General features: G+C 38.2%; 4 protein-coding genes across 5 annotated transcripts; 1 reads left to right on the top strand and 3 right to left on the bottom strand.

Moving 5' to 3' along the window:
• Positions 1-8,705: 8,705 nt before the first annotated feature.
• On the bottom strand, positions 8,706-19,934 carry vrk1 (VRK serine/threonine kinase 1). 2 transcript variants are annotated; one of them, XM_079459399.1, is made up of 13 exons: positions 19,824-19,934; positions 18,100-18,277; positions 17,956-18,011; positions 17,653-17,722; positions 17,017-17,104; positions 16,755-16,863; positions 16,433-16,525; positions 14,258-14,390; positions 13,966-14,086; positions 13,606-13,664; positions 11,344-11,513; positions 9,150-9,246; positions 8,706-8,974 (listed from the first exon to the last, which is right to left on the bottom strand). In XM_079459399.1, exons 2-13 carry the CDS (start codon positions 18,263-18,265, stop codon positions 8,859-8,861), a joined length of 1,278 nt encoding a protein of 425 aa, XP_079315525.1. In that variant the 5' UTR covers positions 18,266-18,277; positions 19,824-19,934; the 3' UTR covers positions 8,706-8,858. The 2 variants fall into 2 exon arrangements, with proteins under 2 accessions (XP_079315525.1, XP_079315526.1); XM_079459400.1 differs by having other exon boundaries at positions 9,150-9,243; positions 19,824-19,889.
• A 5,745-nt stretch (positions 19,935-25,679) lies between these two features.
• On the top strand, positions 25,680-34,911 carry LOC306895823 (protein phosphatase 1 regulatory subunit 37; the record flags this gene model as incomplete). The annotated part of the gene is made up of 8 exons (XM_079459363.1): positions 25,680-25,731; positions 27,481-27,581; positions 27,734-27,853; positions 28,462-28,609; positions 31,233-31,388; positions 31,488-31,600; positions 34,474-34,615; positions 34,733-34,911. 8 exons carry the CDS (start codon positions 25,680-25,682, stop codon positions 34,909-34,911), a joined length of 1,011 nt encoding a protein of 336 aa, XP_079315489.1.
• Positions 34,912-61,952: 27,041 nt separating this feature from the next.
• Positions 61,953-66,382, bottom strand: ak7b (adenylate kinase 7b; the record flags this gene model as incomplete). Its single annotated transcript, XM_079459362.1, has 18 exons — positions 61,953-62,089; positions 62,171-62,329; positions 62,678-62,892; positions 62,969-63,166; positions 63,467-63,520; positions 63,625-63,753; positions 63,842-63,935; positions 64,058-64,186; positions 64,269-64,418; positions 64,581-64,658; positions 64,737-64,827; positions 64,908-64,996; positions 65,073-65,156; positions 65,287-65,397; positions 65,499-65,593; positions 65,677-65,785; positions 66,031-66,207; positions 66,293-66,382. The coding sequence occupies 18 exons, from the start codon at positions 66,380-66,382 to the stop codon at positions 62,054-62,056; spliced, it is 2,088 nt and encodes a 695-aa protein (XP_079315488.1). The 3' UTR covers positions 61,953-62,053.
• Positions 66,383-66,607: 225 nt separating this feature from the next.
• Positions 66,608-71,283, bottom strand: galcb (galactosylceramidase b). The gene is made up of 17 exons (XM_079458159.1): positions 71,019-71,283; positions 70,847-70,915; positions 70,702-70,765; positions 70,506-70,619; positions 70,232-70,371; positions 70,107-70,145; positions 69,435-69,565; positions 69,120-69,275; positions 68,909-69,033; positions 68,681-68,808; positions 68,507-68,596; positions 68,325-68,414; positions 67,909-68,053; positions 67,604-67,784; positions 67,307-67,470; positions 67,129-67,205; positions 66,608-67,053 (listed from the first exon to the last, which is right to left on the bottom strand). Exons 1-17 carry the CDS (start codon positions 71,157-71,159, stop codon positions 66,865-66,867), a joined length of 2,043 nt encoding a protein of 680 aa, XP_079314285.1. The 5' UTR covers positions 71,160-71,283; the 3' UTR covers positions 66,608-66,864.
• Between the last annotated feature and the right edge of the window lie 806 nt (positions 71,284-72,089).

Genomic DNA, 72,089 nt, shown 5'->3' with positions numbered 1-72,089 from the left:
TCGCAAACAATAACAACTGGCCGCCCGTACTGCACACGCTGATGACAAACAATAGACAGCATTGCGGGCGTTTTTCGGGGGCCCGGGGGGGGCGTGAACCATCAAATGCTTTTCAGCTGGGTCCTCGAATAACAAATGGACGGTAGATCATTGTGTCTGTTATTAATTGGATTACAATTAGCCAGATTTAACCCTTATTAATGGGGCTCCCCCATTAAGATGACGCGGCGGTCCTCTGCACCCCCCATCCGGAGAGAGAGAGGCCCAGCGCCATCTCGGAGTACAGCAGGAACCAGGAGGATGACAGTGACAAATCATCACTAAATTACAATAACTCCACGCCATGCAAGCTGCAGAGAGGGGGAGAAAAGAAAAGAGAGAGCATGACTATATAAATCATGGCACTCGTCCACAAAGGAGCATCAGAGGTGGATGTGTGTTTATGCTTTTGTGCTGGGGAAGTCTTGGAGAGATTGTATTTTTTAGCATATAAATCAAATCAGACTATTTGTTATGTCTGTGTGAGAATGTGAGAATCCGTATTTGGTTGAATATCACCAAAAGCCATATATAAAAAAGCATATATGTATTTTACAAGAAAGGAGAAGTACAGTAAGGTTTTTGTAATGCAGCATTTTCGAGACAAGCATATTGTTTGGCTCAAATTCTCATTACCATAACGCACCCACACACTTTACATTTGATTTTTCTCATTCTCTTTGGTGGCTGTCCTTCATTATTTGTGCAATATAGTATTTTTTATTGAAATGCTATAAAAGTTGTCTACGGCCTTAACTGTTATGTTATAACGCAAGCCAACAGGTTGGATTGACAGAAAAACAACAGAGTGAAAGCTACTACTTCTTTGAGCGCGACTCAACTGTGCTACTTTCAAATGACCTTTGCGATACTTTCATGTCACACACCGATTGGTCTGTGCATTGCCACAAGTCGAACACACATATGACTTCAACAGCAGTAAAAGCAGTAACAAAGGATAATTCAGACACTGACAGGTGACAACGCAACAAAATAAAAGTAATTGAACTGGTTAAAAATAGTGCTCAAAAAACTTTGTAAATGCAAATACAAGTTTATGCAAAAATCTTACAAATTATGCCTTTAAAGGAATAGTTCACCCAAAATAAAGATTCTGTCATTTACCATTTACTCACCTTACTCATCAAGTTGTTCAAAACAAGTTTCCGTTTCTTTGTTCTGAAAGATATTTGGAAGAATTTAGGAAAGAGAACTGGGGCACTTTTGACTTCCTTTTTAATTTTCCTACTTTGGTAGACCTGAAAGTTTCTTTCAAATATCTTCCTTTGTGTTCAGCAGAACAAAGAAATGTATACAGGTTTGGAACAACTTGAGATTGAGTAAAATAATTGTCATTATCGTGTGAACTATCCCTTTATTATCATATTATCGTTATTTTAAAAGCTGTACATACTTCACAATACAAATATAAATAATAACCATTTATATTACTGTAATAAGAAAAATGCATTTTGCATTATGGTATGGGGGTCGAATATGCTTTGCTGTGATGAAAAAGTCACAGTGTTGAAAATCGTATTGGTCCTAGAAATACAACCCAGCCATGTTCTTGACAACTTTATGAGACATTCGGTACACCTTTCCTTGTGCTAAAAAACTAAACATTTTATAGTTCCATTCCCTTCGCCTTACCAACATGGATAGCCAGCGCGGATCAGACGTTTTAAATGTGTGTATGTTACCAAGGGGACCATAACCAGGGCACGGTCAGGAGCAACATGGGAGAACAGGATTGTTATTACTGTGGATTCAGCTCAAAGCCACCACAGGAGGCCGACAAGCCCCACGCAGGCAGAATTATCATCAAAAGTGTTCGAAATGACTCATTCATTACATTCAGTGATGGGGTTAGTCAATCACACAAAGCTAATTCTGACTTATGATGACTCGTTCGGACACTATTCATTTTCTTCTATTTTTATAACAGACAGCAAAGAGATTTGAATGGGTTTGTATTTTATCTCGTTTGCTCACGTACGACAAGGAAAAGCTTTGATACCGAATCAACTCACAGACGATGCTCACGTTGCAAAAGTTAGCCACTTCCGATCCCTTTCTGACCTCCCGCCGTGCCCCGGGCACGTATAAATGCTTTACGTCTGCACCCTCAGCATCCCACTGCATGTATAACCGCTTATTGTTTCTCTTCCCCTGTGAAAAAACTGTAATGTTAGGGACGTTCTATTTGAATGACACCTCTATTGCATCTACAAAGGCAGGGACATCGGCCCTTTGGACTTGAACTTCAACTTGACCCCCTTGCCTGGATCAGATATCAAAACATGGTACCATCTGGCCTAAGTTCTGGCCCCAGTGTGGGATCAGGAGCGCAAGGTTAATATCATACGGTTAGGGAGCGGAATAGAGACTGCAATTATCTTCAATTCCAGGACAGAAAATCCTATTATTTGATCCTCAGTCTGACAGATGGAACGGCAGACACATCCTCTCCCATTCCTGTGCAAACCAATCTGGTGGCTGGAGACAGAGCGACAGAGAAAGAGCACAATGGTGGGAGAGGGCAGAGGGTCAGCAAGGTTGGCCATGTTTTGTGTCAAGGAGGATCGGAGCTTCATGAAACCTGAGATGCTTCTCCTCCCCACAGGCCGGACACCACAATAAAACCCGCAGGGCTTACACATTAAGTGATGGAGATGGAAAAGCTGATCATTTCTTATGGGAACTACTGTCTCAGGGTGGTCTCAAACTTTGATAATAATTCTAAATCCTGGTGCAAAAACCACACACAAAAACTTTGCCTGTCAAATTAACTTGTTAGAAAATAATAAAAAATAATAAATGGGACCTTTCGCAGGGCTATTTATTTTTATATATGCTGATTTGTAATTCACTTCATTCCAATTTTTAAATGATTAAATAAAATAAAGTGTGTTTATAGCTTCACGTAGAACAGATACAACAATAACACGTTATATATTCTTACAATGTATATTTCTGCTTATTGTCAAAAAGTGACTTAAACAAGTAGTTTGCGCAGAATTCTTTTTCATAATTATGTCACTTAAGAGCTGCATGACTTTTTTGATGCATAACACAAAATGTGATATTTTAAAGAACGTTTATAATCAAACACAACTGGCCCCCATTGACTTGCATCAAATTACCAGAGACGTTTCTCAAAATATCTTCTTTTGTGTTTCATCAAAGAAAATAATATACCGTTTTTTATGACATGAAGGTGAATAAATGACGTATTCATTTTGTTTTACAAATTGTTGCATCTTAGCTATTCAATTCAATTTTATTTATATAGCGCTTTTCACAATGTGCATTGTTCCAACGCAGCTTTGCAGGAGAAAATAAGAAAAACTGAAAAAAACGTTAAACACAGCACAGTTCATGGTGTTTATAGAACAAGCAAGATTATTCTAGTAAATAATATCTAATAAATGCAGTCTCCCGGTGGTTTATTTAGCATATTTTGCATAAAGTGAATGCTTGACTATAATTATGTGTCTTTAATCTAGATTTAAAATGGGAGAGGGTGTCTGACCCTCGAATAGTATCGGGAAGGCTATTCCAGAGTTTAGGTGCTACGTATGTGAAAGCTTGAACCCCTTTGGTGGATTTAGTTATTCTAGGTGTCAAAAGTCCGGAGTTGTCAGGAACCTTTAAGGACTGATCGCATTATCTCCTTTTACGTGCTGAACATTACATTCAATAGAAATGCAGTTGATACTTAACCATTAGGCACTTTCAAGTAACTTTGTAAGCTGATTTGACAAAACAAATCCAGCCACAAACTGACCACAGTGATGGTGTTAGATCCCCTAAAAATAGACACGCCATGGTCCACATGCAAGACATTGCCTTGGGCATACCATTGGCCCTCTGCTCCAGAGGAGACAGCTCAGCTTTGCGCTGTTTGTGGCTCCGAGCACTCTAGCAACGCTGATGGCCCATGACAAAACTACTAAAGTGGTCTGTTGCTACAAATGCAGGTGGGGCAGACAAACAGCCCAATGTGCCTGTTTTTCATACCGCTAACTGAGCATATGCTTTAATTACAACATTAACATAAAAAATCTAAATTTGTTATAATAATTGTCAATATTTAAAAGTTAGATAAAGAACAGGAAAATATCCAGTTTGTGAGTTTTAGCGGAATCTAGCGAATTGCAACAGGCTCAGTCATTCACTCACCCCTGTCTTCCGAAGCACTACGGTGGCTGACACAGTACAAAGATGTCGTCGCGTTTGTGTTTCTTTGCCGAAGGAGATTTACTCAACGCGCTTTGTAGAGCAGTCTTTCTGTTTAGGGCTACTGTAGCAACAACGTGGTGAATTCCATGCAGGAGACCTGCAGTGTATGTGGATAGAAATAGCTCATTCAAAAAACACAACAGTTCATTATGTAAGGTCTTTATTATTACATTTCTGAAGACACCGTGTATTATAAAATGTGTATTATATTGCATTTTTGTCAATAGATCCATCTTAATATTTTAAATGTCCACCTTTAAAAGGTTAGCAGCTTCTACGCAGTACAAACAGCACCATCAGCATTGTGTAAGCCATCTATCAGGAAAGATAATTGACTCCCTGTTAATAAAATTAAGCTCACTGGACCATAAATTGCTTGAATAAATACGTTTTAGATCCTAAAACGACACACCCAGTGTGAAGTCCATTAGACAGTGGGACCTAATCGAAGACCTAGCGCTCACAATCGTGCATCCAGGCGTTTTGCAAGCGGTCTGATTTTGATATGTTTGAGAGACACCGATCAGGAGGTAACAGGGAGGAACGTAAATCTGAACATCCTCTTTAGGACCCCTTCAGAGTTCATTAAACCATCTACCAGCACTCCATTAACAACCCTTTCAGTGGGCACAAGATACACGTCCACATCGCGTTAATTAAGAGTCCAGCCTAGATGTCACCAGCAATTCCTGGGGCCTACGGTTGGCAGTCATCACTTGTCCGACACACGACGAGGTTGAAGGAGATGTCTGCAGCGACTCTCAGAAAACGGTGCAGACAGTCGTGAGTAAGAGAGCTCGCCTCACGCTGATGAACATGTCTTTTTGATGACCACTAAACCAACTGAACGCGGCTGCCAAGGGTAAATCGCATTAAAGATCGCAATTTGGCCCACAGACTTGGCCCTTTAGTTTTGGACAAATCTTTTGCTTGGAGGATCAACGGCTTACAAGGCGATGCTTTTTTGTCAGCAAAAAATTAATACAGAAAAGAACTCGAAAAATCTGTTCATTTATTTATTTTTAAGGGTTGTTTCGCCCAAAACAGAAATTAAGCGTGTATCTACATTTTATCATGTGTAGTATCACCTTCGAAAATTGCAGGTAGTGGAGTGTTTAACATTCTCTTGACAAGCATACCCCTGCTGAGACAATAAATGCCTGTCCAGTTTTGCTCACAGCGGCGGTGGCAGATTAGAAACAGCAGGAGGACGGTGTAGTGTGAATACAATACCGATAAGAACTCGCGTCTTAGCCACATTGCTATGCCTTTCCTGGTCGAATGTGAGAACCCGCTGTTTTCTAATATTTACACACAACTAGAATCACAAATGTACCATAACTGCATTGAAAGAGCTCTTTCTCTCTCTCTAGCATGTAAAATCAGTAGATTTCGTTTTTTATGTGTGGGTATTTCGGAACCGGGGCACATGGAGACGGGTATGAATACAAACACAATGAGAGTGAAATTTATTTCATCAAAAGGAAAAGAAGAGAAAGATAAAGAACAAAATAGAGCTGGTTTTGAACATTCTGACAGGAGAATCTATTCTTCTATGCCTCCAAGTCACAAGTGTAGATGCAGCTGAACCCTAACAGGAGAGAAATGACCCCAGAGGAGTAGCAGTATGAAGTCTGTGATTAAAATGAGCCTGGAACCATCATTGACAACCTTTAATTTTTCCAACAACCCTTCCATCGCTGTTACCTGCAAACCATCCCCATCTTTTTTCTAGATACTGAGAATCTGTGGCTCAGAGTGCTTGAGAGAAATCAGCAAAATGCTTGGATGGATTTTAGGATGTGGCCAGAAGTAAAAAAATAACAGTCAGAAAAACATTTGGGGAAAGCTAATCCAAACAATTTACATTTTTAGTCTCCCTCGTGTCATTCCACACCTTTATATGACAGTTTCTTCAGTGGAAGAACTATGTAAGAAGTTTTGTGTTCATCAAGTGGAAGTCAATAGGCAAATGTTTTTAGATACAACATCTTCAGAATATGAACGAATTTAAATTTTTGGGTGAACTATCCCTTAAGATTTCTTGGTCAATCCATCAAATAGAGTGAATTCATGTATCAGACATTGAGATGACTGTCCCGATTCACCTCCATGAATGGTGTAAAATGAGGATTAGGCCATTTAATGCCATGTAACATTTTCCTTTCCGAAGCACTTTAATAATTTAAAAACTTTTCGCAGGAAATGTGCATGTTCCCATGCTTTGACATCCGTAAACTCAATCTGTGAAAACAAGTCCCAAAGTCCAATTTTGAGACTATGAGCATCACATTTTTATTTCAACCATTCATTTCACTATAAATTAAATCGTTGATAGATATTTTTCTTTACATTATTTAGAATGATTTAAGCACAGTAAATCACAAAAAAAACTTTAGCTGGGTTTTGAGACTTGGTCACACTTGTCAAGATTATCAGAAGCTGTGTCAGGGTGGCACTGTTGTAAACTCAGTTTTAACGTAACACATGAAAAACCATCTTGCTATTCCCATACCACCTAAGCAGACATGAACACTATTAGTCGATTAGGCCTGTTAGTAACTGTTAACAACAACAAAGTAGGCAGCCACTCCAACCTCTCCAAAGGCAATTTGTTTTTAAGCAAGCAACCCTCCACCAAACCCCTCCAACAAAACGCGGAAAACTGAGAGAGTGGATATAAACGCAGGTCAATCAATGGGCAGTCAGGCCCATCAAAGCAGCACGTCCTCCAGTGAGCGGGTGCTGGGTACAGGTGGTAATGTTGTGTTTAAGTTTTGTCTCCCTCCGCCACCCTCCACCCCCCAGCTGTGCAATCATTATGTACTACTGCCCCCTACTGCGGAGCAATGGCTGTGCGCCCTGAAGGTCAGCGGCGAGGAAAGAGAAGCAGGCACACAGGGGTGCACTTTAGTCCTCACTGCTGGAACAATCGATGGCGGCATCAGCTCAGGGCTCATGCGGCTCTGCTCTGAAAACAAACATTAGGAGAAACATCTTCCCCTCTCACTGTTCTTGCTGGGCCAGCCGAGTCTAACTAGAGCTAACAAGGCAACCAAGGCTGTGGTCCCCCTCAGCAAGGATGCTGTAGTGGGTGAAAGGTAGGAGATTGGCCTCAGAGGAGATATGAAACGGGGGAAATTGGGTATAAAAGCATCTATGATGGTCTTTGTGCGCACGCAGACCAAATCGCTACACCTGACCATTTAGAGCAAAGGATGGAGGACAATTTTACAACTGCCTTTGCGTTAAAAGAAAACTCAGTCGGGATTTATGGGAAAATTGGAACAAATTTGTTTGATTTGCAAAGGGTTGCCAACTAGAGTGCATGCATTTCCCATCCTCAATGTAAGCTGATTACTTTCGTGGTATTTGGCATGAGTGGTATTGTAAAGCCAAACTAAATGGAACATAATAACGCAGACAAACCGAACAGATCAGATTCTAGCGCTCGTTCTCAACAGACGTGGCTGAACTTTGCTGTCCCCCCCCCCCAAAAAAGGCAACACTTCAGTATAGGGGCAATTTTCACTATTAACATGCCTATTATTGGCTGTTTATTAATACTTATAAAGCACATGTTCTGCATGACCATACTCTACATTCCTAATCCTACCCAATACCTAAACCTAACAACTATCTTACTTACTATTAATAAGCAACAAATGAAGAGTTCCTTGAGGAAACGTTGTAGTCAATGGTTTGTGAATATTGAGAATTGCTGAAGAACTTTAAGTACATTTCCCCCAACTGTAGTCACGAATCTCCATACAACATGTCATATTCATGTATTATAATATCTCCCCCTCAAATCATTCCTGTCCTCTCAATGTCATATAAATGTCACTGCTGTTACAAAGACAACGACTCAAGATGACATCTGAACCTAAAAATACGCCTGCAAATGTTGTCGCTGTGTTATCAGAACCAACGTTAAAGTTACAACGTGATAACAAGTGGTACATCCACAACTAACTTTTAATGATAGCACTTTGAAGCCATTTCCTAGCGGAAAACAGGAAGGTAAGAAAGACTCAAGTGAGCGTGACACAGAAAGTAGGACCCAAGTGTTAGTCTTTTGTCTCTGCCTGATCAAATGGCAAGCGAGCAGAAAGGCGCAAAGCCCCCTTCTCCAAACGCTCGCACCCGGCTCTGCGGCGTCTGCCACGCGTTCGCCCGCCTCGACGCAGGTATCAAAGACCAGCTCGCCTCTCCCACAACCGTCAGAGTGCCAGCCGAGCGGCGGCTTTCATATCGAGAAAACAAGGGGAAATGCGGAGGGGGGTAGAGTCGGGACTCTGAGCTCCTTCAGGGATTTCCTTATCGGGGGCAAAGCAATCCCTCTGGACCTCATCCGCGTAGACCTGATTATTCAAGGCATTACAAAGGAGATGAAAATAACTCACGACTTAAAGCCACTGTCGTATTTTTTCCCCTTATTTATTATTTTTTCACTGTGAGAAAGTGTGCCCAACATCTTGCTAAAGAAAAATACAACCACGGAGAACAAATACAGACCATAAAATTTAAAAGATACAAAAAGAAAAACAACTTCGATTAGAGTTCGAAGAGGATTAAGAGTTCTTCTTAGGCCTTCTCTGGCTTTTCTTTGCCACTGGCTCAGTTGAGGCCTCAGATTTCTCTTCTGTCGGACGCTTTACGGTTCTCGCCGGCTGCTTTGCCCTGGTCACTTCAGAACAGTGAATAAATGAGTTAATTTTAGCTCCTGACCTCATATTAAGCACACACAATATCACTAAAGGTTCACTGTATGCCAAAAAGTTAAAAAATTAAGTATATCATTTCAAAAACCACTGGGCTAAGAAATTAAGAGACCGATAAGGAACCTTGAAAAGATGTCTCACCTTTCTTCGGAGGAGCTCGTCTCTTCTTTTCAGGGATGTCATCAGTTTCATCATTAGACTGGCTTTTTTCCTCCACCTTCTTTCGTTTCAGAGTCTTCTATTAAAAAATAAAGACAAATCACAGGAGTGAAGAATATGGAAAGAGCATTGGTCAAATCATTTGCATTGACCAGCCTTGAAGGAAGCTTTAATCAAATATTAGGAATGGACCTTTGCTCAGTAAACACATTAAAACTATCATGTGTGCTTTCAGCCTTTTGAACGCTTGTTGAGAAAATATTATTATAACCCCGTACAGATATACAAATAAAATAACTGAAACATGCAATCGTATTGACTGAGACGTTATTAATTACAAATCTATCCGTTAACCTACATGTCAGAATGCGAATTTACCAGAATTCCAAGTTAATTTACATAAAAAATGTCAACAATTTCATCAATCAAAAACCTTGTTTTCTTCCCCCAACGAATTCGAACATAGACTGGTCCAAATTTCGAGGAAATAACCGAACCAGGGGTTATGAAGAAGATGCACTTAGCGACAGCAATCAAATTCTCTCCTTTCTTCGCTCAGATCGCATAATGAATGCTCGCCCCTCTCTCGGACTTGAACTATCATCTATACTAGCCCCCCACCCACCCCCTCACATTTCTCTTCCATTTTGCCAATTGCTGCCTCATGATTACCATCCAGACCCTGCTGAGCCGAACAGATTGGCTCGATAATTACATACAATAACGGCAGTGGGCAGGTAACCCTCAGCTGGCATGGGCCAGCTCCCTGGTGGCACCTTCCATATGCAAACTGCATTGTGGGAAGCGAGGAGAGTCCGTCCCCTCCCCTGTCGTAAGTGCGGCTCACTGATTGCCGGCCCGCGCCGACTCCAAGGTTACCGTGTCAGCAAATTTGTGATACATTAGCAGGGAATAAACACAGGCACTCAGGACCTGTCTGTGGGAGGAAGAGGAGGGGCCGTAGGGATAAACACCCCAGTGCTGGAGAGAACCTGAGATGCAGACGGCTTTGTTGCCAAGAGCTCTTTGTGCCGGACCCCGTGAATGAAGCTATGGTTCTCACAAACTATATGATGTCAAGGGCATCTTTGCGGTATTGTACGTTTTGTTTTACATGATATTGGAAAAAAGGAACACAAAGGGCATCAGAATTCTCTCACAAATAGTTCATCTATATTGAAAAGGTGATCATGATACTTTCGAGGAACACCAACTTGAAATTTATGAAGAAAATGCATCGTGAAAGTGACAGAAGTAGCGATTTGTGAATTATTAATTCTTATCAGTTGAATCCTATTAATGAATTACTTTATTGGGACATGATTTATTTACAACTGATAGATCCAGTTGAATGAACTGATCCCATTGGCTAAAGCTCACTGAAAGGATTGTCAATTTTTCACATGGATTCCTTTAACAATATTTTGTCATGGTAGAGGCTTGACAGCCTTGGTCTTTCATTTTAATTTAATGGTTATCAAAAAACACAAGTGGTTGACCAGGACAACATGATAAAAAGAGCCATGCCTGTTTCACATGAGAGGGATCTTTTAAAGATTTAGCTATAAACCAACCTAAATGCTTAAATGCTAGTACTTTCTCACAAGTTTTAGAATTTATCGCAGTGCTTCAGATGAGTGTGCTGCTCATACAGACACCTTTAGGGTGTTGACAGCAATCTTGAATGAAACAAAGGTTTGCCGGGCAGATTCAAAAACAATTTCATTAAATACAACCTAGATTTTTATAGACATTTTGCAGATGAATACTAAACAAATCAAGATTTCTGAACTACAATTAAAAAGATATTAACATCAAGCCTCTTCACTGCAAAGGCAGGGTGATATGGCCAAGGTCGAAATTGGTGCTGACTGAAAAAATAATTTTAAGTTCAAAACACATCTGGTAAAAGCTTCACGCTTTAATCGTATTTGAAAATCAATGCGCCTGCCGCCGTTTTCTACTAACCCGAGCAATTAGGCTTGGATCGCGTTCGGGCATTTTAACTTTTGAAGCTGCTTTCAACAGGTAAACAAATTACAAGATGTTGAAATTAGCTTATTATAAATGCTGGGCGTTAAAAAGTGCACTTTGAATGTATCGTTTTCAATGGCTGAAAAGTGAATAAGGTTAATAAAGACATTGGCTTTCTAATGTTTTAATGAAGGAGACTCACCTTGACAGGCAGGCTTTTGCCGTTGGCCGACACTGTGAAGTCCAGTTTGTTGTCATCCGACGCACCCATGCTCTTCAGCCCTTGCTGCAAAATGCTTTGTAACTTTGCATAATCTGGCTTGTCGCTGTATTCAAGAGACTTGACCTCTTGCATGAACTTCCCCAGCTCATCTGAAATGTCAGACATTACAATAATCAGCATTACAAAACTGTTTTAAAACTAGTTTCCTGAATTTCATTGGTTGAAAAATATCAGTCAACAAATGGCTCGCCTATTCGCATATTATCCATTGTTAAACTTAATACAATTGACAGATTTCACTGTTGACTATGATTAACAAGTACATTTATCTAGCAGTCAAAATATGATATAAATGCTTTCAAACGCACTTATGAGTCAATGAATAAACTAAGTGTGAGCAATGAGCAATGTTATTAAGTGAAAGCTACTTGGACCATCAGTGTCAATAATCGCACAGAAGTCTCAAGTTAACAATGTAGCTGCACGTATGTTTTTGCAGTTGGCATCGCGCAGGAAAAACGGAACGGTCCCTGTAGGGCGACGTCTTCACAGAACATGCTCACACTTTAACCTTCAGGCTAAGTTTAGAGGAGAGCGGCTGACATTTGTCACTTTGTTCTTTATACTTCTCCGTTCACAAACTGTTGTTTACTGTCGGCTGCTAAAATAGTCACACCAAACAGAATTAGATGTGATGGCCGTGCTAACAGTGCCGCCTCCCATCACCTCGGTGTTGTGATGCAGCGTGTACGCACAAGACAACAGCCCGAGGAGGGATCTCGCCGTCTGCCACGCGGCTGTCACAGGGCTTAAGAACTGCCGTCACATCAGCGGTTGAGTAAAGGGAGCCAATGACGGCTTTGATTTTTAAACGATGCGAGGAAAGAACGCCCTAAAGTTCTGCAAAAGTGCAGACTGCCACGCAGTGACTGCAAAACTAATGCAGAGGTCGAAGAGAACAGAATGGGGAAAAACAAGTTTGTTTAAAAACTCTTTTTGGCTAATGCATTGTGCTCTCTCTATGTTTATGCTATATATATATATATATATATATATATATATATATATGTCTGTGTGTGTATATGTGTGTGTATGTGTATATATATATATACACATACACATACACACACATATACACACACAGACATTTATATATATATATATATATATATATATATAAATATATATATGCATCAACTTCTATGCCAAGTATTAATTTGGCATAGAACACACATAGAATTGATCAAATCTATAGAACACTAAATTTATTCTCTATTTGATCACAAAAAAGTGTAATTTCTGTTGATATTCCAAGCAGGTTTCAGCCAATAATCTCAAAATGATATATCCGTCACTATTCATTTGGCTCCAAAGTGTATGTTTTGGACTTCATCCTAGATTTATTCAGAAACGTGCGACCCCGGTGAACGCATTCTACCAAAAGAAGATATACAGAGTCTGCTTCAAATGTCCGTTCCACACCTGACGTAAAATGGTCACGCTCCCTTTTTAAAGTTAGTGTGAAAAATTGCTGGGAATAAGCGCAGGGCTGATAGATTAGTTGTAATTATGACTAAATTACCAGGTTCACTCTCATTATCAAGAGAAGAGCCCCTAACCCTCTTGTTTGTGAAAGTGCGTCAGCCCAATTACCGCTTGGCAGACAAACAGAAAATATAATATTGCAGAACTCACAGGTGCCTCGGCTTTGAAAATACAAAGTTCATAAAATGTATACTATAAAAAGGACGGGAGTTCAATTTGGTATCAAAACTTCTACTGTAAATGTAGGGCTGGGAGATATGTGGAATTTGAGATATTACAGAGATAACTATACTGAAGAAATGACAGAGTATCGTGAATATTGTTGGATATTAATATTAAAGTGCCGAAGATCACGCCAATAGACAATTCCACCCCCCCACATCTTGTGTAACACAAAAAGAAACTCATTATCAAAATTGCTAATTTTCTAAAGGAATTTGTGCACAAATTAGTGTGTTAAGTGGTTACTAGATCTACTGTACACTTCTATATACATGATTTTTGCTCCAACTATACAAATGAAAAAAAAATCCTCTAGAAACCATGCGTTTTAAATAGGGGCATAAACGGAAAGTCAAACCCTTTTTTACAATTCTAGAGCAAAAGCAAAAATATTAAATTCGTCTAAATTTGGAAAAATATGGAATCTGAGCAAATTCGGTATATTGTGTCAATGCACAAAACATCTTTTCTCACCTGGTTTATTTTCTGGGTTAAAACAGCTTTTCATAAACTCATCGATATTGTCTCTACACCTGAGGAAAGAAATATTTACAAACTAATCAAACAAAATCTTGGAAATTTACCATCTAGTATAATTCATTAAATCTGACCTGTTATTATTTGCATCTAGTCTACCGTGCAACTTCATAGTAATTAGTTGTAAGCCAATTAGAGGAAAAATCTGAGAGAAATTAATTAGATATACTGCAGAGGCATTGTTTTCATCTGATAAATTGATTTTTATTAGCCTGTGGCAAATAATAAGGTAAATTACATCTTGGTTTTCACAGCTGCACATATGCATGAAAATCCCTGTGAAACAAAGACCCTCACCTCAGTTTAGATTCTCTGACATACAGGGGGTCCTGAAGTTTGTCCTCCCAGGGCAGGCGGCCACAAACCCACTGGATCATGCAGTAGCCCATGATTTCAAGGTCTGCTCTCCTTGAGGGAGCTGAAATGAAATGTTTTCAACATCTCAAATTGCTTTTGGTGGCTTTAAAGAGGCAGGTTAACACTTTCATATTTTAACTTAAGTATCATGGTATATATCATTTCGGTAGTACAAATTTTTGCTATAGAGGAAAAGCAGAGAGATTTGATTTAGTTGGGTTTAGTTCCTTACACACTCCTTTGTGGGCATCAATACTGGTGAACTCAATGGTCCCGTCATGACACCTCTTTGGGTCTTCTTTGTACTCCTTCGGCTTGCCTTCAGGCGAGTATCTGTAGGCCAATCCGTAATCTACTAAATACACCTGAGTTTAGAAACAAAACCATTGGGTAAAAATGTGAACTGTGGGTTTCCTGTTCCTGTTCTAAAGCACTGCTAAAACAATTACGACAAGGTTTCTGAAAATTAATTAAGAGCAGAAAGAGTGATTGCCAATTAACATTATATCATCTATAAAAAAGGTCTGACAATTAGCACTGTGACAGGTGAGTTCTCAAAGCAACAGCAAGTAGTTAACAATGTTTCAAAGATCCCAGAACAGTCTGTGTGCAAATTACACATTCATCTTTTTCTAATTTTGCAAGCGGTACAAAAATATATAAGTGTCCAGGAGGCGTTTTAAAATGAACTGCATATGAATACACAAGAACTCATACAAATATCCAGCCACATTAGCGCACCATCTAAACTTAAACATCTTAAAGCTGACATTTATGACTGGGCTGTTTAACTGAATATTTTTTATTGAAAGCAAAAAATGGATTGCCTGGGTATTAAATAACTGCAGTCTGATGAGTCATATTCATCGATATTGGGGCATGTTTACATTAACCACAAACAAAATGTGTTCAACCCACAACGCCAACTGTTTAACAGTTTGTGGGATCTGTCATCGTATGGTCAGAAACATCTCACATGACTCATTACGGCAACTGGCTGCTGTGCAAGATTGTACAGAAGGTCTTAAATATTTGACACTAGTTTAACAAATCGGGTGGTCTCTAGGGACAAAAATCATAATCGCGATGATTTTGGCCAATATTGAGATCCCGATTATTTAACACGATTACTCATTAACCTTTAAAACAACATAGAAAATAACAAAAGGTAGCTTTTAAACTTTAATTTAACTGGAAACTAAATGTAAAGAAATAGCACTCATGATGAAGTGTGAAGTGGATTTATACTACAAGAAAAGAGAGGATCCTTGCAAAATGGAATCCAAATTCACAAATATATACATGGGGATTTCTATTCAAATACTTTCCAATAGCTGTTCAACATTAAGACTTCTTATACCGTGACTGCATCAGATGCGAACATGACACTGGAAAAAGTTACTAATATAGAATCAATTTTAGCTTGCCATGTATTGCCGTCACAGCTGGTGATTTTTTTTTGTTGAAAAAACACCTTTTCTAAGTAGTCGCCAGGTTGCATTGCATCTGGTTTGGACAAGGTGTTATGCATAAAGATGTTTGAGAATTCAATGAATTTCAGCAATGATCTTTAAAATTCCTTCCGGAGGTATTGTACACTATCACAAAGTTCAGGAGCTCATACAGTGAGTGAGTGAAGGTTTTCTCAAAGTCAAGCGATGGTCCTACTCTCCATTAGGTCACTGAAATTAGGGGCGTAGCAGCCATTATTCTTATGTCAGAGGGTGTGTGACCTACCATTCTAAAATTGCTTTTTTCATAGTATCAATTATTACTTTTAAAGACCCTATTAAAATCCCTCCCACACACAAATTGTTTCTATGCCCTGATTGAATATTTATCATTCAGTCCACCAGTTGAAAATAAGCTTTTCAGTGGCTGTGAACTTTATGTACACCGAAACATTTATACAACGTAGAAATAAACAAATTCAAAAGCAACGGCCTATAATTTTTTTGATTGGTATAAAATGCCAAACGTAAAAAATTTGTTCATAGTCCCCAGTAAGCAGCGACTAATCCCAAGAGGCCGAGTTTAAATTGTGACTTTAAAAATAGCAGTTTAATAATACACCACTGATACATTATTAATCTTCAAATTAAATATTTGCTCCTGCCCAGCCCCCAACCTTATTTGCTAGAGACTGCTCCAATACTAGCTCTAATCTCTCCAGTTTATGAACCAAGCATTAAAGGCTTAAATTGTTTTTCCTTTTTTCCACCCAAATCTCATTAACAGATGGCAAAAAATTAGACAAGTCCTTTCTTATATTCGAAATGATGGTTCTCCAATTAAAAGGAGCAAGAGCTCCTTATAGCTCTGCATTCTAAAACACATTCTTCCCTTTATGAGCTGTAGAGCCATAGCAAGAGTCTAACGCTAAACACATAGAGGGCTTGAAACAAACCTGATTTGGGTTGGTGTAGGACAGGAGAAGGTTGGAGGCTTTGATGTCTGCGTGCACATATTCATGTTCGTGGATGTACTCTAAAATATCAAGCTAGAGAGATGAAAAACGTTAGCGAATGTAACATTATGGGAATATAATAATGTGTACCACTGCCTGTCATGTCAAATGGCACAACATAAATATTTTTAACATGATGTACACTAACATACGACGAGATATACTGTGGTGTAAGATAAGACCAATACACCTATGAATTGGCGATATCTGCAGTGGCTTCTGTAAATTAAAAAAAGTTAGCTTTTTGTGACAAGAAACCTACAAGTCTGATGCCCAGCTGAAGAACCAGTTTCCGTGGAAACTTCCTCCCATTTTCCTCGAACTTTTTCTGCAGATCAGTTCCGAATCGATCCATCACCATAAATCTATATCTGATGAAGAAAATCTATTATCTCAAAGATTTTAGTGAAATAATAAGACTTCCTAAAAACAAAAAACTCTTAATCTTAAAAAAAGGAAATAAAAGCTACCATGTGATTATCAAAATGTTAATAAACACCAAAGTTTAAGATTTCCCCACCTACCTCTTGCCACTTTTCTCATGAAAACCAGAACCCCAATATTTAGGAACTCCCAAATAGTCCATTTTCTTTGATTTCATCCAAGTCCTTACTGAAAACAACAAACACAACATTATTAGTACGAAACGTACAGAACAATAAGCGCTTTCAAATTAAAGCAAATCAAAATATCACACTAACAGTAAGAAACTAACTTACATGCAATCAAACAATGCGTTCATAAATAAAGTGCGCAAATTATTCTAAACTTTTATTCCCCAAACTTGTGCGTGCTCCAAGTAATATAAGAGTATTCCTTAGAGACCAAACTGTGACTGTGCCGCAAGGTAATCTGCTGGTGGGACAAATATTTACCAACATTACAATATTCGTATGAATAAAACATGAGCATCCCTTAGTAATATAGCAGTTAATTGTCAAGGGAGACTGACATTTGGATTGTTATTAAATAAAGCGCAATGCTGTGGCCTTAGGGCAGCCATAGGAGCCACCAAAGGCACAGAGTTGCGGTTTGTCTGTCTCCATAAAGCTCTCAGTGGCGAGCTCAGAACTTTCTTTAATTAAAAGAGATGCTCTTTGACTTTTTTCAATCCGGCTCATCATGCATATGAGGGTGTGTTCGCAGTCATGGGGGCTTACTTAGATCAGGCTTGGCAGCTCGCATGTAGAACTTCAGTTCAGAGAACAGAGGGCCGTTGTCACTTGGCTCCTGGAAAAGACGGTAAAAAAATATTAAAAATAACTGACAAAAAGTACAACAAACTAAAAGGAAGATTTAGGTTCACTCAGTTAACTTTTGTGTGACACATCACCATTACTATTCCTCACTTATTCATAGCAAAATGACAATGATGCAATTTTGACCAAAGCACAAATTGTCTCTTTTTTCAAACTGTGCCTTATAAAACACACATTTCCATTACATTAAAACACTGTCCTTACCACTTTAATGACATAAGATGCATCAGCTCCAACAGATCCAGAGGAATCTTCATTTGCTAAAAGGATTTATAACAAATTCAGTACTAATAAAGCAACAGAAGCAGAAATATTTTGAAACTTTCTTAAACATCTTGTTTATTTTACCAAGATACAGCAGGCCAAAACCTCCTTTCCCAATAGGCTGCCCGAGTTTCCATCTTTTCTTTGCATTGTCGGTCAGGACTTCTCCAGGTGGAAATTCTTCAGCCAGTTTCCTCTTTGGTGGAGCTCTTGCTTTTTTCACCCCATTTGCTTTGGCCTTGGGTGGCATTTTACTGAATGACTGTGTAGTGTCAAACAAAAGAAAACCAAGTTCCAAGTAAATTATATGCAGGTAAATGAGATACAGTTAAAAGTCTGAGATCAATTATAAAAATGTTTTTACATTTTTGGACATTCGCAATTCTCTTGCATACTTTGCATTCTAATTCTCAATTACACATGAATTATAAACAATATTTTTAAGTAAACTTAAAACATTCAAATAAATTACTATAATATGTCTTTGTATTTGGCATGCCCCCATATAATTATTTTTAAACATGATGCATAATCCAGGTTTTCCTCTCATCTAGTGGATGTTAAAAATAGCATCTGGTGTTCTTCAGTGAAAGCAATACAAAAAAATGATAGTGATAGTTTGCACAAAGGATAAACTAAAACTTTATTTCATGGTTCAATAAAACACTTCTCTATATAGTCCCGGACTTCTAGACATCACTGTATGGTTTGCGTTTAGGCTATCATGAAACACTTCCCTCTATATAGTCCCAGACTTCTATACCTCACTGTATGGTTTGTATTTAGGCTTCTATGAAACACTTCCCTCTATATAGTCCCAGACTTCTATACCTCACTGTATGGTTTGTGTTTAGGCTTCTATGAAACACTTCCCTCTATATAGTCCCAGACTTCTATACCTCACTGTATGGTTTGTGTTTAGGCTTCTATGAAACACTTCCCTCTATATAGTCCCAGACTTCTATACCTCACTGTATGGTTTGTGTTTAGGCTTCTATGAAACACTTCCCTCTATATAGTCCCAGACTTCTATACCTCACTGTATGGTTTGTATTTAGGCTTCTATGAAACACTTCCCTCTATATAGTCCCAGACTTCTATACCTCACTGTATGGTTTGTATTTAGGCTTCTATGAAACACTTCCCTCTATATAGTCCCAGACTTCTATACCTCACTGTATGGTTTGTGTTTAGGCTTCTATGAAACACTTCCCTCTATATAGTCCCAGACTTCTATACCTCACTGTATGGTTTGTGTTGAGGCTTCTATTAAACACTTCCCTCTATACTTCTATACCTCACTGTATGGTTTGTGTTGAGGCCTACATGATTTAGTCAGATCTTACTTCATCACACGTTAGCGTTAATGAAATATCAACTTTGCCTCCATTAAACATACAAAAATAAAGAAACAGAACAGATAAACACGTAGCTGGATCCAGCAATAAGCATTAGCATTGCTAACATCTACACATGACATCTGTATTTTACATACATTTAACTGCAACTGTACACTTGGTTTCACTTTGTCATATTGTTGATGCTGTTGTTGTACTTTCCAATGAAAAGAAACAAACATTGTGGGACATACAACATTATTTTGATGTCTGAAACGGTTATCACTTGAATGATACCGAACTGTTCTGGGGGATGCAGAAAACCCGCAGTCACACATTTTAACCGGCTGTGCTAGCTGAGTTAGCTGCCTCATGACGTCCCGTAATAGGCATTAATACAACTGCTCATCCACATAATCCGCTAATATAAACATACGGTCACAATGCTTTAACAAAGCCGATTGCACTAACCTTTTCGTGGGTAACTATCAGGATGCAACAGCTCTTCCTCTCCAAACTTCCCGCAAAACTGCGCTTCAGAGTGAGGGTCGACACACACGATTGGTCAGAAACAGAACTGCGCGCTTCCGGGTTTTTCCTATGCATGATGGGAAAAGTAGTTTCTGGAATGTTATCGCACAAGCAACGTTGGCGTTCAAATTAATGAAGTTTTTAGTCAAAATAAAGAAGCAACGTGCATTTTTGTCTGTTATTTTTCAGATAATCCTTATTTCAAATTCCCAAATCGAGAGCGTTCATTTGTTATCACGTTTTACTGACTTAATAGAAAGTAACGCACAACGTTGCGTGTTTTGGCATTCCTATGAAATGAAAAGTTTAGTACAGATAGTATTGGAAAACAAGGAGTGAATTGAAATTGAGTAAAATTATGCAGGTAAAGTATATTAATGCTCATTTAAAGCACCGTTCATATATTCGTGTGAGCCTACTGTAAATATGCCACTTTTTCGTTCATTTTTATTTCGTGATACATTAAATGTAATGTAAATTCCCAACTGTTAGTAGCCCTCCCAAATACGTTGACTCTGTTTTTCAATGTGCGTATTTAATGTTGACTTTTTTTTACCACTGTTGAGAGGCACATCGTTTATGAATTATTAACTATATGGTATCCTGTGACTGTTGTAGAAGTGCTTTGCTGCGAGTTTAAGTTTCCTACTGCTGGTATCCATTGGGCTACAGATTAAAAGCAAAACAGTTTTCGAGAGCAAACTCTAAAATACATGCATTTATTTATGCAAGTGTTAATCAATGTTTTCTGTAGAAACTCTGCATGGATGACGTGTCCATGTTGGTACTGGACTGTATGTAAATGACAACATCTCTTTAAATGAGAAGAATGACTGGGCACTCAGACGAAGACACATCTCAATTTATGAAACAATGTGAAGAAAAACGTGTATCATTTCCTCCAGATGAGGAGATGGTTTCTGCTTTTGTGGAGAGCCGAGATGCGCTTCGAGAAGGTAAGCTGTTGACTTGTTATTATACTGACGACATCTTGTTTATTTGTTAATTAATATTACACAAAGAAACTATAGAAATATCCATAAACAATGTTGTTGCACGGTGAAATCGTTTCTGAACCATTTTGAACAATGTTTCACATAAATAGGTAAATGTTGGTACGTTTATAAAATCTGTAAGGCTGTGTTGCACATAAGCAATTATTATTTTAAAGGCTGTATGCCGTAACTTAATGCAGTTTAATAGTTTAATTCTTACTTTTTATGATACCAAAATAAAATTGTTTGTAATGTTAATGTTTTATTCTCTTTTAGCTGACAGTCTTACTCTGACAGATATAATTCTGTGCTATATACAGAGCTGTGAGAAACACAAGGTACAACCGAACCTAAAGGCTCTTGATCAAATAAAGGTACAGTCAAGTTAACGTGCACTAAAACCACTGATCTATAAATATTTGACTTGAGAACTGCCATATTTCTGTCACGGAGACACAGACAGATGAATCAAACAGGGAAGTTTATTGACAGATGTTTAAAACAGAGCAATGCAGTGGAATGACAGGAAATTTAGAGTCTTCTTTAAAGATAATACGGAGTAAGTGTCAGAGTCTCATGGATTACCAAGGTGGAGTATAGCCAGGAGCTAGTGGACGAAGTGGTTAACTGGGTAGCACACAGCCTCGGAAAGATCGCAGGAGGCAACTTGGAGTGGACTTGGGTCATAGATGCGGGTATTCAGTATTCAGGTGAGGCAGAGCATGCACGTGGGTTGGAGCTCGGCGTGTCCGTGATAGAACCCCCTCTCCACGGCCTGTTCCTGAGGGCCATGACATTGGGGACTTAGGCGGACGGCCTGCGTGGGGCTTGTGGGTGGGCAGCATGGAATTCCTTGAGGAGGTTGAATCCACTCTCTCCGCTGGACATAGAGGACGGATGGCAGATGTTGGCAGAATGTGTCCAGCACTGCTAAAATAGATGCCTAATCCGTGGGTCAGTGCTGGACACATTCCAGAACAAGTCCTATGTCGATGTCTTCTACCCAGTTTACCACTTCGTCCACCAGCTCCTTGCTATACTCCACCCTGTTTATCCAAGAGACTCTTAACTATTACTCTGTATCATCTTTAAAGAAGACTGTAATTTACCTGCCATTCGACTGCATTGCTCTGTGTTAAACATCTGTCAATAAACTCCCCTGTTTGATTCATCTGTCTGTGTCCATTTCGTGACAGAACACAGTGTTGAATTGTAGTTGGGCATATACTGTACCAATATGGCCGCTCAGTGGCTTCACCTTCTGCTATTTTAGTATTCCATCAGCAATCTAGCCATATATAGAGATCAGTGATTAAAACACACAGCACACCTCTAGCTTTGATTTCTGGCTTATATTAGCTTATTTATGCAGAAGATTTGCCTTGAGATTGCTATGTGAATTGAAAACATTGTTTTGTGAAAAACTTTGAAATTAAAAGAAGAAAATGATGAAAAGAAGTAGAAAAGAAAACATTTTAATCCCTCTTAGGGAGCAGGTTAATTGGCCAACTGCATTTTATTGAACTATGAAAGCAATACAATAACAAATAGGTAAATGAAAGGAAATGAGAGTCAAATACTCTAATGCACGCACACACACATGCATGCATGCATAATTCAAATATTAACTTATTTTATTTTGACCAGCGATGTTAAGAGCATCGCTTTCTCTTCTGCATAAATTTATGATTAGATCAAGGAGAATTATTTGTGGAAAATTAGAGACTTAGCAGTGCTTACATTAAACACACTCTCTGCATTATCTCGCCGCTAATGAACCCGACTGCGTTTGAAAGAAATGTAGGTGGTCCCACTAAAAGAGTGAAATATGTATTAAGGAGCTGCTAAAAGGAAGGATATTTAGTTAAGGACGACATGTGAATTTCTAATAAGCGAATGCTAAATGGAATTCGCAGCTTAAAGAGCATATTTATCAAATTAGGTAGGTTTTTTTCAGGCAGGACGGTCCCTGGAGGATGACTGTTGAAAACTATTTAAAGCTTTTTTTTGTGCCTGCAGGCTTTCTCCTTTCTTTGAATTTTTTAAGTGGGTAATACAGTTTTGCTTTTGGATAGTCTTTACAGAAGTGGTAAACAAACAAAGCCTTGCGTGAAGAACCCCAGTTCCCCATAGTTCAACACAGGCTAAATGCTTATATATGCTATCATTATTATCATGCTTTCCTGTAGCTCAGTGGTTAGAGCATGTGGCTAGTTATGCCAAGGTAATAGGTTAGATCCCAGGGATTGCACATAGAAAAAAATGTGTAGTATAATACAATCCAAGTCGCTTTGGATAATTAGGAATTGTTCCTCTTTTCTTTGTTTAGGGTTGTAAGCTCCGTTTTAGAGTTTCCCTTTGCAAGGTTAACGTGTCCACTCTGGTTTTTCAGTCTTGGAAAACACAGAAAGTTCTTGATACAAGTTATTATCCCAGGGGCTTGTAAATGTAATGTTTGTTGAGGAAGTGTCATCACTATTGAAGTGCAAATCCTAGCGGTCGTGCTGGCAATCGTTGTAACAGGAAGTAACAAAGAAGAGAAAAGACTTAGAGAAGTGCCCGTACAGTAGGAGTGCTTGTCTCAGAAGCCCCATCAAACAATTCAGCATTTCACACTTCCCTGCAGGATAAAGCGAAGATTCTGTGAGAAGCTCGTATTTTAGATTGAACCGTCCTCCCATAAGATATATTCAGCGCCGCTGTGCTCCCTTTAAACATCTATGCTCACAACCTCTGCTTACTTCAGAGCGTTCAACATTCATCAGAAAGCCACACAGTGTCTGAAATAACCATCCTCCCCCCAATATAGAGTACAATTTTGAACTTTAAGATTTTTAATCTTTAATGCCCATTGCACCCTTTAGACTTAATGGGTATGCAATGATCTCTTTCTTTAGTGCACGAAATGGGCATGTTTATTCCTTCCCCAGCTGTCTGGAGATGCAATGTTGAAGTCACTGTCCATGTAGCCAATCACATGTTTGTTTGGGCTATTTATAATTTCCTGTGACATCCACCAACCAAATTACTCTATTAAAGCAAGGGAGGCAGAGTGACAATGTACTAATTTAAAAAAAATTATAATAATAAAAATTGTGTACGTTTTCGTTTTGTTAATGATAAATTAAGTTATTAATTTTGTCTATGCTCTTTCCAGACACTGCAGGTTTAATTGCTAATTGTTAACTGGGAATGAATATATTTGCATATTAATGAGATCGCAATTTACATTTTTAATTTGCTGCCTTCAAAGGGTGTGAGATAAAAGGTCGTGTTATTTTAAATAATTTATCCTTTATTGCAGAAAAGATGCTGAAAGGAAAATGCGCGGGTGATTTTAATCCCTGAGAGCTTTTACTGTATAAAATGGTTGGAAATCATTTTTTCAACTAATTAAATGAGGAAAAAAGGAGAAATATAGGCTCTCAAACAGGCAAATACAAAGCCACCCAGACTGCTGGAGTTGGTCTCCAGGAGTCTTTGAATGAAAAATGGCAAATGCACTTGAGATGGTGCCTGTGGAAGTCAAGTTTATAAGCTGTGTCCCGTTCTGCCTGGAGGAAGCAAAGCTCTCTTTTTATCACTTCATTTTGTCCTCTCCCACCTGACACATCAATACATTTCGTACTTTGTCATTTCATTTTCCTCAATACACAGCCCAGAACATTGCTTAGCTGCGAAGGGCTTCAGAAGTTTCCACATTTATTAAGATGGAAAACATCAAACACAAAAAGAATAGAGGTACAAATCCATGGCCCTAAGTCATCCTCGTCGACGCGTTTCTTTCCGAATAACATTAAGATGGCGAGAGTGTTCGCACATTGAAATGCTTAATTTGTTTTGCTCGAAAAACAAAATCCCATATGACGTCCTGTTCATGTTTACAGCAGGTTGACTGAGGGACTTCATCAGTCCGTTACTTGATAGATGCTAACTGCCATCTGCTAGCTACAGTCTAGCGGCTAGATTGCCAGATTGAGCTGAAATGATCTTTGCTGTGACGTTCTTGAAAATCAACACAAACCGTTGGTTGTCACTTTGAAAAACGAAGTGTTATGGTTTGTTTAAGGTATATTGGTAGGCTGACAAATGACATCAAATGGACCATGTCAATGTTATATACAATTATACAAAATTATAAGTTGTTTATAAGTTTCTCTAATAGACAGCTGAAGGCATCGCTACACCTAATGACCTCCATTACTCAAGGAAGGGGCCATTGAGGTTATTGTGAGCCCCCCTAGAAATGAGGGCCTCTAGAAATAGAACATCTGGTAGTATAGAAAAAACGAATTTGGCTTTTGCTTGACATTTTCACACTTTAACAAGTGTTAAATGCTGAAGTGAATTAGTTTACAATAAAATCAGTGATTATTGATATTATAGAGGATGTAAGGTTCGGACGGCAGGGTCCCTGCATACATTGTGACCCCACCTGCCAGCCATAAAAATGACTGAGTGTACCGTTCATACACAATAGCTACTCTCTGCAATATTTTATTTCATACAGGAGGAGTCTTATTTGCAATGTTCACTGAATAGAGACCATTCCGACGAGTGTTTTGACACTTTAACGTCAATGAAACAGACAGTGATGTTCTCACTTAGAAAGATCTGGTTAAATGAAATCTGTGTGAGCTGTCATAAACACGAGAGAAATTCATAATTCACTTCCAGTGTGAATATGGCGTAACTGGAATTGACTGGAATTCATTTATTTACCTACCAGCTTGTGTGTATGTTGGTTTTGATCTTGATTTACAAAGCCTTCTCTTTTTCTCTCTCTCCCTCTTTCTTTGAAATGCAGGAAATAACCTGTGTTACTGACAGAGCCAGGTGCCTTGACCTATCTGGTAAGAACATTAATTCCCAATTATTTGGTTACTTTAATTCCCCTAGAGCAGCTCAACGGCATCAGCGAAATACATAATGCTATAATTTGACATGATGTGGTGACTGGTTTTTCTTTCACTCGTTCTGGTATTCAAGCTTTCCTCGTCTTTCCATTAGCACACTTAGGGTGTCACCAGTCTGAGCTTGTGTACAAACCTTAAACAACGTTGTGCAGCCCTTTCAAGTTGAGACATGTTTTGTTTTTAAATTTGTAGACTTACACAACTCTGGCGGGAGACGATAACCAACAATGATCAGTTTTTTTAATCGTTTTCTGTGCTTATAAAACTTTGGTAAATTGCCATTTTGTGCTGTACTGAAATGAGTAATGTGCAAAAAGTTTTATATGGTATTCATATAGTTTATAGAATTAAGGTGTACCTATAAATGGTTTTATCAGATCCAACTTGTAAAAAACTTGTAAAACACTGACTGACACACTCAAGATCCAGTAAAACTCAAGCAAAACACAATTTATCTTAACATTGAGTTGGGGGGTAATGTTATTGCTATTTAAAAAAAGCTAATCAACTAAGGTAAGATTGAATAAACACACAAGAGATTTGTATTTTAACTAATGACCTTTTTTACGAATGCAATTCCGATGTCTCGGCTTTGACTTGGTTTGATTCTACAAATTAAAGTAAAGAAGAAAGAAAATTATAAATAGCCTAGATCTGCAGATGAGGTTTAAAACTAAACCAGGTAAATTATATTTTTTCAATCTTTAAAGAATTTTTCCGAAATTAGTAGTTTTTTGTACAGAAACCACTATATATTTGTATATTTGTTTTTTGGGTGTAATATAAACACTGACAACATGTTTGGATCTTGTAGATCGTCGAAAGATCTATTTCCTGTTTCCAATTTATTTACTTGTGTGGGTTTTTTAGGCAGATTTTGTGTATTCACGGTCTAGAAAGACGCGTCTTAAATTTAGTAATCCCCGAAGTGTGGATCGAACCAGCCACAAGCATACTTTTCGTAGCTACCGCACTTTGATAAGATCAGAACTTTGACAAGCATGTTAATTGAAATGTACATTGCGATGCTGAAGGGCATTCGTTTGGGATTAAACCGCTGTCCCTTTGATGACTGGAACAGCGGTTATTGATACCAGCGAGAGCGAGATTGCAGCTCGGGTCAGCATGTTCGGGCTTTCCGCGCCCTGTCACGCACTGATGACATCTAACTCCCAGTCTCGGTGTCATTATCTACACATGGCAGAGGGGATTAGAAAAATGGGATTTCTGATCCCCCTTCCTATGGTATAGTTAAGTGATTATTGTTAAAAAAATTACAAATGATTATGCTAATGATGAATAAATTATTATCTCCCCAACATGCAGCCTTGAGCGATCTGGCATCCCCCCGACCAGGAAGATAAGAGTTTATGAGGGGAAGGGGGGCTCCGCAACGCGTATCTAATATAGACGGACTGCTGTGGCCATCAAAGTATTTCTCAGGGCTTTGTTTAAAAGTCATCTGTTCCTGCATAATCAGAGGCGCTTTGATTGTCTCCTCCTTAGAAGGGAGGGGATGGCATCATGTGTCTAATATGTCTGGCTATGGAGGAGAGGCGTTTTGCTGCTCAAGCTTGATGCTGTTTTACCCGGCACTGTGTTGAGGCAAAAGTATGCTGGCACTCGGTCGAGTGAGAGGCACCCAAGGTGTAAAAAGAAGTATCCTCATTTTGATTGCTTTTCCAGGTGAGCGGTTAGATTATTGCTCCTGTGAGTCTCTCGAAGAGATCCTGAAATCAGTGCAATTTGATTTTATCAGTCTGCGGGGGGCCGAGCTGGAGGAAAATGTAAGTGTGATGAACATTTTGAACATAAACATCATCAAAAAGAGTTAAACCTTACTGTCATTATTTGTAATGAATCATAACATATATGTCCATAAATGTTTTAATGTCAAGCTTCTTTTATATATTAATATTGATTTAATATATTTCTCAAGGGAGCGTCGTCTTTGCTGGATATGTTTTTGTACTATGAATCTGCTACACATCTTGATGTGTCCTCGAATTCAGGCATGGGGTTCTCGGGTTGGCTGTCACTGTCACACCTTCTCAAAAAGGTAGAGTCTGAATATTTCCACACCGCATATATAATCCCACTGCCCAATGGGGCATATGTATTTCAGTTAGAATACATTATCTGCCCTTTTTTGTTTTTTTTTACTAGCAAGAGCATCATCGAGTACAAACCAATATTTCATAGTGCTATTCAGATGGAATTATCAAGCATCAAAGATAAAAATGTCCACACTTTCATTTTAATAGACATGATTACCGTCCGCATAAATTCCTGACAATATATGTTCATTTAATAAGAACTCTAGATGAAAGACAGCATCGCCCCACGGTGAAAAGTACTTCAATAGTAAAACCAAAAGCACGCTCTCAGGCGGTATTATACGAGATCAATCAAAATCTCCCAAGAAAGGGAAAGAAGAAAAAATCTGGACACTTTTGAAGTGCTGGACTCAAGGATGAAACTCGAGAATGGCCCGCAGATCTCTGGGAACCCCGCGTCAGGATTGTTTTCCCGTTTTGACGTTTCTCCTTTTTAGACAGGGCGGTTTTTGATGAGACAGCGAGGACAGTCCGCACTGAGGGCGGATTGGGGCCTCTGTCTCACTCTCTCTTTCTATGTCTCTGATGGCTTGCTGTCTGGTCTCTTCAGAGCGGATGCCTGTGGAGGCTGGATGCTTGCAACATGCCCATGGTGGACTATGCGGCACAGGCCTTGTCAAAAGCCCTTCTCACCACCCGGCTGACAGTGCTACACCTTGAAAACTCCCGCCTCAGTGGCAAACCTCTCTTCACACTTGGTATGCCCAGCACACAGCACCCACTCCAAGTGCATGCAAGTTAACACTGGAAGAAAGTTTGGGTGCTCGCGGCCAGAGATGACCCGGTGCTGTGAAATGCTAATGATGTAAACAGATGCATTGTGGGCAATAGGGTTGACTGCATAGCTCACTTCTTTTTTTTCTGAGGTTGCTATCGAAAGTCCAGTTTATGAAAATTACAGCTCCCTTTGAAGTACTGCGGTGGCTGAGATTTTGTCATGTTTTTGCTTCTTTGCTGAAGGAGTTTTGTCCGTTTTTTTGTCCGTAAACAACATGGGGAATTCCATGCAAGGGGGTAATAATGCAATAATGCTGTATTATGTTAGGTCTTTATACACCTCTGAAAACATAGTTATGTACAGAATAATAAATTGCATTTCTGTCAATAGATTCTTCCAAAAATTATACACTGGGCCTTTAACCTTTAAATTCCAGCAAATATAAATTTGTCTGGTCACCCTAACAATATATACAGATTTAAACAATGTTGGAGCATTCGACAGCTATACCTGTAATTGCTTGGTCGTCAAACACATTAGGTCTGTGCTTTACATTTATTTTATATACTCCATTCAAGGAATAGTTCGCCCAAAAAATCTGTCGTCATTTATTCATGCTATCAACTCTCAACATGTATGACTTTCTTTCTTCTGTGAAAGACATTTTGAGAAATGTCTTGGTGGCTTTGTGTCCATACAATGGAAGTCAATGGAGGTCAGTGTTGAACATTCTTCAAAATATCTGCTTTTGTGTTCTTCAGAAGAAAGAAAGTCATACAGGATTGGAATTACATGAGGGTATGTAACTGTTGAAAGAATTATCATTTCTGAGTGAACTATTTGGCCAAATGTTTTTCACAGTGACATTTTGTTTAGTCTACACAAAAACAAATCTGTACAAACAGGGCACAATATACTGTATTAATATGAAGGAATTGTCCATCTTCATTTTCTTATAGTTGTTTTACCTTTATTTTACATTCTGCACTGCATTAAATTACATTTTGGCATGAACGGAAATGTCCGTAAAACAAAGGGAAAATATACTGTTTTTTCACGCAATATATTTTTTTGCAGTAGTGCAGTGCAAACTTTCCCACAGCATACGTAAGTATTTTAACTCCTGGCAGAATTTTGAAACCTCCATCATGCCAGCACAACATAGCTTCCCTAAGGCCATGTTATCCTCAAAAATCACACCTAATGCTCACAAGGATTTTATTTTTTTAACAATTTAAAAAGAAGTGCTAGTTGTCTCACTTACTCTAGTGTGAATACTGCAATATGCCAGTCCTAAAATACAGATAGCATGTGTTTGAAAAAAGCGTTCTCCATGAGCGGCCTCGGCCAGCAGGAACAGATGAAGCAGGACAAGGGGAGGGGTGGCAGATTTTGGCCCAGTGACCTTAACAGCCAGACCGGGCTTGGATTAGATGTCCTAATCTTCTTCCTGTCACTTTACACATTGCTGCACCGATCCGCTCAGGACATTTCGGCCAGCTCACTGTGAGACTGAGCTCTATCATGGCGTTGTAATGCTTGCCTTCTAAAATAGGATACATCATTTTGAAGTTATTTGATCATCCTTCGAAAATGTGAAGGATGCTGTTATTAAAACATGTGTAAGCATAGACGGATGTAAAAAATATATAGCCAAACGTAAAGGTGTAAGAAATGTAATAATGCGCATTTCAAGTAATGTGCATTATGTTGACAAATATAACTTTTTGAGTATAGACCATAAATTCCTCAATTACTGTACTTTCGTTATGAAAGAAATGTACTTGCATTGGTTTTGTGCCAATAAGTAAATAGGCACCACCATTGTTGAGTTACCAACATTCATCAAAATATCTTCTTTCATGTTCTGGGAAAAAGATGTTCTGGAAAAAGAAAGACAGAGACAAAGTAAAAACCAAAAAAGATGTTATAAACATGGACCATTAGCAGAAGTGAAATGACCTTAAATAAGATGGAGAAGTGTGGTACATCTTGCGTCTTCACGGCTCTGTCTCTTTAAGTGGCATGTGGATCCATTTGATATTTCGGGGCCACTCGGCTGCCCCCCTCATTCCTCTCAGCGGGACGCCCAGCTTCTGATCATTGCTATTGATCGGTGGAGCCCTGATTGCGGGACTCGCCAGCTCGCACAGTGGAGTCCCTCCGATCAATTCAACGATCCCCCCATTTGGTTCCTACTGTGTATGATGACAATGTTGGCATTCCGCATGCAACCGAAAGGGTCTGATCAAATCTGCCACATTGATTCGGACAGACGGCTCTGTGAGGCCACAGACAAAAAGCCTATGAATGCTTCTCTGGCCCTAACAGGGACACATAATGATGTTGACTATTATAATGATGGCCATGATAATCACAGCGATGTAAATAAAAAGAATAATGGAGTTAGACCTTCGAAACCTCCAAGTTGTCAATGTGAGCTTTTGTTGTGATTTAGAAGAACTGCTGTGGGCTCTTACGTTCTGCTTGTCTACTTTCTTTTTATCCTAGAATATTAGCATGCACTATAGCGTAGTTATGTGGCACAAAGACATCTTGGACATTGACAAAACACAGTTTTTATTTCTCAATTCTTCCTTTAGTCGGTGCTCTCAAAAGGAACGGCACTTTGCAGGAGCTTTACTTAGGTGAAAACAACTTCAACAGCTACCAGGACTCCATGCAACTTGGTGACCTGCTCAAATTCAACAGCACTCTCAAAACCTTGGACCTAAGCAACAATTCTACATCGGATTCAGGTATGAACGTTCTGTTTGAGAAAATATTGCGTGCTTTTTGGTCAAATTATAATTTTTTGGAGCATATGCATAGTCGTATATACAGTATCTCCTCTTCAGGACTGGAGGAGATTTGCGACGGTTTGAGCTTTCAGAAAACCGGTTTGAGAACGCTGACACTGAGTAACAATCAAATCACTCATCTTGGCGTGAGCCATCTACAGAACGTTCTGGTGAGATTTTTCTCTCAGGCAAGATAATAGATATACAATTTTAATCATTACAACAGCACTTTTGAAGTGCGATTTAAAAAAAGCAGTGTAAGTTAAAAAAGGATCACCAACACATCTAGAAGATTATGCCACAGCTGTACTCTTCATAATTCTCACAAACACTCTCGCGCTGTGTTTTATTTAAAAGAAAACGTTGCACATACCAGTAAACACAACAAGTTTCTTTTTTTCTAGTTTTATATTCATTCCTATCGTACTTAAATGCTGCTTACATTAAATACGAGCTGTGACACTACATGTAGCCCCTGCTTGGCTGCGCAGAGGAAGTACCCAGCCCGTCAACGCGACAGCGGCTGCATGTATCTCTCTTTTGAGACGACAGAGTTTGACACACACAGAGAAAAAAAGAGAGAACAAAAGGAAATGGCTTGTCTCATCTTCACTAGAAAGCTCATCTCTAATCCTTAATAATATCTATTACTCTTCAGCGGCTCTGATTGTCAGAATAAACTGTACCTTTTTGGCATGTGAATGGCGATTCAAATCAAAAGCTACAAATTAAAGGCCCGCTTTCTCTTCTCGCGGCCTTTGGCGCGTTCACAGAGAATTCATGCAGGCCAAAAATAAAGCCTGCTTATTCCATTTTGCCTGTACAAAATGGGAACAGTTTGATTAAATAATAGATATGTGTTTAGAGAGGTTTTTTATGTGGTCTGTCATTAAGAAGGATAAGTAGACATCTATGCGGCCATAATGAATATAATTAGTCCAATGGCTGGTCGTGTCGAATATGACACAGGAAGGGTTGTTATTAACCTTTCGTTCTTTTTTTCCCCCTGGGGTTTCTTTAAAGGCAGAAGAGGAGAGAGAGCGGATAAATGGGTTATTTGGGCAGACACACAAGTCTCTGATGTCAGAGGAACATAATTAAATCACAATGTTATCTGCAGTTTTCAGTCGATCCGTGTCTGGCCAATCGGAATTTAGGTGACTGAGGCGGTTGGTTCTTTCAGGTTGTCAGTATGATTCTGCTGCATTAAACGCACAGCATTTGTTAATATTTGAATGGAAGTTTGTGTTAAATGTAGATTTTTTAATACATAGAAACTGTATTCATTTGATGTTATTAATACATTTACATTTGGCAGATTCTTTTATCCAAAGCAACTAAGGCTTTCAATCATCTATACTATTTTATCAGAGTGCTATCTGGGATTGAGCCCATGATCTTTGCACTACCAAGTAAGCTATGTTAATTTTTTTTATTTAATAAAATAGGATTTAACTAGTTTTAAATAGTTTAGTATCATTGTATCATTATAGATGTTTTACATTTATAGAGTGTTAAACTCTGTTGTAGTATTCCCATATTTAACTTCTACTAATGAGTGTAGGGGAGTTTAGAAATCTACTACTGATCCCTCAAGTGTCGTAAGATAAGTAGTAGAAGTAGTAATTAGTGTCAAGTACACAGAGTGCTGTTGTTACAACGCTCTCCACCACTGGGCTAACAGAAAACATAAACAGTCTACACTTTGTGTGAATTTATTTATTTAGCGCTTTTTTTGTACCGTTGCTTACACTCGTATTTAATGTAGTAAAAAAGTTTTTTTCAGTACGATGTACAATGATGAAACTTATCCGAGGTCTGGAAGGAAGTCTGTAATCGGACATTTCTATTCATATTACTATAGTACTGTAAAGTGTTTATATGCAAAAACTGTTTATTCATTGTGTTAGTTAGCTGATTTTTGTGTTATTATTACCTAATAAAAAACAACTGCAGAGGGATTTAATTAATTGGAACTTTTTTGCAATTGAAAAATCTGTTTTCGCAAATGAACTCTTCTATATAAATGTATTTGGGAAGTATATTAAGTATATTGAGATATTTTTTGGATTCCCAAGGAACAAGAACATTTTGAGTTTAAACTAAATATATACTAAAACAAAATATATAGTTTTATAGTCGGAAATTGTATAGTGTAAGTCGTTTCAGATAACGTTGTCTGCTCTAAATGTAACATTTAACATCACATATAACAATAAAAAATTACTTTTGTGTGTGGATTTTAACATGCTTAAATGTTGCATTGACGCAATGAACTACGACTTGATTTCTGGACTTGTTTTCGTCTGCGTTTTATTTAATGCACAGGACTAAGTAAGAATAATGAGTGTGGGGAGCTGGCATGATGTTAGTTCTGTTATATGTTTTTTATGTTTGAAAGTTAATGAAACTCTATAATTTACAATAGATTTATTTTAATTTTTACTAAAACATAGATGTACATTATTGCTTATGGATTTATACCTTGTTACACAATATTACACTGTTACACTTGACTTGACCTATGGAGAGTCCCATGAAAAAGTGCATTACAATATTGATGTTACGTCTGTACCAAATTTTGAATTGGTTAAAATTTTATTTTAAAGGTTGCCTTAGCATGCTTGAGTGGTGCATTGACCCCAATGAACTGCGAGTTGATCCCTGGACTTTTTTAGTCGTATGTGTTTTATTTTTGTCATTTAAAGCACAGGACTAAATGAGAATAATGAGTGTGGCTAGCTGACATGATGTACGTTCTGTTATGCAACATGGCTCTTCCCTCATGTGCGCCTCTATCCCTGCTTTTTATACGGCTGCTAATCGTGCTTCATAAATGACACGGCTAATATGCTCTGGAGAGTCAATCTATTGCCACGCTGGCACGCGTGACACTTAAAGCTCTCAAAGTGACACAAAATCACCGTCCACAATGGGATTCAAATGCACAGAAAAATAGACACTTTCGAATTATACAAAGTAATTTGAAAACATCCTCAATAGTGCGCGTTTTCTTAAACATCCTGTTTTTGTCTTTTTTCAGCCTTGCTTAAAAACGCTCGAAACATTAAACCTTGGCAAAAACAAACTTGAGAACAGAGGCATTCACACGTTAAAAGAGTCCCTCATGATCAATCGCTCTTTATTGCAACTTGGCTTATCATCTACAGGAATAACATGCGAGGGTAGGATTTCTGTTATTGCTTTTCTACCTCTTTGGCTGCTTTTCTAGATTCATCCTTTTTTTCATATACATTTCTATTGCTTTATAATTAAGCCTGTGTTTTTACCCATCATGCAAGGTGCTGTGACTTTGGCTGAGATCCTTGCTGAAAACCTACAGATCCAGCGTCTGGACATACGACACAACCACGTGCTCGCCGGGGGGCTTATGGCTCTGTCGCTGGCCCTGAAGATCAACCATTCACTTATAAGACTGGACCTGGACCAGCTCCTAAAAGAAGAGAAGGTCAGATGTTAGCAGTGATGTCATCACTGTTTGTAATTCTGTTCTGGATGCAGATCATATTTACTGTAGTTATAGAAACCATCAATTAGATGTCACAAGGGGGTTAGCATATAAGTTCCACAAAAAACCCTGCTGAGAAAACAAGTCAAAGTTGGTTTGCTGGTCTTAGTTGGTTTAAACGGGATCTCTTAGGCTGGCCAGGCTGGTTCAACTAGTTTCCACGATTTGTCTCTGATCTCAGAGCTGCCGCTTGACACAAAAAGTTGATAGTCCTGGAAAAATGATGCTCAACTTAAAAATATGATAAACTGCAAGATTTAACTTACCATCTGTTTGTCATGATTTTATCTCCTCTATCGTATTTGCATATTAAAGCATTAATTTAAATATGTAGGGATAGGAATACACTCTTCAAAACGAATTGTAAAGCTCCTCTCGCTCGTTTTATTTTTATTCCAGTCATTTGTTTTGATTTTGATGTTTTCCGCCCGTCAATCATTTACGTCTTCAAAATATAGTTTCATCGCTAAACGGCCGGAAAACGCGCCATCTGTCTTAAACGCGTATAAATGTGTCATATTTAGGCTCGGCTGAAGCGGAGGACAATGTTATTAACATTTTCACCGTGATAGATTACAGCAGGGTGGTATTTAACAGATTGAGAATGAGACATTTCACTGTGGCGGTACAAGAACACACGCTGCTGAGATTTGTCTGGGCCGGGCACGACGTGGCAGAACGAGGGACGATTGTATTAAAAAGCAAATCTTTCCATCAGAAAACAGCGGGTGGTCAGATCAAGTGTTCTGATTCAGTTTCGTCAAATTCCCCGGGTCTGAGAAAAGCGAGAATTTCATTCCTCAAAAGAAAAGTGCGTGCGAGCATGTGCGTGTGGCTTTATTCTGCATGCGCATATTTAAGCGGCAGGAATGTGGCAGGAGGGAATGTTGGTCCTTGGGTCTTTGTTTATGGCGCAGGTCTGTTAAAATGCGTCTCTATTTGATCACTGGCCTGTTTGGTGTTAATTATTAATTTTTGACTGATGTTAAATATCGGAAAGCATTTCATTCATGTTTATAGCAAGGTTATAGTTATTTCTCTTTACATGAACAATTCATGAAAGGAAAGAAAGGTGGCATTGAGATTAAATGTAGAAAAAATGACATTTGAATAAATCTCCTGTGCCTGTTCGAGAGTTTCATCTTAAAATATGCAAGACAACTGCCAACATACTGTATGCAGAGATTTTTGGATGATCTCAGACCAAAAAAGTTTAACAATGGTTCCAATTCCAATCCATATTAAACTAATCATTCTATATCCCACAAAATATGCCTCTCAGAATGTAATGCTAGTTAAAGGATAGTTCACCCCAAAACAATTTGAGAATCTGTAATCATATATTCATCATCATTCGAAAAAAGTCTCAGTGGTTTTGTGTCCATACAGCGGAAGTCAATGGAAGCCAGTGTTGTTTGGTTATCAAATGGGAAAAAGTCATACAGGTTTGGAACAACATACGAGTGAGTAAATTATGAAATAATTTATATTTTTGGTTGAACTATCCCTTTGAGAATGAGATTATTTTCATTTTTGTATAGTTTGCCACTGTTGCTTACTACTGTAATGTTATCTTGTCTAATTTACAACAATTCAAATCAAACAATTCCCCTTGCTGTTTGCTCAGAATCACTGTTGTGGTGCAGGGCACGTTGAGGATGTTATGATGTGCCTCATAAAGCGTCATTAATGATGCAGGTGGGGCTGCAGAGGGGCAGGTGGTCTTGTGGGACAGACTCCAAGTGGAACTAAGAGTTGGTTAGTGTTTGTGGTCGGTCATGGTGTCTGACTCTATGATGGCTGGAGTTGAGTGAGTGAACAGACAGAGAGCAGGTTCATGCTCATGGGACCTCTTGATGAGCTGAACACACACAGCTCGGTTTCTCGACTTGTTGATACAGTTGTTTGTATTTTTCCAGCTTTTCATTTCTTTCCAGACTCATTAGCTCAGTTCCAAAGCTTAGATTTTGCCTACAAATGTCTCTGCCTTCTAAGGCAAGTGTCTAATTTGAAACATTGTGTACAGTACATAAGCAGCAGCTTCATTATACGTTAGTATGCCGCCACCAAGCTTAAATGCTGCCAACACTTTCAAGGTACAGTTCACCCCCAAAAAGACAAATTCTTGCATTATGTATTCATCCTCATGGCATTCAAAACTGTTTACAATGCTTTCTTGTGTGGAACACAAAAGAAGATATTCGAGACTTGTGTTGTGTCCATAAAATGGAAGTCATGAGGGGCCGACGTTGTTTGGTTACCAACATTCTTCAAAATATCTTACAGGTTTTGAATGACATTAGGGAGAGTTGATGATGACAGAATTTTCAGAATTATCAGAATATCAGAATACATAACTGTTTAACAAGTTGGCTAATTCAATCTTACTTACTAAAATAATAAAAAAATTGTGCTATATAAAATATTTGGTTGTTAATTAAGATAAACTATGTTCTATCAATACTTGTGTCACATCTGACATCATGCATTTAGTGAGCTTTTCTTTGTAATGCATTCTGGAATTGTCTTCTTCATAGGTAGGGTGATATCAGGCAAATTGAGCCATCAGGAAAAACGGCTTTACAAGGTTCGAGTGTCTTATCTCTTTAAAAGTTAACAGCCAATGACTGCAAAGAATTTCAAACTGACGCCATAACAGTACTTGACATTAAGCAAATTATTTTATTGGTGTGAGGTTGCTAAGGGGGTTGGGCAGTTCCTCAATTTCATACAGTGCCAGGAAAAAGTAAGGTGAGTGGCCTGACATATCCAATCTTACTTCTTAATAATAAGGTTGATAAATCGATAAAAAGGCACATTTAAAGAGAATGATTCATCACTCATGTCTTGATCATGTCTAAATGATCCAGGGCTGCGTTTCCCGATAACGTTGTCTCTTAGTGCACTACGAAAACTGTAAAGGTACACCTTGACTCCAGTAATGCCTTTTGCCTGTTTCCCGAATTTTACCTTAGGAGGTTAAATTTTTACGTCCCACATTACCAGGTGCTGTCCATTTTTTGTTCCTCCTTAAAGCATCCGCACACTTGGACCCCAAGCACTACCGTCACTTGCACATAGCCTGGTTTTTATTGAAATTATTCGTAATTGCGATGATAGTGTTTGTTATGCTTTTGACAGAAAATTCACAGAATAAAGAAAAGGGTTTGTTGAAGTGATAACTACGGTTGTTATACTTCTGTCAGCTGGCTTTCTGATTGGGTATTGTTGTGTTCCATGTGACTATCAACAGAGTTCTCGTGCGTTTGTCCTCAGAGTTTCCCCCACACATCAGGATTTCTGATCGTAAGCCGAAATTCTGGTGGTTACTTTTATTAAAATTATTTATATATTATATATATATATATTGTGTTATTGCATTACTCACTGAAAAAAGAAAGGGTGAAAGAGACATTTTGATATAGAAGTGATAGGTGTTGAAGTAAAGTACCCTTATATTAAACTTTATTATAGACAGCATGAAAAACAGAAAGGATCAGAAAGGAAAGAAGAGGGTCAGAACAGAACACAAAGGAGATAGAAACGATGTCTGCCAGCGATGCGGCAAAAATACAATCAATGTTAATCTGTTGCCAAAACACTCCTTGTTATTGTTAAAAATTTTTATGTATTTATTAATGATATTAATTTAAAGGTTTGAGTGTCTTAATTCTTCTCTTTGAAATTCTTTGCAGTCATTGGCCTTTAACTTTCAAACTGTTGCCATAACAATACTTGTTATTGTTAAAATTTTTCATGAAATGTATGTTTTATTGATTAAATTGATTTTATTAAATTGATGTAGTTAAAATTGATGTTCTAATGTAATTTAAATGCAAATGTTACTCTGTTACTTTATAAATTAAATATAAAAAAATTTTTTTTTAATTAATGCACATTTTCTTTAAACATCACGTAACAATGCTGTGCCACTTACTAGACCAGATCTCGCCTCAAAACTATATTTTTAACTACTCGATAATAATGTTTTGCTGTTTGACTGGCCCATTTTTGCTGATCAGCTGGCCCATTTTACCCGAACACTGCTATCTCAAAAAATGTGGGGCAGCAAATGTTTCAAAATCTGTAGGGCCTGAACAATTATATTTTATTACATCAATTCAACACAAAAACATTCAAAACATTCCTTATTTATCATAAGTACACTGTTAAATGTCATCCATGGGTTTTTTGTTAGTTTTCCAACTGATTATCCCAAAAGTGGCCCAATTTGCCTGATATCACCCTATATACATGTGACAGCATTCTTTGTAGCCTCTTAGTTAAATTACCGAACAGGAGCAACATGCTCCATATTTTCGTGATGCTTTCACAGATTCTTGTATCAACTTCACATGATAGCATGTTTAATATGCAATCCACAAGAAACATGGTGACAAGTTGAACTTTTTCTGTGACAGTGAGAACAGATGCAAGGAAACAGAATGCTGTGAGAACTATGATTAGGTCTAGCTTTGACAAACATATGTCACTTAAAGACTCTGACTCCTCTACTATATATGGCTGTCATTCTCTTGGCCGAAAATAGAATTTATTCATATAAGATTCTACATCTAATTTAAAGTCAGCATTGTGAGGGATGAATGTATGTTTGTGCATTTGCATGATGCTTTTACACAAAGCGAATTAAAGGAATTTTTCACTTTCAACATACATTTTCATGATAATTTACTCACTCCTGTTGTCATCCAAGATGTTTATGTTTTTTTTTCTTTAGTCGAAAAGAAATTAAGGTTTTTGATGAAAACATTCCTGGATTATTCTCCATATAGTGGAGTTCAATGGACTCCAAACGGTTGAAGGTCAAAATTACAGTTTCAGTGCAGCTTAAAAGGGATTTAAACGATACCAGACGATGAATAATTGGGTCTTATCTAGCAAAACGATCGGTTGAAAGTGAACATTAAGTGCAGTAAAAATAAAATATTTTAAAAAGAATCCACAAGTGGGTGCTTGAACTTGGGTCGCCCAAAGCACTGTATAGTACAGGATGTACTTTGTGATCTTGCCATTGTAAACAGCATGCTATATTACATGAGTTAGAGGAAATGTAAAAAAAATTTTAACCCATCTTTCTATGTTTTTGTGTACTCGATGTTTGTGGAAATATGTATTTTCAATACTTGGCTGAATGACCGACAACCGAAGTGCACAGCCTCATTTTCATTTTGTCAAATAAAATATTGCATCCACTCTGACTGAAGTCTTTAGCAGTGTTCACAAAGCCACAAAGCCATTCACTCTTAAAACCTCAAGAAACGTTTTAGAATTAGTAAAGCGCTACTAAAATACTCGCAAATATATTCTTCATTAACTTTTACCCCCGCGCCCATAAAACTTTAAGGTGGGATTATCTTCACGGTTTCGAAATAAACCTTCTGTCTCTTTGCGTTCGCAATCCAGGCGCAGTCCCGCTCATTTCCTGGTGTAGTTTTGGGGGCAAAACAGGCATATTTGCCAGCTGTGTAATTTACTGTGGCACTCATTTGCATTTTAAAGCATTAATTAGCCCCTCTGAGCACGAGAGAGGGAATAGTGTAATCATTGGACGTGCAGTCGCGGGGGACGAGTCTGTGTTTGGGTCCGGGGGTAGGCCCGAGAGCAGGAGTCTCTGGGTGCTCGTGTTGACCATGCGGCGCGTGCTTGTTGGCTTTGTGTTTTTTCTCCTCTTTTCCCTGCCGGAGGGCGGATGAGGAGGTTGCGCTGCTCAGTTTCCCATCTTTTTCCAGCCTCTTTGAAGTGTCACACACGATCTGTCTCCATGTCATCTTAATGGCTTTACTCTTCCCCATCAGTGCAGTCAGAGGTGCAACCAACAGTTTCACAGGAAGTAGAGCTTGTTGTTGTTTTTTCATCCTTTTTTTTCATTTGATGTGAAAAGGGGGGTGGGAGCTAAGGATTGTGGGTAGAGTGTTTGAAAAACAAACCAACGAATGGTCTTTATAGAAGTTTTGGTGCCAGCGTTTACGGCAGAAATGACATATGGACAGAAATTATGTGAAAACCTCAAATGAATCTAAAACACTTAAGAATGTTAAATGACATACAGTCGCTGAAAAAAATTTAAGAGGTCACTTTACAAATTTGTTTTAATTGACAATTTATAGGTATGTGTTAATTAAATCATCATTTATTGTTATATTGTTTGTGTTTGCATTTATTTATAGAAAATTAAAACAGGAGAAACTATATTATAACAGAAAAATGCTCTGTATTTTTTAGACCTCAATTACTGCAAAGAAAACAAGTTCATATTCACTTAACACTCAACTGTAATATTTGTATTGTAAAGTCAAGTTCTAAATCTTTTTTTTAGTCTTTCACATTCCTGTTGGATGACTTTGTCACTATTGAGGTTTGAACTTGTTGAAATTCAACAGACACTGGACTGCAATGGCCAAAATACATTTGCAAATCTTAAATATTCAACATGTTGAGGATTTACGATCAGAAATCCTGACGTGTGGGGGAAACGCACAAGAACATTGTTGATAGTCACATGGAACACAACAATACCCAATCAGAAAGCCAGCTGACAGAAGTATAACAACCGTAGTTATCACTTTAACAAACCCTTTTCTTTATTCTGTCAATTTTCTGTCAAAAGCATAACAAACACTATGTGCGGATGCTTTAAGGAGGAACAGAAAAAATAGGTCCAGAGGAGCTAGTGAAGCCAAAAGACTCTTTCGGGTGATAATGTCAGCAGATATTTTTTACAAAACAGTATTCAAATTATTTTTTAATTACTGTATTTAAGACATAAATACCACAATATTTGAGTTGTAATACAATTATATCTAGTGCTTTTCCACCTTAAATGCTTTTTAGACAATGCTGCTTGAGCAATTTCTCAACGATGAATAATATTTGATGATGAATAAAGGGTTATACGTACACATTTGTTTATATTGAACACATATATAATAAACAAAGCTTACAGTGCAACAATAAATAACTCACTCTGAAGTCTCGAGAGAATTTGCGAGATTTCCTGTGTTCACAGTCGGGACTCTTTGAAAACCGTTTGAAAATCTGTTGGTGTGCTGTCTTCGTCACATCACAGCGCACCACATAAGAGCAAAATTATTAAATCTTGGATTTTTTCTTTTCGTGATTGTGGTCTATCACCGTTTAAAACTCTTTTTAGATTTAAAAAGATCTTTTGGTGTGGCCCCAGCATTAGACTAAACACACCCCTACCCCCATCTTTTGCTTTTGTCAGCGCTCGGCTCGACTCATGTCCATCATGTGCACTGTGCACCTTACTGCTGATTGGCTACCAGTTTGTTTTGGTACCTGGCGCGACTTAATCCAGAAATCGAACACCTCGCCACACCTCAATGAAATAATAGATAAATACACAACCACGTGTTGATGAAATTTATTATTTTTTTGTAGTATTTTTGTAGTTTCATACAGTTTTCTTGATGCTTTTTCACATCCCAGTTTAATGTGCAGATAAGTGGTGCATTTGGGAAACATCGTAATTTTTGCAAATCTTTTACAGAGCACAGCTGTATATACTGATGCCATATAGCCGCAAATGCTATGACTATATAGACCGGTGCGGTAAATGGGCGGTAAAGTGGGAAACGCTTGCTCCATTGCTTATTTGTTGAGCTGTCTCAAGCGCCTTTGCCTGGAACACACCTGCTCACATTTTGATAGGAGCGGATGCTATCTTTCCCCTCCACTCCACTAGAAATGGCCCATTGGATGAGTTGGTCCATCAGAATTTCAGAATCTCCCTCTGGGCATGTTCTGAGTCACCAGTCACCCACGCTGAGGCTCATCTGAATAGCATGAAATCTGTGAGTCAGTGCCTTTATCAGAGGGCTTCAGCCACAAGAATCCTGCTTTTCCTTTTAAATAAAGCTTGCGGGGGCAAGTATATGAATGTGGACAATGTATTAGATCTTTATCTGAAGCAGTGGAAGGAGATGGTACATCCGTGGACCACTCGTAGTTCATAAAACGGACGTCTGATACAAAATCTGATTGGTGGACTTTATACATCTTATTTTTGCATTGTTGGCTGTATTTGGACAAATAAATCACTGCATTTTACTATATTTCTCAGGTTGGTGGAAATGATTTGTTTATCTTTTTAATCTCAAATATGTAAATGATGTGAGATCATTTGGATGAAAAAAACTCTGATCACACATCATTTTCCTGTATTTGTATAACAGTTTACTTACATTGCTACAATATTATAGTTATTTGCTCTTGCTGATCTGTTATGATGACACAATCTGTGGCATTTAGGATGAAACAGTTTTGGTTACCTGTATGTAAAACATGATTCTTGGCCAGAATAAGGTGCATTGTGGTCCAAAGGTAATGAATGCCATTTAGTTAAAAGTTTGGTGATGTCTGTCTCTTAAAGGGATACTTCATCCAAGAAACAAAATGTCCTCATGTTTTACTCACCCTCAAGGCACCCTGACTGAATATGACTTTCTTCTTGAAGAATAATGCAGTTATAATACCACATATAATTTTCTTCCAAGCTGTAGAATAGCAGTGAATGGGGGGCATTTTTTAAAGCTCCTAAAAGTTCATCCATCGATCTGGAACTGCTCTGCATGGCTCTGTGGTCTTAACAAAGGTCTTCTAAAGCGAATAAGTGCGTTATATATAGAGAAATATCCATATTGAAAATCGCTATTAGTGATAATGTTTAACCTCCATTATCCCTTGGACCAGAGGCTTGTATTTCTAGCAGATGAAGTAGATGAAAGCTCGCCTGCGTCATTTGCCAAAAAACAAGCCTCTGGTTCACTCGCTTAAACAAAACCATCGATTCACTTCAGAAGACGTTTCAGAAGAAGACCAGAGAGCCGTTCTTTGAGCAATGGATGCACTTTTTGGAGCAAAAAAAAGACTCCAATTCAGTCCCATACTACCGCTTGAAGAAAAAGGATACCTGGTATTACAGTAACTCCGACTGCATTATTCCTCAAGAAAGTCATATTCAGTTAGGACGCCTCAAAGGTGAATAAAACATGAGGAAATTTTGTTTTTTGGCTTAAGTATCCCTTAAAGGAGGACCCCCAGCTTCACCTTGTATACAAGTAACATGTTAGGGTTTACCCAAAAAAGAGTATTTACTCACCTTCATTGCATTTTAAACTTGTAATACATGTATTTTGAAGAACATTGGTAAACAAACAACCCTGTTCCCCATTGTTTAAATCTTTTTGGGATTAAGTATTTCGTTAATATCTGCATGCGGGTAGAAAGTCCTCTCTCTCTTTTACTCTCGCACACACACTAATCATCAGAGGTGAAGATGACCTGTAAAGACTGATAAGGAATCGATATGATTTTCTCAATATGCATTTAACACGCCTCTTAAATGTGTCCACTATAAACTCATTTGGTATATGGATATTTAATTGGTTTATACAGGTTAATTCAGGGAGCGTCACTTAAAAAACACATCAGAAATCAGGTTAGTGCATAGCATGGGTGTAGTCAGTTTACTGGTTAATGTTGTGTGTGTACTGTGGTTATATATAACCGTGTGGTGGGATGTGTCAATGACAAGCCACCATGACTGACGACAGGATTATGATTGGCTAATTTGTCTCGGTGCACTAAAAATAATTAACATCTGAAATTAACAACTCATGGCTTGTTACTCCTATCATTCAGCTTTCAGTGTTGTACTGGTCATTTGACAGCAGTGGTCCTATTATGTTTTTAATTAAATAAATATTATTATGAACAATATTGTTGGTGTCTTTTAAGGACATTTTTGGTTTAGTATTTATTTTCGGTGCTTTTGTAAGCAAAACTAGTTGAAAACCACTGGCCTTTGGCCTTTTCCAGAGACATTTAAGCTGTAAAGTTTCGGTGGTTAACAGTTTTCAAACTGTCTCTCTATGTGTAAGTGTTGCCTGTGTAGACCAAAGGATCCCTATGTTTGTCCTGTTGTCCCCGTGACTGAAATGTTGTGGCAATAGGGAGTGTGTATAAGGGGTGTTCATAGGGGTTTGGTGGGCAGGGCATTGCCTGTCCCCGTCCTTTCTGTCACACCGGCACAGGCTGCCTGGGCTCCATGGAGGGGAGATAATTGGATTTGTTGTCACCTCCAGTTGCTGCCAGGAGCGGGCGTCTGCTCCGGTTAGCGATGAAGACATCATCGTGACAGGGACCCTGGGAGAGGATCAGCTGGTGTGGTGGGCACCACTATTGATGATCCAGAACTGCCATGTCCAAGCGGGCAGTCGTAGGGCAGCTGTTTCTCCGCTCGTCCTTAGGCCAGGCCAGAGAGAACCAGAAGTGGGGGAGCGGGCACACGCTCATACCAAGTATGCCAAGGCACCAGATTCGGTCTCCGCGGAGAGGGAAAGAGAAAGGAGAGGTTGACCTCTGGCCGGGTAGAGCTAGATGTTGTGATTTTGGCCGTGCAGTGTGCACCATGGTTCCCGCGAAAGGGTTGTAGGCCCGTCCAGGCATTATGCCACAGTATAGACAAGCGTGGCGGACAACCAGGGATGGCACCTGCTTGGCGTGAGGTAATGACGGCTCACAGGTGAGCGGCCCCAGAGGTAATCAGTAATTAACTCTCAACCACTCCATCACTACGGCTTTGGGTCTGAACCGAGTAGCGTTGCCACGTCCTACAGACAATAATGCCCTCCAAACACTCCTTTCACTTGCTGGTAACATCTGCAAAACTCAGTCTAGAAAACAAAAAGTTGACATGAAATCTATTCTAACCACATTTACTTAAAGGGATAAATCAACCAAAAATTACAATTCTGTCATCATTTACTCACCCTCTTGTCATTTCACACAGATATGACTTTCTTTCTTCTGCAAAAGAACACAGAAGATATTATGAAGAATGTGGTAGCCGAACACTGTCTGCATTGGTTTTGTGTCCATACAATAGAAGTCAATGCGTACCGTCGTTTGTTGGTTACTAACATACTTCAAAATATCTTCTTTTTGGTTCTGAGGAAGAAAGGAAGTTATACAGGTTTGAAATTACAATTTTCATCTGTGGATGAACTATCACTTTAATGTGCATGTATGTCTTTCCTGTTGCTCACTGGATAAAAGCGTCTGCCGAATGCATAAATGTAAGTGTTTTATTGATGCACATTATTAAAATATCTGAATAATATCTAAATTTAACACCTTTTCTTTTAGTAAATGTTACCAAGACACTTTTGAACCCCTCCTACCACCTGGCATAGACACCACTGCCAGCTAGCTCCACTGGTTGACTTCGATATAGACCGCAAACTTCTAAAGATTATAAAGACTATATAATTCAGAAAATACCAGTGTCATTTCGTTTTAAATCTAAAGAACGATTTATGACAGAAAGGACCATTTGTTTTATATTTACAGTCTTAGAAGTGAAAAGTCATTCAGCTGTGTTTTGTCTTCAGTGCAGTGAAGGAAAGCGAGTTATTTCGCCGGTAAAAGTCTGTCATTTAAATGTTATCAGATACTAAAAGCGAAAGAGATGTGTGGTGTGCTCATAATATTAGAAGAATAGCTGCTGAGTGTAGTGTTTGTGGGGTTATATCTGTAGTACACGGGTTCTGACTATGATGTGCACTCTGATTCTGTTTTTAGAGAGACGCAGCTGTAATTGGTGGGAATGCGGGTTCGGTGGGCCTAGACGTCCCCCCGGGATCAATTATAGAATGACTCAGTCAGCTCAGCGTATTCAAATGAACACCTGAAGAGCGGGACAGTGTGCTTTTTAAAAACTTCAGGTATTACGGGATAAACACCTTCCTAGTCAGGACCTCAACAGATGCAATTTGTATGCATTTACGCATACGTGTTGTCCTACCTCCTTTCTAACGTTTTTAATCGCACCGCTACGATAAAAGGGAAAATAATAATTACCTTCTACTTGGAGTACGTCTGACTTCCACATAAAGCAACGCAGTCTAAAAGCAGGCGGCACAAAAGAAGTCGTCTTGCTAACAGAAACCTGCGCGGTTTCTAATAAGAATGTTCTGAGGACTGGAGTGGTATTAATATCGTGTTTTAAATAAATTCTTTCCTGTGATTCAGTCACTCTTCGTCAAGGTTTCGGGCATTTGTACAGTGTGAAGAGCTAGCAGTGTTTAAGTGCTTCAGACCTTGCGAAAATAAAAAATGCCAGAATGTTTCTAATCACTGAATCATTCATGCTGTATAATTTGCTGTAAATAACCAAGGTGCACCCTTGATTTACAGCTTGCTCAGAGATCCTTGACACCACTTAGCGCCTGAAAAACACTCCATATATACATCAAGGCTAGTTTGTCGCTTTGAAAAGAATTTGAACCGCAACTTTTCATAACATCTCATCCAGCCGGTCACCTGGAATCACGCGCAAAGCTAAATTGGCACACAGTGGCTCCAAAGAAAAGAATAAATTTTTCATAAAAATACTCTCAAACGTTGAAGAAATAGTCACCTCATAGAGAACGCAAACAAGCCTCCTGCAGGTTTCGAGAAGTGAGGAAACGGTTTCGGTCCACGTTCTGTCACCGTGCTATCGCTTCCACCTGTGGTGACCTTGTCCAGACTTCTCTACTCATGATGGAGAGCGTCAGATAGATTACTGTGACCGCTCGGCTACCTTACAGATGGCTCGGTGCCGTCACAAGCATGTAATCTTCATAGCGTGCATCGAAATGACTCATTAAAATCAGCATATGACTGGAGGAGAGGACGCCCAACGTTACGTGGGCTAGTTTGCACGGACGTCATTTCATTCTACACTAGTTCCCTGTGATGTGTGAAAATGTGTTTCATATGAATAAATTTGGGCACTAGCAAGTCTTTATCCGCCAAAACTAAACATTTTTAATGCAAAATTCAGATATTAAATATATCCGATACCCCTAATAAAAATAAATAAATAAAAACAAAATCAGTGTTCTTTTTAATCTTCTTTTGATAATACTGATTCCTGTGGATTACTTTTAAATTTACAGGATTGTTTTCCTTTCATGCACATTTGGGATTTAATAATTAAAAACAAAATATATTTTAAAGTTTGCGATTGTGACTGTTCTTTGGTGGCTTGAAAAACTTTCTGCCAAGGAAAGAGTGAGCTGCCAACGAATGCTCTGTGTTTTAACAGCACTTTGTGAATTTCTAAGTTACAAACATTTACAGTTTTTCTTGCTAGAATTGCATAGTTTTATTAAATTAACACTGCATATAGGAATTTATAGTCTGTCTGATATTTGACCTGTGTTTTGACTTGCATAACCTCATAAAATTTTAAAAAAGCGCAATATAAATAAAGCTGACTTGACTTGATTGCTTAAAAGTTGGTTAAATTAACCCAGAGATTGTTTATATTTAACCCAACAATGGGTTAAAACAACCCAGCATAGGTTAATTTATAACCCAATAGTTTGGTTTGTCCATTTTTGACCCAATACTTGGAATAACCCAAAATATTTTTGAGTGTAAACACATTTCTTGAATTTATGGCTCCTTTTCTCTGAACTCACACAAATCTATACATTCTCACCCAATTCCCTCAACATCCACACAAAACAATTCAAACTTGCTAAAAAAGCAAACCTTTCCCCCAAATATGACACACAAACCCTCAGAAACACTACACTGCAACATAGTCATAGACACTGGTGAGATCAATTGAAAACAGTGTTACTAAAATCTCTTATTGGGATTAAAGAAAATCTCAGTGTAGCTCCGTGTCTGTAAAAGAGCGCAGAAGGAGCAAAATGCAACAATGAGCTTTAGAAAAAAAACACTACTGTAAAGTAATTTTAGATGAAAGTAGATGGAGACAAGACAAGTTAAAAAAACAATATAAACTGGATATTCAATACAATACAGAATACAATTGCATAAATATATAAATAAACATGGCATCCTATGCTATCCTTTTGTAAGTAGTCATCTCTAATTTATATCCTGCACTATATAATTTATATCCTGTATATCCTGCACTTGCTAATTGCACTTCTGGTTAGACCTAAACTACATTTCGTTACACTGTACTTGTATATGTGTAATGACAATAAAGTTGAATCTAATCTAATCTAATTTGATACAGGACAAAAATACAGGACAAATAATTTCTTTTTTTAAATGCTACAAATGAACTTGACAACCACAAATTTTCTAGTTTCTCATATAAAGTTTTTACACTGTAAAAAATGATTCTGCGTCGTAGTAGATTTCTTGAAGTGAATTGAGTAAACTTACTTTTTTAACCAAAATGTAAATTCAAATTAGAGTAAAAATCTTGGAATTCTAAATGCACAAATTATTGAGTAAATTCGACATAATTGTATCATGTTCAACCCACTTACACTTGTATAAAGGATCTTTGCTTCATTATTTTGTAGTGGGGCTGCATTCATTATTTTAGTTAAATTCACTAACTGAGCAGTGAATGTAGAGTTCCCAGCATTAGGAGAGGCAGTTTTGTGAAAAAGTGCTATTTTATGTGCTTTACAATAAAATGAAAGACTTGATAGTGTTTATTGTTCCGTTGTCTTTAAGATTTAAAAGAGACTCTTTTTGTATTTTTATTTTCGTGGTTACCATCGTTCAGAAGGGTGGTGCTTGTGCTTAGGTGCTTGTGCATCTTATATGTTGTAAACAATAATAAATGTTAAACTAAAGTTAAACAAGATCAAGAAGTTACTGTAACTCCAATGCTCAAATTTCTATTCCTTCTTGATTTTTTTAAGTTTATTATGTGACGTGCTTCAATAATTTAGGTAATTTTACATGAGGTATTCATGGTATAGTGTGGTATAAAGTACTTAGCCAAATTATGGTAACAATATTACACAAAATATTTTAAGTAAATATCCGTTTAAGTTTTTTACAGTGTACTGTAATTATTCTGTATGTTTACAGTAAATAGTATAAAGCCCTGTAGATAATTCTAGGACGCACAGTTACCTGCGCTCCTGCTGATATCATCCTGAGATTATGATTGGTGTGTCATCAGTTTTGCTACTGAATGTTTACTGATGGATATACGTGTGCCTTTTGAGATTACATCTTGACACTTCAGTTTATTATATGCGTTAGTGTTTTCTGAATGAGAACATGGTTAAACCTTTGCAAAATGAGGTTGTTTTGTGTGGGGTTTGTACAATTTGATTTATTGTTCTGAGAATGAGTTTATGGTTGTGAAAATATATCGAATTTTTTCATGAATTGTGTGTTAGCAATCGAGAAAAACTGTTTAAGAACAATTTTGATAATAAATTGAGTCACTAGTAGGGATGTCTCAATATACCAGTGCGGACAATAACTGTGATATTAATAACCATGATTATTGATATCAATTTGACGCAATATTGCACCAATATACATTTTTTGTCACATTGCTCACAATGTGTGTTTTGAGTTTGATGCATTGACCAAATAAAAGTCAAAATAAACTTAATTAAAGATAAAGACGTACCGCTTCATATATTTAGATATTGTGATCAATATCATGATAATATTGTTATCAGGAATGTGTTTAGCCACGATAACAGTGTAGGGAAAATGTGATATGGTGAGAGCCCTAGTCCTAATGTAGTGCACTAACTAGTAAACTAGGGAGATAGTTAGGAAGCTCCTTCTACAATCTACTTTTTTCACTGCTTGACGCCTGTTATTTGTCCTTTTAATACATTCTCTCTCCTCCACTTACCTCTCTGTCTCTCACTCTCTTCTAATGTGGAATTTCAATGCTCCTCCTTTGAATGATTGGATGTTATTGTCATAGTTGAGCAGAGGGAAATGCATTTTGAATTACAGGCAGTGTTTCACTTCTGTTTTTATATTCAAATGCAGTAGCACGCCTCTCAAGCTTCAGTTTTGGTCGTTCTCGCTTTCAGTTTTGTCAATTCACTCCTCGCACGGAACAGGATGCGTGTCAACTGCAAAAGTTTGCCTTTTGCGATCCCTCCTTAAATGTCATAAACACATTTAACATGACATGGATATTCGCATGCAACAGCAGCAGTCGCAACCTACACATTCTCGATTCTAATGTAACAGAGGTGCATCTTTCTAAAAGGAATGGATTGACGTCTCAGGTGGCATTAGGCTGAACAAACAGAAGAGTTTAGCGGGGAGTCAAGTCATCAGGTCAGATCTGCAAGGCGAATAATCTCTTCTCACAACAAAGCCTATCCGGATCTCATCGCCACTGTGATGATATTTAAATGTAAAGCTGAGGAGATCAATTAAATTAGCTGTAGCTTCAGCCCGCAGTTCTCTCGACTGCCCCTGAGGTCACAGCGGTGTACTTTTTAGCTCTCTCCTCCGGTAATCGCTTCAAATCAAGCCCCTCTTAAGCACCGCGGCCCACCTTAATTACACATATGAGGTTGAGATTTCACACCTCTGGTAAAGAGAAGATAAAGTCAAATTGATAATAAACGCCTGAAAGATACATTTTTTTAATCTGCTGGGAGAGCTGTGGCTGTCTGCCGCCCTCCACAGCACTGACACAGGAGATATATTCAGATGATGATTTTGCGCGTGTGTGTTTGTGAGGGTGTTCAAGGATGAGGTTCTCATCTTTAGTGCTATAACTTATTTTGACACAATGTCACATTTGTCTGGTACACTCGCAATATGTATGAGTGTACTTATTATAATTATCAGATTGCACAATTATTGTAATATGTGCTAATTAATGTTGTTAGGCGAAATCGATTAATTATTTATTTTAATAGTTTCTTACAAATGTAAAAGCATAACTTTGTTTGTAGTTTCAATCTAGGCCTTGCACACAATGGAGAAAATAAATAAATGAAATAGCCTAAGTAAGTTTTGGGAAGCACATCAGGATATAGATATTACTGTATGTCATATTATACATTAGTTATTTTGTATTATATGAACTTAATAGTTTTAGAAAAAAAATGTTTTAGTTGCTCATCACTGGATTTTTTGTGTCTAACAGGAAATTATATTTCGAAGGAAGATATTAAAAAGCAAATTTGAAATTATGACCTTTGCTTTTTTCAGCTTTATTCATTATATTTTTTAAACAGGGATTTAATGAACGGTAATTTGTCAGTTATTAAAAAGACAAGGGAACACTGATTAAAATGAAAAGCGGTGGTGCGTTTTGAACTTTAGGACTATTCACAAGAAAAATATGGGATTAAAGAGTTTATTAATGTAAATGCTAAAATAGTTAAATAGTCTCTTCCGAAGAGAGTCATGTTCCTCATTTTGTATATTAAATGAAAAAATGCTACTTTTATAAATCATTAAATTAATTTAATAAACTATTGCTCTAACATATTAGCAAACACATGGTCCTGTCCATAACCATCTTTCTGTTATATTTCTCAGATCACATACGATTTTTTATAAACGTTGTATTAATTTCGCCCACATTAAACATCTATCATCTCTCTTGATACGGAGGTTTTTGTGTCCATTTAGTATGCAATAGTGACATCTACAGACAGAGATGAAGCTAAACTCAACACGGGACAATAGAGAGCACACTTTCGATGCAGGTCACAGTGTGTGTGTGTGTCTGGATGTGTGTGAATTAAAGAGAGAGATAGAATATGTTGGTAATTATAGCTATTTATGTTAAGAGAAAAGACCTAGTCAGATGGCGAAGTGCATTCATTAACATTTACTTAGCGGTGAAGTCATTATCCACTTCCCTGCGAACAGAGAGGGAAAAAGAAAAGATAAAGAAAAATATTAATGTGCTGACATAATGACAAAGTCAAAATCTTGAGATGGCCTTAAATAGACTGTATGGTGTAAAAACGCAGTTTTGCTGTTAAAGTGAGAAACAAATGTGTTTGGCACTGTTTTCATACAGAGAGTGACAATAACTCTCATTGTCATCGTGGTAAACAAAGAGATGATGCAAACATGCAAGATTCTTTCAAAGATTCTTGTCGTCGCGAAGCATTAGCTGATTGTGCTGTCTGTTCATTTGCTGAAATTGTTATGTGAAAACTTAGGAATTACACTTGTGAATGTACGGCCTGTATATTATGCTGCATTAAGTGTCTTTTTCTTATCTGAAGAAAGAGAAATATTAAAGACGTTAAAAGCATCTTTTAAAATAGTCCAAAATTGTATTGCCTGAAATAAAAATAATGTACAACACAAGCATAGTTTTTACTGGCATCTCCAATGTTGAGTAATTTACATATATTAGCATATAAAGTAATTGGCACAGATGCCAAGAAAACACTGTAAAACAGATTAATTGTCATCCACCAGACACAGTGACATTGTTAAAAATGAGATGCTTTTAAGAAGCCAATTATCAGAGAGTTTCCAAAGTAACCCTTTTTCATCCCTAAATATCAACCCAAAGCAGCTTCCTATGACTATGCAATAAATCCTTAACCAACCCCAAGTTCTAGCGCACAACTTTTAGACCACAACGTATCTTAAAAGATAGAAAAAGCGAATAGGTTTCACCATATATTTCGAAGCATATGTGTAATATAGCTTGGACTTGCATGGCGGTGCAGTAATAATTGTAGTTTGAACATATTGTAGGGCTTTGTAGGTTAATATCAGTGCAGTTCTCTTGGGCAATCTAAAGGGTAATTTGTGGGTTTAAAAAAAGAAACCACAACATTTAAGGTAAACTAAAGATTAAGTGTCATAATGATTTATTACAATACATCAGAAGAGAACACATGGCCGTTAAAGTTGAAGAATATTCATGTGTTTAGATCGTGGTGATGTGTCACCTGCCCTGTGTTGAATAGTTTTTGAGGCATATGGGCACAGCCATTCTCTCTCTCTTTCACACACATACACACAAAGTCTGGCTGGTAATAGATTCTGCTATGCTTTGCTGGAGCTCTAGTTTTATCCCCTGTAATAATTGGATAGTGCCTCCATTTATAAGGCTGTCCAAGGGAATGCAGAATGAACAAATGAGCTAGTTTAGTTGCCAAGACCACTGCTCAGGGAGAAAGCTTAAATGACTCCCATTTTCACAGGAATTGTGCAATGGCTACCTTAAATAATATTGAGATTACACGAGGGACGGACAGACCTGCTGAGCGTCTATTGTGCAGATAAAGGGAATGAGGAAATTAAAAGGAAAAACACGCAAAAAAATGAATTTTATATTTGACCAGACAGAGGGAAACAATACAGTCTGTGTGTGAAAGTTCAAGGAAATGATTACTGTGGACACCATAAACATATTTGGAACATTATCATCTTTTAGAAACATATGCATGGTTGACATAATAATGTCCATGTTTTTTTCATTATTTTAGGAATATCGACTAATTATATGAAAAGAATAATATCGATATTAGCTTCTTTAAATGGACAATCATGCTAAATACTATACAATTTTGATTTTTAGTAAACTTGTGTTTTTTTACATGCAGTAAAATAACATTTTGCTATCATTGAAAGTTCTATATTTCTATTTTGTACTTAACAGTAAAAACAGATTACATTTTAAAATAATTTGCACAATAGGCTTCTTTATATATATGGTATATTTATAGAACACTTCGGAAAACGAAAACAATGCTTGTTCAATGCTGGTCCAGAAGATCAAACTGTTTCAGTCTTTTAGCACAAATGTTTCAACAAAATGTAACCGACGGAACATTAATAAGCAAATCAAAATGTAAAACAAATATCTTTAAGATTGAATTATGTGTGTAAGATTGACTAAGTAAAAAAAACGAAACCAGAAGAGCTTTTGGATCACTGTTCACATTTTGCGAAGTGGTCTATAATACATAGTGAGAGAAAGAGAGCGAGACAGTTAGCAAAATGGTTCTGAAATAAGTTTATAAACAGAGGACATGTAAATTTCCCAAAGTATTTCATGTCATCCACACATATGTTAATAAAGACCAGTGAGTATCAGAAGTGCAAGTTTGCAGTGTCTCATTGGCCCTGATAGATTGTTTACACAATGGACGTACCCATCAGAGACATCCAACCTCGGTCAGAGCCCCCGAAATGCATGACACCCCTCAGACTCTAACCCTGTCTCAATGTTATTTGTATTGGTTAATGACTTTATAATTCCCGGCCAGCAGGAACCTGCTTTTATCTCTATTAGTTTAGTAGCCTGGCAAACAAAGGGAGTCTGGGCTGGTGGCACCATGCCAGTAGCAGCCTCCACCATAAAGGTTCCTGTCCATCTGTGTCGACCGAAATACAGCTTCTTTCCTTCTTTTTTCCCTGCTGACTCTTCTAAGATACTTGTGCTCCGTGCCGATAGATATTCCCCTTGCCGGGGCTCGTATTGATCTCTGTGATGGCCAATGAAGTGTAAAAGAGAGTTCTGTTTTTCCCACAATGAGAAAATGACAAGTCGTTCCGTCGGCGTACGAGAAGAAGCACTTGATCGCAGATATCCTGGGGTGATGTTTGGAAAACATCCCTCGGAATGTGTCCAAAATTCATTCGTGTTGTCAAGCCGAAACGCGATATCTTTATTGTCTGAAATCAGCCCGTCGAGCCGTGCGCGTTTACCTCTCGGGCCCTCCGTGAATGAACGATTTGGGATATTGTCATCTCTTTGAGGGTCATTTCATATGCTCAGAATATCATAAATAGGCAAACATCGCTTCCATCAGGCGTTAATTTGACATTTGTAATGCATGTACAGCGTTCCATGAATGCATTCATAAGGCCCAAATAGAGTGTGTTTCACGCAATGTTTCATCTCAAACTTTTCTGAGACCTGATGTTCACCCTCTGTGTTTTGCTTTCTCTCTTGTTCTCTCTCTCTCTTTCTCTCTCTGTGTGTGTGTAACATGTCAGAATGTCTGCATTCTCCTCTCATCTGAGATGCTGGTCAGATCAGGGGGCCCTTCATTGTATATTTTACCTTGGAGTTGTTTTGATCTCGCTGAAGACAGGGAGCATCTTTTTTCCATTTCCCCCTCTCTTTTTTTTATTCCTTCGGCAGCCCGCGTGTCTTTTGCATGCATTGTCTTTGAACAATGCTCTGTTTGAACAGCGCGCTCGCAACTCAGGATACAGGCGTGCTCGACGGATCGACTTTTATCACCTGCTTTTCCTAGTGATTCTATTAACGCTTCTGTTTCATTAAAAAAGGGTGACGCGACCAACAGACAGGCGCGCGGCAGAAGAGGAAGACGAGAGTGACTTCAAACAAAGTCAGTCGTGAGATTGCCACAGCGCGCAGACAGCCCTTCATTCAGAGGGACTGACAAAGCAGGCCGGATGAGGCGTGCACGTGTGTGTGTGTGTGTTTGTGTATCTGTGATGTGCTAAATCATTAATTAGAAGGAAACCACTTCTGTTTCTCTAATGCACTGTTGCTAATCCGTGAGCATCGAGACATATGGTCCCGCTATCAGGCTGGTCCAACAGGCTGAGTGGGTCAACAGTTATGTTTACTTGTGGAGGTCACCATACATCAAAGAATACAGATAACCGGCTATAAACAACAAACATACATACATGAAGAGAAGAGAGAAATGAGAACGATAATTAAATGAAAATATGGTAAGATGTACATGTGATCACCTCTGCAACAGCGTAGAGTCACCCGGGAACACTTTCCTCCAACTGCGGAAAAAAATCAAACGGATAATATATGAAATTATTTTTTCCTTTAGCTGTAGTGTTTCTCTCAAATGAAGACAAACTTGTACGACTGATGTTGAATGTATCTATTTTGTGTGTTTTTATATGTAAACCTTCTTACCATTATATTCGTATTTTGACATTGCAAACTTTTTGAAAATATTTCAGAAATTGTAGTCATCATGAATTACCATAAATTCTAAATTATTATTATAAATCGTGTTATTTTATCTGTTAATCATAATTTGAGTAAATTAAAATACTACAAACATTCTTTTTGCTCAATTACGTATTTTGAGAATGAGAATGTTAATTAAAACAAGAAGTACAAATATACATGAAAAGGGAACCAAAAGATTTAATGTCATCTATATCAAATATATCTATACAAATACTGTATAAAAACAAGCAGAAATGCAACTTGTTATATAACCTGAATCTTTGACATACAAGTACCCAAAGTTGCAGAAACACACATTTCTGATGTCAAAGTTCGTGTATCTCACAAAAAAAAACATGCACGTACGTGTTGTTTGGATCCAGTCGCTCATACGCCCAGATCCTGCAGCGGCCAGCGGCGTTGAACTCTGGCACAGGAAGTGAAGTCAGCAGCCGTGTAGCTGCTGCTCCAGAAGGCGATGGCTGTGCTCGCTGCGGGGCTCTTCCACCCCGTAGCAAGGTTGGCACGGTGCAGAGGTGCTGGTGGCATGGTGCTGGTTCTGGCGCTCTCGGCTGCTGGGAGCGGTGCGTGCCCTCTGTCATTCATGGGGAGTAGCTCTGTCCAACTGTCACTTCCTGACAGGCCGATAATCAATCTCTTTATTAACTGCTCTGTTGCAGACGGCCCGCCCGGTAGGGAGGGCGGGCAACTTGCTTGGTACACCGCAGCATACCGGCCGCCACAGAGCTCCGCTGGGGTCGGAAGGTTGGCGCCGCCAAACAGCGCCGCTTCCAGGCGGGGCCCATTCTTACCAACGTTACGAATCGCATGGGTGGCTTCCGGGGCCTGGTCATCCCTGGTGATAGTTGATGAGATGGAGCCATATCTCATGTTGAGGCTGCTGCATGCCAACTATCCATCCTTTCTGATTTTCCTTTGAAAATTTTTTTTTTTAATTGGTCGATTTGGGTATCAGTTGTTTTTCCTACACCAGTATATTAGTCACGGTTCCTTGCAAGCTATTGACAAAACTGTATCGCATTAAAGATGTATAAACTGAAATTCTTTCTCTTCTTTTGTTCAGGAGGAGTTCCTACTCGACACGCAAAAGGTGCTACTAAGCAGGATTTCCGATCTGTGCGCATCAAACGCGATGGCTGCCAAAGACACGGCCCTGGGGCCCGCTGCTCCAGGCCCTTCAGACCTCAGCGAGACCACCCCTTCTCTCCCCGACTCTTCTCCTCACCCAAACAACCGACCAGAAGACATATAAGCATAATAATTCTATCGCAAATAATGATAACCATAAAACTCCAAATCCTTGTAATAAAGCCGAAGCCTCTCTCCCTAATGAAACAGTGGCCCTCCTGCTGTTTCCCGTCTAATGTTCCCGTTGAGGCTTCCTCCACTTTCCATAAAGCAATTTTGCAAGCCCACTCCCAACGTGATTCATCTAGAAATGAAGAGAACTGCTTGGAAGCCTCTCTTTTCTCTCCCTCCATCTCTCTTCACGTCCCTCGAGGGTGACTCTGACTAAATCTGTGTTGATACATAGGTGCGCTCCAAATCCTGTTTGCTCGGGTTCCATCTTCCCTAATATTCACACTCGTGTATGAGGCCCCTTCCCTGCCTGCGTCTGCTAATGTAGCGTATCGCCGTCCGGATGACAAGACGACATCACCGAGCGCCTCAGACTCTCTCTCACATGTATCGTTTACCGGCGGCGGAGAGAATCACAATGTGTGGGAAGGAGAACATATGTTAAATTTAAGAAGCTGAGATCTACCTCTGCGCAGGGGCTTAGTTTACACGTACCGTTCAACGGTAGCCAGCAACAAAGGAATGTGTCACGGAGGAGAAACACAGAGGAAGCTTTGTACCCCCCCTTTCGATTCTTATGGTTTACATTGTAAATGCACATGAAAAGGAAATACAGGCGGCTGTTATGAAACGTAGACGAAGAACCATCTGCTGCCCGACAAACTGTGACTTAAAATTTAAGGTAATTAAGAATGTGGTTGGTGAATTAAAAACAACCTTAGTTTGAAATAAATGTGAGCTTGAGATTGTGAATTTAAAGTTCCTTGCTTGGGTTTGCAATTTCTGTATGCTAGTTTTTCTATGAATTATATGTAATTTTGCAAACACATGCCATTCATTTATTAACAGTTAATGGTGTTAAGCTAATCATTTAAAAAAAAAGCAAACATTTCTCCAAAAACTAAAATAAGAAACTGTAAGAAATGGAAATTGTTCATCACCAGCACGCATTGCATATAAAAACCTGCAGTATTCCACACCCCAGATTTCTTGTTTTAGCAAATCCCAAATTACAAAAAAATGTCTTGATTGACAGACGAGGGCAGAAAACTATATTTAGCCAGGTACGATCTTTCCTCGTCTGCCGTGATTTGGGTCTCATGGAAGATCGGCCCCCCGGTGTCTGCCCCCATTCCTCTCCCGGCACGGGGCAGGGGCAGATTGACAGAACAGCATGGGGGCAGCCGCCGCTGTGCCAACAGCCCCCCACGCTCTACCTGATGTTTTTAACAAAGGCTTCCATCTTACCAACTCTGTCGAACATCGCCCAACCAGCTTCAATCCACCCCGGCTCTGAAAAAAACTGACTTTGAAACCTGATCGCGTGGATATTTGGAACAGATGCGCAGACGCCGGGAGTGATGCGGCCTGTATGGCTGTACTCAAAGATAACATGTCAAACAGTTTTTGTGCAGAGCCGGTTGTAACTGAGCACCTGGTGACAATTGACAGCAGGGCACGTTTTCTATGATGCGTGTTTTTATTTAGGGTAGACCGGGGCTAGTTGTCACACTTTTTATTTTATTGATTATTTGCGGTAGGAGGTTCATTTGAAAGTCAATTTCTGTATAGGCACATATAGTAAAGTCTCACTATATGGCGTAAACTGTCATAATAGAAGCCTATTAATACACAGTATAAATATTTACATGGGATGGAAAGTTTATAGTTCACAATAAAAAAGTATTACATTTGAAACTAAAAACAAAAAACACACAGCATTTAAATTGTGTGACAACCCACCCCAACATAAAATATATCAAATTGATCCTTTATCTTTAAATAGTACATGTATGTATCCTGCCTTGTATTGCAACAGTATATTTTATAATTGTTTACCCAAGTTGATAGTTTGAAGGATTGAATTGGCACAAATCGGTTAAATCAATTTATCATGTGACTTCTGACTTCTGTTAAGGAATTTAATTTGTCCAGTCATCCAGAGAACACCTTCTAAAGCTGAGATAGGCTTACATGTGTTGCAAAGGTCAAAGGTTAAATTTATCTAAGCAGTCCTTATCATTTATCTTTGACATTATGGTAAGCAATCATAGATGAGACTTCACGACATTAATAATGCACAATATTGTTCTTACTGACCCCTTCCTAGTCGTCTTCAATCACTAGAAAATCTCACTGACTTTCCAAAGGGACGATGCACACACACTTCTTGGAGGTGTTCCCCCGTTTTGATGAATCTCTGGTCTGGGTACCAGCATCCCTGCTGTACGTGTCATTGCCTCTCCTCCTTCCTCCTGTCAACACGATGCTGCGCGCAATCCGTCGCTGGGTACCCCTGCGCTCCTCACAGCGTCCTCTTCACACCTTCAGAGTGATATTTAATACTTATTGGTAATGTGTTTTATAGAGAAAATGTATTTGTCTACGTTTTGGCAGTTTTGAAGTCTCTGCCGCTTGCCTGCAATCTACAATATTATTTTTGTACAAAGTTAGTTATTACAATCCCAGACTCTGACCCCTAAATCAATAAAAATAAATGTTCAAACCCTGAAAGTGAGTGCCGCGGATGATAAATATTGGCAGACAATAAAAATTTGTCATTTTTGTCGATTGAATGGAACATAATGATATTCACAAGACCCCCACTGAGACAGAGACACAACTGTTCCTAAGCAACAAAACACTTTCCCCCCGCCCCTCTAAATGCATGTAAGATTTTACTTGACTGTTTGAAACCAGACAGAAATACTCATGCATCCAATGAACTTACCTTAGTAAACATGAACATCAGTCAAAGAGGATTCAGTGCCGACACTCACTTCCTTTAGATCGTGGTTTCAATACAAAGTCAATAGCCAAGAGTTTAAGGGTGCAACTATAGTTGACCAGGCACAGGGTACAAATACAGAAAAATACATTTGTTTGTATTAAAATAAAATGTTTGTACAATCTGTTTAAACAAACATAAAGTGCAGCTCATGTACTCGGAATTCAAGTCCACTTGAAGGAAATTCTTGACAAGGGTCCAATTCCTGCCATTACTTGTGTGGTAGTGCCATCTAGTGGCAGAGTATAGTAATCTGACAAATTCTTCAAATAATTGTAGTTTTTAATTTTTGACAGTAAAATCTTCTATGAAGTACTGAATTATAAGTAGATTTATAAATCAGGGCAAGTAATTAATTCCTAACACTCAAATATTTTCTTAACAAGAAAGGTGAGTAAACAGACTTTCAGAAAACAGCCGTATCAAAAGTGCTGATCAACAAATTCATGAACAGTTTCCACCTCAGGGCCATCCATATTACTGACAGCCAATACTTCTGCCTAACCTTCCGCACCTGTGCATTGTTGTACACAATAGCATTCAGAGCAGATGTACATCCATTATCATTGCGTTTGACTTGCTGCAGATTCAAGCCCAGTAGATTGTATATTGCCACCTTCTGCTGCGGTTTACCAAATAATTCCTCATGTCGTGGTGCTCTGTTATTGCCTGATGTAAATCGGCCTCTTGCACATTTGGTTTGCCTTTTTTAAAGTAGAATAGTTATGCATTGTATTGTAGGTAGTGTGAGAATTTGTCAAAGTCCTTGCACTATTCAGAATCGTATAAACAGCGAAAAGACTCCAGTACTCCCTGAAACTCAATTGATTTATTAACTTTATGAAATGATGTTCTCTTTGAACTTGAAAAGGCAACCTTGTCGATTGTAAACTTTATCATTTGAAAGCAGATGAAAATTTAGAATAATGATACTGTAACTACTTTCCTCATTACAAAGCAACGTAAAACCACGATCAAAACTATACTCAAAGTATTATCTTCTTTCATTATGTGTTTTTTTCCGATTATAGGCAAGAAAACACAGTGGGAGTTTTTTTCATGTGATATTTATTATATTTAATGTGCATACTGTAATACAACTGTTTTTTTATAATCATAGACTCGTTGACACCTTTCAATTAGATCCGTATTTGCCATTATGATTAAAAAATAAATTCTCGCAAGTGAAAAGAAAAAGCAATAGTTCCTACAGCTGAACTCATGAGAACAATCTTCATGTTTAATTATGCTTCAGGGTTATTTTTCAGAAGGTACTCGGCCTGTGAAAACAATGGTACGTGTAAACGGAAATTTGTATCAAAATAAATGAACAGATCTGTTTTTAACAAGGATCAACCTACCAGGAAGTCTATTGGGTCATCGGGGAGTGTTCTATAGCATTCAATGAGCCCTTGGGTGAGAGTGGGCACAACAGCCCTCATCAGGTAATCCCTCATAGGTGCTGTCTGAGACTCCAACAGTTCGTGTTCTTGTCTTTTAACCTCTTCAAGACGCTGATTCTAAAAACACAAACAAACATTATACAGACATAAACATATTTCAGACAAAATGACATTAACTATATGGTTTTCTTTTTGTGTGGCACAAATTCACCTTATTGGTATTCATGGCCACTGTACATCAATATTAAGTTGGTTCTGAATAATTCAGTGTTAACCTGCAATTTTATGTTTGCTGTTGTAATTTAGTAAAAATATTTCAGTTGGCTTTGCATATAAATGAACACCCATCTTTCCGCCATGTGTTATATAACTGTTCCGTCATATTTCCTGTGATTTTTTTTATTTAGACCCAAACACAATCCACTTTTATTTATAAGAGGATAAGTTTGATGGCCATGAGCATACCCACTCATCCCAGCACTGAGCTCTGCTCTGGGCTTCCTCTTTCTCCTGGAGTTCTGACATCTGTGCTTGCTGTTTCTTTAACAGCTCCTCAGCTTGCCGTCTCTCTGCCTCCTCCCCCTCCCCTGGGTTTGGGCTGTAGTTCTTCGGTTTGCCCACTTTTCTATAAATCTTCTCTGTGACCATCAAGTACTCATTGTCATCGTTGCTTGTTATCTCTAAAAGAAAATCAGAAAATTCACAAAATCAACAGATTTTACGGATTACTCTCTTCCAACGGTCTTCCAATGTTACCAAAGAGTTCAGGATGAATCTCAAGATCTTCAAAGTAGTTCAGTAATGTCCCGTCCTCCACATTTCTTTCTCTGAATCTGGCCAAGCGCTGAAGAAACTGATCAGGGCTGTAGGACGTTCCTTCTACGAGACTTTCTGGAAGGTTCAGAACTCGGTTTTTCAGGAAAACATCGGTGGCATTAAGAGAGAAAACGAACTCTGGAGAATACAGAGATCGTTGATTTAATATTGTCGTAATGTTTACAGCCACCTGCTTTTACACATAAATAGTTCTGCAGGGTTACATACTTATTTATAAGCAACAATATGCACTCAAACTTGAACTCAAAAAGCTATTTTTAGAGCTCAGCTAAATTTTTTTTAACAAAGCATAAGCTGCCGCCCTTCTGAAACCTCTTATAATCATTCGTGTTTCTCAAATATCTAACCAATTAAAAGTGATATTTCCTGAAAAACTTAGGTCTCAGAAGGACAGCAACGTATTAATAAATGACACACCTGGAATGATCTTTTCTTCACATTTAGATTCCAAGGCTTCATGGTCATCATCACCTGTTGAATATTTAAATAATAATGCAAAACCAACTCATCTAGACGCAAATCAGAATCATGAAATAATGATCAGATGATGTAATATAATGCATAAAACAAGTCACTTTTAAATAGCTCCTTGGCCTGCTCATATGTCTTTGGAAATCCATCCAAAACAAAGCCTTGATTCATGCAGGGTTTGGTCTTGAGTTTGTCTCTCATAATACGGAACACATACTGGCCATCCAGTCGTCCTGCACATAAAATAAGTAAACAAACTGCTATTTATTTTAAAATAATACAATTCAACGGATAATGCAATTTAAAAGTTATATCAACAACCTCCGTTCAGATTCATGTTTTCCTTTAAAGTGTCCAGAAATTCCTGAGCTTCACTCGGATCGTCTTCCAGGTCTTCCACCTGGACACTTGATTCCTGAGAAGATTTGATTCCGTTTATGTATCAAGTAAGAAAAATGCAATGTGACCTGCTAACCTGTGACCAGTTTCATTACAAAATTAAAGATCAGAATACGTTCTGTGCTGTACAATACAAACCAGGTTGTGTAATGTTTCAGTTATGGTCTCCTTAAGTTTAATATGATGAAGTTGGTAATGCTTGCAGATCATTTGTGCTACGGTGCTTTTCCCAACAGCAGGAGGTCCCAGTATGCAGATACGAGTGGGCTGTAGAAACACAGCATTTACGTGGGCGCTCATAATGAGAAGAGCTCAAACATAACTCTTTGTAACAGGTATTTTATCATACCAGCAGCTCCCTGTTCTGTCTGTATTCCTCTGTGATCTGTTCAATGTTTTCAATAATGCCGGCCTCAGACACCCACTGGATATGAAAATTCTCCTTTAGATAGGGTGCTTCAACTCGAAGGTTGACAAATAAAGAATCAATTTCGGTTTGCTAAGGCGAAGCAAAAAATAAATTGCAGTCAATACAAAACCAAAACTCTTAAAGAGAGAAAAGTGTTTATACAGTCAAAAAAGACATGCTTCGCAAATTAATGTACAGATTTAAAATAAGTTAAATCATTTTTATTGTACCGGAACAACATTGACATTTTACCGTAAGATCCTGTTGGAGAAAAATGTCCTCTTTTGAAACTTTCTGTGTTGTTCCTGGCCCGAGTGTGAAAGATACTTCCTTAAAACATGATGACTTTGAGTTATGAAAGCCACAAATTTTCCAAACAAAAATCTGCCGTAACAAAAAAAATCTCACCTTGATGATATTCTCCATTGTGTTTTTGGAGTCATCAACAGCAACGATGTAGTGTGACCCTGGCTTGTGATCAATGACATTTTGGATGATCCTAAATGAATGCAAGTCAATGGAGTGTAGATGTTCAGTAATGTAGTTTTGCATGTAAAGTGTGTCAGAAAATGTACTAACCCTGCCAGATCACTGATGTGAATAGTGGGAACAATATTTGAGCCATCTCCAAAGATGGGCACCTTCGGGACTTCACCCAACCATGACATCTACGGTAAGCAATAAAAAAGAAATAAAAATGTGATCTTTTTGAATTACAGTCCATTTCTCCAATATGAGTTATACCTTAAAAAAGAGGTGAAATATGTGTTCTCCCATTCCATATTGTAGCCCCGATGCAACCACAAATGTGGAGAACTGCGAGCTTTTCTGAAAATAATAATCATATGAATATGGCTCCACTCAAATATGTTAAAGATCTTATTGATGACTAAGAATACATTTAATTTCTTTTCAACTCAAACACTACTATATTCCCTCTGGATTCAGTCGTGCTTACGGTTTTGCCCAATTTGACCACAAGTTTTTCCAAACTGATGTGATCCTGGAAGTTGGGGTGTGGTTTTCTTCTCCGGTAATGGCCTTCTGTAAAAGGAATCTCTGGATCATCCTACAGAGACAATTTGCATGAACTTTCTTTTCATTTAAACGCTACCCTAAAATCAATTCAATATAAACATATAATTCAGCTTTAACAACGGTATCTCTCACTTTATCAGCTGGTGTAGTCATAGCCCATGTCATGATGGATGACACAAGGATGAACATCTTGGGTTCAGAAAATGTGCCTATTTCCCCGTGAAGAGCTATGATGGGAGGATTATACAACTAAGAATGTATGGCAGGAGAAACCACATTTATTCAATAATGTAAAAAGTGTCAATGATACCCAAGACGGCCCACTGTGCTTCCTCTATCTGATCAGGGTGCTGAGAAATATTATAAATGATGACATCACACTTCATCAGATGATGTAGAAGGTCTTCACGCACACCGCTCTAGAAAGATGAAAAGTGCATTTCTCTTTTACATTTAGCAGACCCCTTTATGAAACTTACCTTTACAAGCGAGAAAGCTTTTAGTTGTCAGCCAACAAAAAGCATAATTTGCTAAATTACATTTACAAGCAGGAACTGTGTCAAATATTTTTTCAACTTCTATATAACAAACTGTAACACATAAATAAAGCACATGGATATATAGCCAACTGCTGCAATGAACGGTTACATATTGTAATATTTACACTGTACGCTTCTTCAATATATCCACACTTCTCTTCTGTAGGGTTGGAAACACTCCCCACAATCTGGAAGGTGGTCTCCTTGATTTCTGAATGCCCATCGTGCAATGTGTCCTCCTCGTTCTCTGGGTCAGGATCAGTGTCCACGAGAGAAGCACCAACTAAACATGAGTTTAAAAACTAAACAGAGCAGGAATTTAAATTAAACAAGTCTTTGACATACCCTCAAATAAATGATGTAGACTTATTATCCGAAAGGGCTCACCTTTGCGATATATTTCGACGAGTATGTATCAATATTGTTAATGAAAACCCGTTTGGATTTTTGCAGCGTCTCCTCTGTCATGGCTGCCATCTTGTTGTTGACACGTTGCTTGGAAACGGTTGAGCACGTGCGGTCTTTAGAATTACGCCCTTATTCAAGTGCAAGTTTCTTAGTTTAACTCAAAACATTTCTATAGATTTACGTCATTGCATTTTCCGCGAATTGTTGTTAAATATGTTATAACTAATCCACACCGTTTAAAATCTAATTAAACAAGTTAGCCTATATACAATTATTACATATTATGAATTATATAGCACGCTAAATCAACAACGTCCCTAAATAACACTGCAGACACAGGCTTTATAATATACAACTTCTGGAATTTATTAAACAAAATCATGTGTTTGAATGAAAAAAAAACACTCAAAAATAAATTAATTGTAATAAATAATTTTACATTTTTACATTGAATCATATAACTGGTTTTAATTGTTACTTTCTATTAAATCACAGCAAAAAGTGCTACATAACTATTTAAACCACTATATCTGTTAATATCAGCAAAACAGTCAGAAACCTAAAAATGCTTGTTCAGTGTTCACAACAATGTCAAAACAATTTGCGTTTATAGCGAAATTATCAAACTGTGCGAGTTCAAAGGAACTAGTGCCAATGGCCGCCCATCCCTTTCTTGACTCCGAGGGCACTGCATTTTTCCAGAGAGGATAGCCATTGCATTCTGCAGTTGCATAGTCTCCCTAAAAACAGACAATAAATGACAGGGGGTCCTATAATAGATATATTTACACCTTTTTATATACAACTAAACATACCTTGACTGTGAGGGTCAATGTGTACCATACATGTGCTCTAGTTCCAGAGAATCCTTCAGCAAGAATGACGGTTCCTCCTGTAATATCAAACGTTTCGGTTATTTGATCTGTCACAGTCAATACTGTAAGCTTACAGTAGTAAAGTGAATGGAAGGCTTTTCTTAATAAGAAGGATTACTAAGGTCGCTGGTGATTTTGTAGGTGCCATCTGCGTACACCCAAAAGAATATTCCCTTTGCACTGCGGACCACACCTCCACCTTTATCCACTCTGAGTGCAACAAAGACCCCACCTGTGCGAACAGTCTCCATATACACATCACACGAAACCATCAAATCCTCCCTGAAAGAGATTGCGATGATCATAACTACTTTATAATACAATAGTTTAAATATTTTGATTCCGATCACATGCAGCTGCACTAATAATTTATATGAAATTGAGGAAATTGTTTATATGAAATTTGTGTACATACCAGTTATAATCGCCAATAACGCTTATTGTCTGATCAGCATCTGCGACCCATGTCACAGGGCGCTGAGTGACCACCTGTCTCAGAGTAAAAACATGCTGGCCAGGGTCTGTCAGGTTAGTGAAGTACTCAAAAACACCTGTCTGATCGGCAAAGTTTGGAGCTTCTGAGAAATATGGATGTTCTGCGGTAGAAAGGGATCACAAGAGTATAGAGCATTCTTCACTTATACTGAATTTCATACCATCAATTAAATATAATAAGAAAAAAAGCAGCTACGAAAAACCAAGGAGGCTGATGCGACTTACGAACATCAAAATCATCTTTATATGTTTTAGGAAAGGGAGCAGATGGTGGAGGATCTGGGTAACTCCCTTTCTGACCGTTTGTGATGGTGGTAAAAGTATAGATTTCATCAACATCGAGCTCTATGCTGAAAGACCCCTCAATAACCTGAAACATTCACAATTCACAGATATACGATGTTCGAACTTAAATATCAAGTGTAGCACACTAGATATATTTTCAGCTTTCACAAAATGTATTTTCTTCAAACAGAAGCTTCAGAAATGGCTTGTAAAAACAAGGCTTCAAGTCTTTCATTTTAAGTTTAGGAGGATTCAGCATCATCATCTTCTTCATTAGTGTACCGAAAACTGTCTTTAAAACCTTATGACCACATAAACAGAATAAGAAAACTCTTTTTTGAATATAGGGTACTTACTTTAACAGGCTTAAGATTTTGGAACAGGACCGTCTTGTTTCCTTTGAAATCAAACTTTGAATGCCACACCTGCAGCTCCTTAATGGAAGCCTGTTAAAACAGAATATTCCACAATGTTCTCCTCTCTGTACTATTTTTACCTTATATAATAAACATTTAATAAACACAGCTGCAGAACTCACGAAAGATCCTTTCAGATAAAACGTCACATTCTGTGCCGAGACATTATAGGGACGTAGTGGAGGTCTTATGCACACAGAGTGATCATGAGTCTGTAAAAAATAATGTGTAATAAATACAGCAAAAAAGATTTATGTTACGGTGGCTATTCTGAATATCTATATCCAAAGTCTAACCATGGTTTCAGTGATTAAGGATAGATTTCCTTTCTCATCAGTCAGTGCAACATAACTCCCACCGTGCATCAGCAGTCCAACAGTCTGCAGGTACTTCCAGCCAGATTCAGTAAACTGGGTAGTGTGAGCTTTTTGGATTAAGACCAAGATACTTTATTAGCTTGTATCATACAATCTATATCATTCTACATGTTGCCATAATGTAAATGTATACATAAAACGCATTACCAGTTATCCAGATGGGGGACTCAACCACATAATTTCCACTCCATGGCTCACTTGCAGTCATTAGTCCATCTCTTGCAAAGGGAAGGTTTTCGTAATAACTGGCAACAAGGTTCCAGGATATGGTCCTGAAATGTGAATAGACATTTTGTACTGACAGATACAATCAGATAAAAAAATGACAAATATCAAAATGTATATGAGAATATCATACGCTGTCATTCTGCCACTGACGTAATTCTGGTTTAGAATTCGAGCCCAACAGCCTCCGCCAACATCATTATTAAAAGTACTGTAGTCTTCAGAGGACCACAGTTTCTTTCCTGTCTTCATGGCTTCAGGTAAACTGGTTGTACCGGGGTAATGAACCCTGTCAATCCGACATCAGGAAATGACATCAACATATTTTACTGTACATTCCCACACTCCTTTTTTTAATTGCTGGTGTATTTTCCTTTTCTACTCACTCATTTTACAAAACGTATAGTGTTTGGAATAAGGAATACTTTTAAAGAGGCATTAATCATACCCCAAGACTTCAACAGCATCTCTTAGCTCACTATCAGCAACAACAGAGGAGCTGATTGGCTCCCAGAGATTATCACTGGCAATTATTTTAACTCTCTTCAGGCCACTTTTATCCAGTGCATATCGCAAAATCTAGTAAACAAGGCAGAAGAACATATAAAGGTAAAATAAATTATTCACATTTACTGAAAAGTTAACTATTTAGGCAAAAAATGTTTTTTAACTGTATATACGCCTATTATGCAGTTAAAGTGATGGTTCACCCCAAAATGAAAAGTCTTTCATCATTGACTCACCCTCTTGTCATTTCAAACCTGTATAACTTTTTTCTTCTGCAGAACACGGAAGATATTTTGAAGAAAGTGGGTAACCGAACAGCACAGGCCACCATTCATTTCTATTGTATGGAAACAAAACCAATGCAAGTAAATGGGGCCAAGTTAACAACATTCTTCAAAATATCTTCTTTTGTATTCTGCGGAAGAAAGAAAGTCATTCAGGATTGAAATGACAATAGTACATGATGACAAAACACTTATTTTTGGGAGAACTCTCACTTTAAATTGTCTGTTACCTTTGGAAAAGTTAACCTATATTGTCCCTGTAAGAACGTGGTTGAAACAACAGTTTAAGTTAATGACACAATTGTTAAAAAGGTTTTGTGAGTACTTACCTTTATGTATTTTGTGTTAAAGCTCCGTTCATTCCATATCTATACAAACAAAAAATGTGTTCAGACCCAACTACAAAATATTTTTGAGAAACTCCAATTCTGGTAAACAGGTGGGAGCTATTTACCCCGACATAATCAATGTCCAAGTCATGGTACTGCTTGGCCCCAATAATCCATGACACCACATAAGAGGCAGTGATATCAGGGAAATCATAGGGCCAATTTTCACCATTTCCCACCCATCCGGGAAAAGCCCAGGGCAAACCTGTCAATGACAAAAATGGAATTAGAGGTCATATGTGGAACATGAAACATTATTTACAATTTGTGTGTTCAGGAGAAATGCATCTTCTCCCCATTGGTTCTTTTAGTTTAGAATGGATTTGTGATTATTTTTACCTATGAGGGTGATGTTGGGGTTCCTCTTCTTGGCTTCTCTCATTAGCCACCATTCGTAACCTCTAAAGTAATTCTCATCATCTTCATAATGCATATGGGAGGGTTCAGTTCCATCTGTCAATCAAAGCGGTCCTTATATGGCCTGTATTGACATTGCCAACATACTGTACTGCACTTATAAATCTGTTCTCTTTACCTGTGGTCTGAGCATCGCCTCCTATTTCAACTTTTAGTATTTGTAATGACGCACCAAATTTAGGCTGAAAATAAACAATGACTTGTATTTAGATCATAAGATTAAATATAGACAAACTGTAACAAATGGTTTCAGTCATACACACCTTGAAAAGGTAATCCAGTACCTGACTGCGATACGGTTCCGCATAATTGACAAGTAAACGCGATGTTGCCTGTGAAAGCGTTTATATGAAACAAGTTACGTTCTGCACACGTTAGCATTTTGCACTTTAGAAACTCAGAAAAGGGAAAACACACTAACAGTAAAACACTCACCCCACCGCCACTTAAACCACCAATGCCATCAAACGATCGTCCCAGTCCGAAATCATCATCTAAATAGTATTTGTCGCACGAACTAACAAGCGCACAAAGAAAAACACTAAAAAGATGTAAACACCCAATTTCTGTGTTCATTCTAACTCGTGCGCCCCTGCTACATTATCACCTGACTTTCACTTCCGAGGTGGGCGGCGCTTAGCGTTTACGCACATCTAGTCACGCCCCCTCCGTGCAGTCCTTTCCGATAGATTTCAGTGCCATCAAAACTGTTGGATACAATATTATCAAACTTACCTGTCTGGAGGTGCAAAGCATTTCTTTTTGCAGAACTGATCAGCTTGAGGCGAATTTCGTTTTTATCACTTTCCATTCTTCTTCGATTAATATAGCATAAACTGTCATGACATCGTCTTACAGGAAGTGACCTCGGTTTTGGAAGGAATGACTTGAAGGACATGATGTACATTTGTAAGTGTAAATTAGAGTTTTTGTAAGCTGTTTTCAATAGTTTTCAGAAACGTCGCAACATGACAAAAATCAACAGTTAATTCATAAATGAACAGTTATAAATGATCAAATGATAACGGTTCATTTTAATTAATTGAATAATATCTTCATACATTTTGGATTTTATAAAAACATACATTTAAAATTAAAGTTACAAAGACGACTCATAAAAGTTTGTTGTTGTACCAGTGGTTGTTGTGTGTTTAAAATGAATCCAGAATGTATTTGTTGTTGTTTGTTTGTGAACAAACTTCAGGTCAGGATTTTAGTTGATATAACACGAAAACTTCTTTTGAACCGATACTTTCTCATCGATGTCTATCAGCAAATAAACAGAAAACGTGTTCACAAGGCAGGTCAGATGAGGCCTTGCAGCTGAATATTAGACTTCTATCGTAGGCAGATTTGATGAAAAAATACACACATCCTGTTCAATCTAATAGTGGTTTAGAGGTTCACCTTGCTCATCTTATGAATGTCCTTCTCTGAACATGACGGGTGTCTGTCGTAATATGTTTTTCTGCATTACCATTGATAAAAGTACCGTTATGTTTGGCA

Source organism: Barbatula barbatula (assembly GCF_947034865.1).
Source record: "Barbatula barbatula genome assembly, chromosome: 6".
Taxonomy (NCBI): domain Eukaryota; kingdom Metazoa; phylum Chordata; class Actinopteri; order Cypriniformes; family Nemacheilidae; genus Barbatula; species Barbatula barbatula.
Note: the sequence above shows the minus strand (reverse complement) of the source record. Positions and strands in the feature narration are given on the sequence as shown.

Bases quoted from the DNA above. Each gene is read 5' to 3' on its own strand.
- vrk1 (XM_079459399.1), bottom strand. From the start codon at position 18,265: ATGCCACCCAAGGCCAAAGCAAATGGGGTGAAAAAAGCAAGAGCTCCA. The intron at 17,105-17,652 runs GTAAGCCCCCAT...TGTTGTTTTCAG, and splicing joins AGCTGCCAAGCCTGATCTAA to TAAGGACTTGGATGAAATCA. The intron at 14,391-16,432 runs GTTTGTTTCAAG...TTCTAAACTCAG, and splicing joins CCTACACCAACCCAAATCAG to GTGTATTTAGTAGATTACGG.
- galcb (XM_079458159.1), bottom strand. From the start codon at position 71,159: ATGAACACAGAAATTGGGTGTTTACATCTTTTTAGTGTTTTTCTTTGT. The intron at 69,566-70,106 runs GTAAGTACTCAC...CTTGTTTACTAG, and splicing joins TTAACACAAAATACATAAAG to ATTTTGCGATATGCACTGGA. The intron at 67,206-67,306 runs GTAATCCTTCTT...TTGATATTACAG, and splicing joins CAAAATCACCAGCGACCTTA to GAGGAACCGTCATTCTTGCT.